Source organism: Cyprinodon tularosa, unplaced genomic scaffold, assembly GCF_016077235.1.
Source record: "Cyprinodon tularosa strain WSP-4 unplaced genomic scaffold, ASM1607723v1 ctg377, whole genome shotgun sequence".
In the NCBI taxonomy this organism is placed as follows: Eukaryota; Metazoa; Chordata; class Actinopteri; order Cyprinodontiformes; family Cyprinodontidae; genus Cyprinodon; species Cyprinodon tularosa.
Genome location: NW_024039093.1, coordinates 72,090 through 130,927, shown reverse-complemented (window position 1 = coordinate 130,927; position 58,838 = coordinate 72,090). Strand labels below are relative to the sequence as shown.

Here is a 58,838-nt window from a genome sequence, read left to right as displayed (position 1 = left end):
AAGAGAAGGTGCTACCCAGACATGTTCATATTAGTGTACTTTGTTCCTTTTTATTTGTATGTTCGTTGTATGATCAAAAATAATAAAATATAAGTGAAAAAAAAAAATGCACCACTGGTGGAATCTGTTGAAGCTGTAGAAACTTCTCTAGGATATGCAGCACCAGGGGCAGATTTAGGAAATGTGGGGCCCTAGGCAAAGACAGGCAGAGGGCCCTCTGAATTGAGAAGACAACTCATAAAACAGACCCATTCCATAGATAGAAAAATGTTAATAGAATAGACATCCATTATTTGTTCTAGGTTTTGTCCCTCTCTTCTTGTCCCTTTTCTTCTTGTTTTCCTCTCTATATTTTGTACTCAGCTGACTTTTCATGCTGTCTCTAAAGGAATGAAAGATTTTTTCCAAGCACTAAGCTCACTTAGCTGATTGCTCCTTCCTGTGTTTCCAAAAAGGCCAAAGTAAATAACCCAGTCCTTCTTTTCACTGTAGACAAGCCATGATCTGCTTCTCTGTTCTCCATTTTTCATTTGGATGAAATAATAGCTGCATGAATCATGACAGCAGACAAGATAGAGGAGAGCAGGAGGCGGGGTTACCAATCTACTTGCTCTGGAGAGCAGAGTTTGGCTTTCTCCAAAGTCTCCAATAACAGAAAAAAGTCACTAGATTTGGTGCTAGGCGCTTTTTTTTTATAAAAGTGCTAGAGGGGTCTGAAAAGTCACTAAATATAATAACAAAAGCGCTAAGTTGGCAACACTTCTCTTTGCATCTTTTTTTTTCAAATGGTTTGCTGCTGTCTGTTTGGACCTTTCTGAACATGTGCAGCAAATGGACTGATTCAATATGGTGGACACGGTAGGGTGGGGGGGGCTGAGACACACTTAATATTAGAAGCGTTCTGGTGGCATTTTAGTGAAAGGATTTTTATCAAAAACATAATTAATGTGCACAAATAAGGAATAGTTGTATTAATCATACATGTAAACAGAGTTTTATGGGGCCCCCAGGAACTTGGGGCCCTAGGCAGCTGCCTAGTATTGCCTAATGGTAAATCCCCCCCTGATCAGCACAAACAAGTATTCACCTCAGCCCAGTTTAAAGCTTCGTATTAAAGGCGGGAAATACTTCAGTAAATATGATTTCTCAGTTTCCTACTTTTATGAATTTTGCAGCAACCTTGAAATTACTTTTTTTTTTTGCATTGACACAATGAGATATGTTGTGTATAAATTTGAGTTAGCAGATAGACCTAATAAAACAATTCGAATAAAGCTGTAACATAACAATATGTTGAAAAAAATGCAACACTAAATACTTCCTGTCTGCACTGTATCAAGTGTAAAATAGCCTGAAAACAGATGGCTGATTAATGAGATGAGGCGTAAAACAACCTACTGTCTACAAGAAAGAGCAGAGCAGATTTCGCTTTTAGAATGAGCTTCTGTCCTTTGACGCTTGTACGGAGTGAATTTTGTTCCATTATTCTTGTAAGCAAAGAATATGTTTTGTAAATTAAAATCTAGAAATAAAATGTTAAAAAAACTTCTAGATTAAAAAACTTTTGAGATTCGAGTTGCTGTACTCAACTTGTATTTCATTTTTAATGTTTTTGTTTTTCAGATTAATTTAAAAATCATTTATTTTTCTTTTTTCAGTATTTTATTATTTACATTTTTTCCCCCCAAATATCTCTTTTTCAGATTGCATTTTCCAGATCACATTCTCTTCAGTTCTGGGGGTAGGCTTTTCCTCTGAAAATGCTTTTCTATTGGTCTGATTGACAAAATGAAATTCAGAAAGAATGCAACTGATAAAACCCAGTCTGAAAAAAATAAAGTTTGAAAAAACAAATTTGAAAAAAAAAAATGTATATATTAAATATGAAGAAAAAAAATAATTAGAGAAACAGCTAAATTACTGTACAAACTTGATCAAAAAGATTTTCAAATTTTAAAGTTCTAATGCTAGATTGCATTTCTTTCAAATATCTTTTTATATAAACATTTTCTTTGCTGGCAAAAATAATGGGCTAAAATTCACTCCATACTTTGCTGCAAAAAGCAGCATTTTTACAGGCGCTCTGTAAGAGGATGCAAAGTCCTTTGTTGTTATTTGTTTGGATCAGGGTATCTGAATCTACTAGATTATAAAGAGGACTGGCTCTGGAAGAATTTGTGCAAAAAAAGGATTATTTTAAAAATTGAAAAACAAATCCAGAAAACAATAAGCATCCACTTCAGCACTGCCATGTGAAAGATTATCTTCAGTTAGAGGAGGTCCTTCTGCAGTCACCACTATCTACAGCAAATCTTTGAAGTGCAAAAGTGTTGTACAGATAAATACAAATTTCTTAAATTATGTGTATTTACTCTTCATTGGAGGAGGTAAATAAGTGTTTTTTTTTTCTCTTAAAATATGATGATTAGATAATATGCACTTGGAATAAGACAATGCCATTGTTTTTTTCTTATTTAAATGTAAATTGTCTTGCTACAATGACAAATTGTCTCATTTCCCTCCTTCATTCATGAATAAACACACTTATTTTAAGAAAAAACTTTTTTAGATTTCAATTTTTTCCAGTGAATAAAGCAGTATTTTTTCATGGAAGGTGTATTATTTGGGAGTGGTGGCCTAGTGCTTAGGACATAGAGCTTGGAATCCAGAGGTTCTGAGTTTGAGCCCCACTCCCACAGACTGCCACTCCCACTCTGGGTCCCTGAGCAAAGCCCCTTATCCCCCACTCTGCTCCCCAGGCGCTGCACAATGGCAGCCCTCAGCTCCCCAAGGGATGGGTTAAATGCAGAGGTAGATTTCTCCAATGTGAGATCAATGACGTTTAATTATTATTTCTTGGGAAAAGTGAACTGGTTCATCTAATTTGAGTAATTTGCCATCATTACCATAAAGCAGTGCTAATCATAGAATATGAACATGATTAAGAGTTTTGTTAGTGAAAAGAAAGGAAAAAAATCATTCTAATATAACTGGATTTAAAATGATAGGATACAGAAAAGACCCAACAGTCAGTTACCTGGACAGGTGACGAGGGAAGCTGCTCCCCCATCAGGCTAACATGTCATTCTGGTGTTTTTGATGATGTCCCATATAGAGCTCTCCTGGGTTTCTATTGTGTTTTTCCCCTGTTTTAAGGTCCAACTTTAAATTGGACGTATCTCTTTTAATTGCTGCACATTTCAACAGTTTTACCACGTTACCTTTGTAACAAGTTCCAATTACATGCTTTGTAAAGTAAGGTAATCTCTTTCTGTATCTCATGTTTATTACACATTACAGTTTTTCTATTAGTTTTATAATCTTAAGAATAAAGGAAGTTTACTTTTCAGACCATTATCTGGTCAGAATCTAATAAAATTCGGTTTTAGAGGAATTGTAGCATTTTTAAAGTGTCTGTTTTTTATTTTACTATGAATCGTACTGTAAACAAAACATCAAAATAATAATATATGTATTATTGTTGTATTTATTTTACAGCTGCTTGAATTCAGATTTTAATATTTAAAATTCTAGGAGTGTTTGTTTTTTAAGAATGGATAATTCATGACATGTGTTATTGATTTTGATCACAATTTAGGTAAACACTCATCATATGTATATTATGAACCCATATTCCTCAGTAAATTACATTATTTATGATTTTTCATGAAAGCTCTTGAAGAGAAATCAGGCATTCACTGCTTAGCTGAAGTATTTACACCTTTTAAATTCCTTCACAAATTCTAATACAAAAGCTGTCTGATTTTCTAAGTTTTATTCATAAAATAAATGAAAATAACTTCTACTTTCCTTTCTACTTTATCGTTAACAGTTGTGTTGCTATACTTATAACAATATCAGGATAATAATAAAAAAAAAGTTGTGCAAAAGTTTTTATTTTTGGACATAAAAGACATTTAAGACATTTCACCCCAGCGCTGCGTGTCCGGAGCCCGTAACGTCATCAATGACCCCTCACCCCCCCACCATGGACTGTTCTCCCTGCTGCCCTCTGGGAAGAGACTTCGAAGCATCCGATGCAGGTCCAGCAGATTCCATAACAGTTTCTTCCCCAGCGCCATTAGACAGCTAAATGTTGTATAAAATGGGGTTTATAAAAAACAACAACAACTGAATGTTGAAACTGTAAATCATTCACAGTTGTATGTTTACATTTTATCACTGGTGCACTTTAAAAAAGAAAATGTCTGAGAGCTGTATTGAATGAAATTTCTTGTTGTTTACACTTTGTGTTCAAAATGACAATAAAGTCTCTCTAAATCTAAGTCTTAAGTGTCTCAGCTGAAAAAAGTAATAAACCAATCAGATTGTTTTAAATCGGCCACTGAGCCTGGTTCTGCTGGAGGTTTCTTCCTGTTCAAGGGGAGTTTTTCCTCTCCACTGTCGCTAGAAACCTGCTTAGTGTGGAGATTGAGTTAATGAGTCCAATTGATAGAAAACTTTGAATCAATCTGGCTGGATGATCTGGTGAACTGTAAAGTGCTTTGAGATGACATGTATTGTGAATTGAATTAGATATAACTGTTGATTGAAATATTTTTTTTTCTCATTTGATGGCTTTAAAATTAAGAAGATGCAAGTTTTTTGGGGGAGGATACTATATTTTTTTCTGTTACCTGTAATAACTATGTTGAAAATCCTTATAAAACAGTTTAGTGAATTATTGCAGCTGCACATTTGTCCGCTTGGTTCATTTGATTTGCATCCCCTCATCCTTCCTCACCCGCTGCCACCAGCACCGTCACCTCGCAGCCTTTCTGCCCGACATTATCTTCATCCTGACTCCGCAGGAAAGGAGGCTGAAATGACGGATGCGAGCATGGAGGCGACACCCGGGGACGGTTTATTTACACCAGGAGAGCCGCTTTAAGTTGTGTCCCCCTCCCTCCTCTACTTTACTTTAACCGACCCCCCCCTCCCCTCCTCCTCCGCTGCTAGAAATTTATAAAGAACAAAAAATCCGCCGAGTGAGGAAGGGAGGGGGGGTTTGATATGCACCGAGGCTGAAACCGAGAGGCGAACCCAGGGAAAGAGGAGTAATCTCTACTCGGGACTTTCCCCCTCTTAGTGCCCCAAACGGAGGGGGAAAAGTCGCGCACTCGGCGGCGATCAGGAATGGGCATGTAAAGGCGTGGAAACGTCTGTAATTCTGGATACTTTATATATTTTTATTCCGAAAAAACATGGCCGAGAACGTTCTGGACTCTGGCCCGCCTTCAGCCAAGAGGCCTAAACTCTCATCTCCGGCACTTTCCGCTTCTGCCAGCGATGGAAACGGTAAGTTTGGATTTAACTGTTTTTCAGCAAACTTCACATTCTTCACAATTCTGGATTTTTTTCCAGCCGCGTGTTTCGCAGAAAGCGGGCAGCGAGGCGGGGTTATCTGCCTGTTTTTACCGTGGTTTGCTAGCGCTAGCCTGCTAGGAGAGAGTCGGACGTGAGGAAGGGCTCCGCTGTTAGCTCCCGTGCTAATAGCTAGCTTAGCCGCAGGAAGCTGCGTTAGCCACGGGGCTAACTCCAGGCTGTGGACTGCTCCACAGCTGACAGTTTGCTCCCTAATGGCTCCATCAGCCTGTTTGATGGAAATCTCCTTCCAGGGGGAAGTTGTGCTGAAGTTGCTGGAGCTGTTTGGTTGTGTCATGTTGACACTAGCGTAGACAGATGGATGTTCTCTGCTCTCTGTCTCCCTGAGCCGAGCTGTCGTTCAGCATGTTAGCCAAAGTAGACAGTTTAACATCATAATAGCTCAGTTTAGCCCAATGATTTTAAGTTATGCTTTGTTTAAAAATGTCATTTTTATAAATCTATATTTTCTTTGGTTGCTGGTGTGTGGCAACCATTAGAATAACGGCCTAGGAGATCTAGATCGCCATGATCCTGACACTTGTTAACAATGATCAGCACATGATTTATTCCTTTCCTCCAACCTTTATTCTTTTAATCAGCTGCACTACACGTTTCTAACAGGTTAGCACAGGATTTCCTTTTCCATCTAGATGTCATTTTCTTCTTTCTTGGTATGGATTATCTAGGTGATCTGCAGAGCTTGGAGGAAAATCTTTAGGTTGTGAGGATGCAATGATATGTACCTGCTGTGTGTGACAGTAGCATGCAGTGCAGTGGCTTGCAAAAACCAACCTCCAGCTACAGATGTCTAGCAGAGTAGTATATGATATTGAAGTGGAAATTAATGCAATGCATTACTTAATTTTTCATTAAAACCAATGCTTGTGGCGTGCATAGCGCTATTTATTCAAACAGCCCTATATAAACTCTAGTGCATATGACCTCCTCAAATAAAACCTGGTTTGATTATTTAACAGTAGCCAATCTCTGAATCCAACTCATCAACGACAAGATGTTTACCCTATATCTGGAAACAGCCCAAAAAAGCCGGAGCTACAGTGTTGTGGGTTATGATTAGAACTTTTTCATATGTTAGAATGTCCTAGTCAAAGTCCAGACCCAAGTCCAGTTCAAAAACTATGGCAAGACTAAAATAAAACTGTTATAACACTGTCAGTATATTCTGATATTTTGAGACTGGGGCAGATTTTGATTTCTAGCTACTTAGCTTCTAGCCAGAGCTATAACACTGAATCCCAGTAAGTGTTTAGTCTCCTGCCTTCATGTGCAGATGATATTGGAGTCTCATCCTTAATCCATAAGGCTCTATATGATGTTTCCCTCCCTATGCAGCTAGAACATATTCAGCAGTTCTGTGAACATTAGGAGCCTATCTATTGCTTTCAATCTTCACTAATTCATCCCAAAGTTGAAGATCAGGACTCTGTTTAGGCCAGTGAACCTCATCCACAACAAACTCTCTCCTCCATGTCTTGCTGCTCTGCTGCTTAGGGCCCCGTCATACCTTGATGACTTATCCAGCGTATGCGGGACGTCTCAGAATCTCCTAAAACGCTGGCATACACTGAACGTTGTATGTATTTTGTCAATTTTGGGCGTATACATAGTTTATTCATAACGAGTCCAGAAAATGTCCAACGACAGCCCAACTTATGCATAACGCACGGCATGCTTAATTCCATGGGCGTTGCGAAGCATCAGTTAAAGCTGCTCGGAGGCGCCTGGTCTGCATAAAAAGATGTGTTTGATCACAGTATTAACCTAGCTGCTGTTTACCACCCGCCCAAAAAAATTAATAAATACAAAGAAAGAAGGTCTGCAGTCGCAGCAGATTCAGCATCATGTCTGCTAGGGAGTTTGCTGGTCATGGGTGTGAACGCAGGGAGGATCCATCACACTCACCTTCTGGCTCACCCAATAATAAGCCATAAGTTACTTACCTGTAACTTATGGCCCACGTATGAGCATACGCTGGCATCTGACCCATAACTTATCCTACGTATGCCAGCGTTTTCGCCAGATTTTTCGTACATCAGGCATACGCTGGCTAAATCGTCAAGGTGTGACGGGGGCTTTAGTCATGGAAGAGAACTGTATCTGAAGTCTTCTGTTATGTTGAAGTATTCAGAGTTCAAAGAAGCTAAGGGACCAAGACCAGCTCCTGAAAAACAACCCCACACCATAATTATCCCTCCACCGAACTTTACCATTGGTGCCATAAACTCAAACCTGTACCGTTCAGGCGGTAGTCACCAAACGGACTCCCATGGTAACCGCTTCCATGATGCTCTTTACACACGATTCTTGAGCTGAGGGCTAAATGAAGTTCAAAGGTCTGTAGTGTTTGGCTCCTCAGAAAGTTGGTTACCTCTGTGCACTTTGCTAATAAGTCAATGTGAGAAATATTTATCCATGTTTATAAAACTCCTTCAATATAACATCTAAGAATTATATTCCTCAAGAAAACAAAACAGTTAAGAAATATCCGAAAAGTCGAATCCCTGTTACAGAATGAAATTATACTGTGATATTTATTGAATTGTTCATTCTGTGTGAAGAATGGGAATTGAGTTGTAGGAACGGTAATTAATAAGGTTTTTTTCACTTAAAGCAATGATAGTAAAGAAAAATACTATTTTTATACATCAAAAATCTATTTAAAGCTACAGTGTGTAATAATTACAGGGATATACAGTCAGAAATGTAATATATTATACATAACTATGTTATTTATCATCATCTACGAGCTCAGCCTCTTAACTTTAATATTTGCGTTGCCTTAGAATTCGTTATTTATAATTACATAGGAGCGGCTCTCGCAGCCATGGAGGCAGACATCTTTGCACTACGGCAGCGCAGAGCCAACAAACTAGCGATTGCGAGATCGCCCATTACGCTCGAAAGTAACTACGGCAAGTTGAGAGAGATGAACTGAGACGGTACTGAACACACAGACTAATGAAATACTATCTGTAAAATTATCTATGTAAACAAACCTCATCACTTGAGAAGGTAGGTGATGCGGACGTCGTGGAAGACATTTTGTTCCGTAACGCTCGCCGTACTGTTGGGGGGGAGAAGCGGTGGGGGGGAGATGTTCATGTTGCTGCGGTCTGCAGTCTGGACGTTAGATGTCGCTGAAAATTACACACTGTAGCTTTAATACTTTTCACCAATGTTCCCTCCATTTGCTATCCATTGTTGTTTTGCTTTATTAATGTTTCTTTTTTGTTTAAATGGAGATTTGCTTAACATTTTATTATCATATTGTCATTTCTATAATGTAAATGAAGAAAATAATGCGATATTGGCTTTAACAATCTGCCCAGAAATATTGGCAGCGGATCAGTTAGACCAGGGGTCTGCAAACCTCTGGGTTAGACTGTCGCAGTAATCGGCACACTTCTTAAGCTGGGCTTACGCTGCACGATTTATTATTTTTTTTTTTCCCTTTTCTTGTGGATTCTCCAGTTGTGCGAGGATTTTTAGATGGGGCCGAGTTTCAGCCTCATGGTACGTCCTGCGGCGTGTAGTATACAAGGGGTAACGAGGGGCGATTAGACTCTAATGACCACATCTAGGAATCGTGAAGTTGGGCGAAAATCAAACATGTTTGAAATTCGGGCGGCTGTAATAAGGTGTTCATGAAAAAGTCCTGCTTTCGCAGCAGATCTATGAGCTGATTTACCAGAACCTCATGCACTGTGCAAACATCGGAGTTCTTCTTCTTTTTCCAGATTGACAAGTCCGACCAACGCCAGCGCTGAACAAAAAAAACATAAATTTTGAATCTGATGTAGCTGCACAGTTTGAGAACATGAATCGTTAGCTGCAAAATTTTAAACTCTTCCGTTTCGTCGTACAATTTGAGCTATAGCTTCGTGCAACAATTGAAAAATTTGCACAGTGTATGCCCAATTAAAGGACCTCTATCAATCTCTGCATGTCTGCTGTGTTTTAATCTGAAAAAGAAATAAAAAAAGGTGCATTTTTGTTTTTTTGTTATGACGTGAGGAATACTTTTTTCATTACTTGAAGGAGAACTGGATAGTAATTAAATAGCAATATACAACAATCTAATTTGTTTTTTATGTGTTTTTTTTTTTTTATAACTACTTTCTCATATGTTGGAGTTTTATAAACGTGGCAAAATGAATGTTTTTTTTTTTTTGTTCAGGCATGTATTGGAAGTCTTCAAGACTTTTCTTTATATCTATAGAAATTATATTGAGTTGATGGAAATGAAGAAAGATGTCATGTATTGATAATGGGGTAACTGTAACTAATTAGTAGAGGATTTTGGGCATCATGTGGAAACTTTTAGAAATTACAGCCGTTTTTTTTTCTTCCTCCTCGTCTGCAGAGCCGCTTTTGATCCACGTCATTTGGGAGGTTGGGTTTTTTTTTAAAACACGTTTATTTACTCGTCGCATGTATTTGTTCATGCAGGGACAGGGTAGCGGATCGTACTTCTTAATTTGTGTTAAATTTGGATGATAATTTATTTTTATCTAATAATTCATTACATTTTTACTTTACCTGTGGTAAATTGACTGATAGCTGTGTTTTAGTATGAGGCTGGAGCCTTTTTGATTTCCTTTTTAGAATCGTCACCATTTATTTTTTTCTCCTAATTTCAGATTTTGGGACGCTGCTAGATTTGGAGCATGATCTCCCAGATGAACTTATCATCCCCAGTGAGCCGGTTCTGGTGAATGACGGGGACCTTAACCAGCTGAGCAGCACCTTGGGAAGAGGACCTGGAGGCGGCAATGGGACCGCAGGAGGAATGGGGCTTGGGTTCGGCTCAGGAGGGGAACCTGGGGGTGTTGTTGGGGGCCAAGATGCCGTGGCTAAGCACAAGCAGCTGTCGGAGCTTTTGCGGACATCCACCTCAAGTCAACAAGGGCATCAAGGAGCAATGGGCGGCTCTGGCGGCCCTTCGGCGATGGCGCAACACTTAGCCAACCTGAAGGCATCGTCAGGTCAAGGGCCCCAGCAGATGATGGGGCAGCAGAAGCACCTCTCCCCACAGCAGCAGGCTAACATGATGCAGGGCCAACAGCCTGGAATGATGGGCAACAGAGGCATGATGGGCATGCAGCAGAAAGCCAATAACGGACAGCAGCAGCCGGGTATGATTGGGAATCAGGTGATGAACGGCTCCCCCAGGATGGGCTTCAGTAATCAGGGGATGGCCGGCAGCGGCAACATGTTGGCCGACAATCTCCAGCAGCAGGGACCCGGAGGGCTGAGGGGGCAACAGCACGGAGCGATGAACAAGGTAGGCCAAGCGTCCATGTGATCCATATTGGTGCTGGGAATTATCCCTTACATGTAAAATCAGTTTCAGTCTAAAGTTTAACCGTTCGTCCTTCTATTTTCAGGTTCATATTTTTTGTATTTTAATCAATCTTGAAAGAATCTATTGCTTTATTTAGCCTCTGGAGTTTTGAAAAATGACCCATTTAGCCTTTAAGGCAGCCAAATGTCTATGGAGTGAACTCTGTTCCATTGGTATTAAAGCAAAGAACACATTTTGTGAATTAAAATCTGATAAAAAAAAAAAAAAGAATCCAGAAATGAAACTTTGAAAAAGATGTTTTAATAAAAAAAACCTAACTTTAATATTTTTAAATTGTGTTTTTTGGGGTTGCACGTTGGGAGTTTGTTGTAGTTTAGCGTTATTGCCTCACAGCTATACGGTTCTGGGTTTGATTCCTGGCCCGGGGTCTTTTTGCATGGAGTCTGCATGTTCTTGCTGTGCATAACAGGGTTCTCTTTGGGTTCGAATCTGGCCTGTGGTCCTTTCCCACAGGGCTATCCCCCTCTCTCATACCGCCTTTCCTGTCAGCCTACTGTTTATTAAAAATCCCGATATATCCATAAATCGATTTTATTTATTTTTTTCTTCCCCCACACTCCTATCACACTACCCGGTAGCGGGCCACTGTCACAACAAATCCCATTGTGTTTTGCGAGGAGAGCTCTAGTTGGACACTCATTTAAAATGGCGTAACCACTTTATAGTGATTGGGGCGGACACTCAGACACAGCCTAGGCGTAAGTGTGTGTCTCTGAGTTGTCCTATGATGGACTGGCCACCTGTACAGGGTGTGTCCCGCTATTCACCCATAGACTGCTGGAGATGAGCACCATGTTCCTGACAGATGAAGTTGCATTTTTTCATTTTTTTGTTTGTTTTTTTTGTTTTTTACAGATTTTATACTTTGAAATGTTTCCTTTTAAATTGTTTTTACAGAATTTATATATATATTTTTTTTCCATATTTCTGTTTTATCAGATTTCATTTTAAAAATGTTCACTCTTATCAAATGGACTTTTACGGATCACATTCTCTTCACTTTAAGCCTTATGCAAAGGTTGTTGCTAACATCCAGCAGACCAGAAGAGAATGTGATCTGTAAATCACAATTTGCAAAACGTATTCACACCATATATGTCAAAGCAACATGTTTTTTAGTTGAAAATGTAACATGCTAAATGGACCTGTATCAGAAAACAACCTGTATCCAGCCAGCCCACAAATCCTCCTCGTTAAAGCTCTGCTAGGCTCATCCATACCTCCCAGCTAGCTCTGCTTCTGTACCTTTTCATCAGGCTTAGATGTGATTCACTGCGAACCTTCGCATGGACTCAGATTTGTATTTATTTATTTTATGATTTTTGTTGGATGTCTGTGTAGAGGCCAAACATTGTAAACCTGTTCAAAGGGAAGGGCTGAAAACAGCAGATGAACAAGATGCTGAGTCAGATCAAGAGGATAAGAATAAAACTAACATTTATTTTAAAGAAATGCATGTTTGGGGGATCTGCTTGTTTTCTGGTTCTGATAAAAAAAAAAAAAAAAAGTGATTTTTTTTTTTTTTTTTTTCCGTCTTTAATAGGAGGGTTACAATCTAGAGATGGTCTGATACACCATATGGACAACTTTAGTTTTGTTTTTCTGGCCAATATTTACATGTTTCTCTTTTTTTTTTTTCTTTTTTGGGTGACGTGGTACAATATCTGCAGATTTTGAATGATTTATTACTTCATCCAGCAGCCATGCCTTTAGATCACCTAAGGTGCATGCATTGCCGCTCCCTGCATGATTTGTTTGATCTGTTAAGAAAGGTTTCTTTTATGTTTGAATTCAGACTTGTGCAACATCAGGTTGTTTTAACGTGTAAATGAATGGTAACGAAGCAACAGCAGCTCTAAGAATTGGCCCAAAAATATCAGCAGCATGTATCTGGAATCAGTTAGACTGACTAACCCCAATCAAAAAAAGACTCTTATAGATATTGTAAAAGAGATATAGATTAGCATTATATAGATTAGCATTTCTGAGTCAACTGGTTAAAAAAAAAAAAAAACTGCAATCAAAACACCAATCAGTTTAGAGGGGATTTAAGCAAAAATATTAAATCTACACACAATTCAAATTATGTGTCTTTATAAATGCACTTTTCTGATTGATAAAAAGAATTTTTAAAGATATAGTGGAGGATGTTTTTTTACCAGATGGATCATCAAAATAAGTGTTCTTCCTAATTTTTTATCATTGTGGTGATTGTTTATGTAAGGCCGTCCCACGTGCTCGTCCCTATTTTTATTTACCGGTGGTGAGTCTGACATAGTAGAAAAATTGCAAATCTTTTGGAAAGTAAGCTTGTATTACCGATGCAAACAGTAACTTTTAAACAGTGTGCACAAGGAGAAATGGGCTCGTGCACGCTCTTGCACGCGTCTAATAGGCGTTTTCTTCAACAAGAAGTTCCCCACTAAACCAGATGGTGGCAGCAGGGACTATTGAAAGCCTCAGCATCAGACTCAAAAAGTCCCGAGGAATTATACTAAAGAAAAAAACAAAAGAAAATAGAAAACTGTTGGTTTGTTTGCAGGATCAATTGAAAACTTCTGAACTGATTTGGAGGAAATGTTTTCCATGAGGCGCGCCTAATGCAAAGCAACGATTAATTTACATTTGGTAATGATCCAGATCATGTGTGAGTTTTAGCTATAGGTGTAAGTCACAATTTGGGGCAAAAATTGCTGCTTGGTGGAGGTCTGTGCTCTCCTGGTGCTTTTCGACTTTTGTTGCTTTTAGATTTGAAGCTGTACTGAAATAAAATACACCTCATAGCTTTCATTCAGTCTTTTTATGTTTGAACTAGACGGCCAATGGTAATATAATGTAAACAGGAACAGCGGAAATCCCGCCATACTGAAATGTCAAACTAATTACCAACACTGAGGAAAAAGTAGTTTATGCTTCTTTTTTTTTTCTTCTGTTATCGCTGCATCATTTTATAAAAGCCCAGGGTTATTTCTGGGAAGAGCAAAAACAATGAACTTTGATAAATCCCAGTATGGCGAGTGGTGTTACCATCAGCCACATTAGCCTAAACAGAGCGAGCCCCACTGGTTGGTTTAATTGTTTCACTATTAAGTAGCTGACTGAGCTACTGCTTCACAATTTTATTCATACAGCAGTAAACCGTTGATTTTGTTGACTAAAACCTCACAATAAGCTTTAGTGTTTTTTATATGAGCAACCTAGCGAAACCAAACTTTCAAACTGTCTGCAGAGGTTTTCACCTCCATAGTGGAGCGTACCATTTTCCTACATTTCTTGTGACGTATTCCTACAGTTTCCACATGTCCTCTCTGCAATTTCAGTTTGGCGCTACAGTTGTCTCGGTGTAATGGTCTTATGTGTCAGAAATCATATTCATATAGCACAAGACAGAAAAACCAAAATTTGGAGAAAAAAGTAAAAGTATTACATCTTTAAAGAAAACAAAAAGAATACAAGAAAATGTGAAAAATTATATCTGTAGAATTTATTTTAGAAAGAATGAAATTAAAAAAGTTACCATCAAACCCTATTTTTTTTTTTTTGGAATGGAACCTTTTTTAAAGTTTTCTTTCTGAAATTGCATTTTCATCAGATTTCCATTTACAAAATGTCTTCTTTGTTTATAACAATAATGGAACAAAATTCGCTTCATAGTTCGCCTCTCATGATGCAAAACAAATTATCACCAAAAACTGAAGAAGCACAAGTTGGTGCACGAACTGAAATATAAGTAAGTCAGTTTTCCCTTTGGTTTTAGCAGCTAAATAAGACACATTTCCAGTAAAGTCATTTTGAAAAATCACTTCATTATCTTATTTTAAGTTCATAACATCCAATTATCTGATTTTAAGGGCAGAAATACTCATTCTACCGACAAATCATATATACCAGCTCCAGGCTTTTACCTGGGAATATTTCATGGGTGTTATACACCCATGAAATATTCCGGGGGGTATCCTCCCCCGGATAATTTTGAAACGTAAACTCTGAAACCCTATTTCCTGCATTTTGAGGTGGAATGAACTACTGTTGTTAGTGTTGTTCAGGGATTTGGTGCAAACTGCAGGCACCAGGATAATAAAAACAAACATATTTTACTGGCAGGTTTTGATATTTTAAGTTAAATCAGGCATTAATAAACGGTTTCAGAGGAGTGATCATAGAGGAGCTGTGTCTGTCTTCCTGCCAGCTCACAGATCAGCTTCTCTGATTGGTTAATGTGGCATGTTAAGCAGCAAAAATCCATTTCTCCAAATCCAGCAGCTGCTGCTTTGAGCGAAGTTCCAGGGGAAAATTAGGACACACAATTTCTTTTTTTTAGTAGTAGTTTACAATGTATGGCTGTAAGCATTACTAGCTTAAAGCATGACCGGCTCAAATTAAGAGCAGATACACCAGGGGTCTGCAACCTGCGGCTCCACATGTTGCTCTTTGGACCCTCTCCAGCGGCTCTTCATAGTGGCTAAAATGTATATAAAGAGCTTAATAATGTATTATAATAAATACCAGTATTAAAAGCTTTAGTGTTTTTTATAAGATGGAAAAGAATGAGATTTAAAAAAAACAGAAATATTTTTAAGAGCAATTTTCTTTTAATTAGCTTGGAAATTATGTTATATTATTATTTATTATGTAATATTATTTTAAATGCTAAAAATACATAAATTGTTGATTGTTTAAGATGGCAACTAATTTCCTATATAAGATAAAAAAAAGGTCATTTTATATTTGTATGGCTTTTACCTGGTTGGACTTGGGGCAAAACGGTTCTTTGGATATGAAAGGTTGCAAAACCCTGAGATACGTAGGGCTGCAACTAACGATTATTTTAAAAATCGATGAATCAGCCGATTATTTTTTCGATTAATCGATGAATCGGACAAAAAATATTTTTTATATTAACCTCTTTATTCCAAAATAAACATTTTAGACAGAACAAACAAGCACACAAGTACAGGTTTCTCATTAACTGTACTGGTGCTATATGAAAAATAAATGTTTGTGTTAAAACTACGCAAACTTACATGAGAAATGTTGCTGTACATCCACAAAATATAGGTTACTTTGTTTCATAAAGCGCAAAAAGAGACAGGCATTTTTGTTTTTAAAGCCCCTAAGGGGTTCAAACCCCCCCATTTCAACAAATGAGTTTTTTTTTTAGACTAGAAGAGTTCTGCCTTTTAAGACAGGAAAGTATAGCAGTTAAAGTTGCTGCTTGAGAAAATACTGAACCATAGAGATAAAAATAGCCTGTGATTCAAATTATAAATTGTATTTGGAATAAAAATGAGAGAACTAGGGGTGCTAAAAAACACATCCTCCAAAAACAGATATTTACATGGGAATGTGGCATATAATTAATTGACATATTTCTGATCTTGCTGGATTTTATTCTGCTTTATTTCCATAAATTACAGGATCTTTACTTTATCTTTGCCAGAAGATTTAAACTTTAAAAGCCTTGCCCTCATAATTTGCAAGTTAATTTATTTATAAAGTAAAAATAAACGCTGCTTAAGCTAATTCAAATGAAATTAAAAGTAAAATAGGTAGCCAACCTTATCCCTGTCTGTAACCTACTAACTCGGTAAGGAAAGCATCAGATGAGCTACCTGAGAAACTAACGTTACGTTTCCCCACTTTAAAACCAAACAAGCATGGCCGCTCACCCTGCTGATCAGCTCTCTTCACTGCCATTGAAGGCTCCAACGTGTTTTCTTTTCAGGTGCTGCGTCATAACAGTGGTGCTTCCGTGTTATGTTAGTTTGTTTTTACAAAAGTTGCATGTTACGACTTTTTTCACTTTACAAAGCGCAGGCTATTTTAATTATTGTGATCAATTTGCGCCGTTAATCCCGGCGCATGCGCGCTTCATTTGCAGTCTGGACGCTGAGGGTAAACTCCTCACTAAAATCCTGCGGCTCTGACTGCAGCACTGAGAGGGATTCCTGTGGGAGAGGGAGAAAGGCGTTGGAATGGGGGAGGCGCCCCACGGCAGGCAAAAGCCGCCAGTGACACCGTAAAAAGTCGCCAGATTTGTCGCTAGTCGCTTTTTTGAAAAATAGTCGCTGGAGGGGTCTGAAAAGTAGCTGAGTTGGCAACACTGCAACTGCGGCGCTGACTCGCTCCGCCATATTTTTTTTCTTCCCCCGGATGACGGCGGCGGATGACGCATTAATCGCGCGACACAACTAATCGATGACTAAATTCGTTGCCAACGCTTTTAAAAGTCGATTTTATCAATTCGTTGTTGCAGCCCTAGAGATACACTTATTTGATTTGCTGTGAAACCCTTAATAATTATACTAAATCTGACTGAGTTCCTTCTGGACTCAATCGACACCAAAATGCATCAAGAACCAGAGCGCATGTAACCTAAAGGTTGGTTTGAAAAAGATCTCACTGTAAATTCTCCCTTTTGAACCCATCTACTGCCATTTCAGTATTCAAACCCCTACATGCATATGAACACTATTGAATATCCTCATACTTGATTATTATTCAGATCAGATTTACTTTTATAGGCCAATTCACAAACATCTCAAGGAACTTTAGAGACAGTGCTGACAGATTGGTGAAGTTTCTATTTAAGGAAACTCTGCTGATCCAGTCATGTTCGCTTGCTTTAAGTTGTTGACTTTACAGTACTCACTGCTCTTTCTCTTCTGACCTTTCTTCTTCCAGCCTGGAATGATGGGCGGCCCGGGGGGCTCATTTGGAGCTCCATACGGTGGTCAAGGAGGTCAAGGTCTAGGAGCCGCAGGGCTGAGCTCTCAACTCCAGAACAAGTCTCCGTTGGGTAACAGCCTGGCCCAGTTCGGTGTGGACAAGAAGAACCAGCCACTGCAAGGAATGAGTGCCATGGTAAGGCAATGACAGATTTAACAATGCTGAACCAAACCGCTTCATTATTTCCTGCCTCCTCTTTGGCCTTTATTATTGTTTTAATCCTCTCACAGACCACAACTTTTTTATTTTTCCTCCTTCTGTTTCTTGGTCACCAAGCAGTCACAGACAGGTGTAGGTGGTCCAGCAGGTGCACCTGTGGGAGGAGCACAAGGTATGGTCCCCAGCGCGCAGGCAGGTCTAGCAGGATACAACCCCCAAGCCTCTGCGGCATCCGCTGCAGCCGGAGCGCCTCCTACAGCCGACCCTGAGAAGCGCAAGCTGATCCAGCAGCAGCTGGTTCTCCTACTTCATGCACATAAGTGCCAGCGGCGAGAGCAGGCCAATGGGGAGGTTCGACCCTGCAACCTGCCCCACTGTCGCACCATGAAGAATGTCCTGAACCACATGACCCACTGCCAGGCTGGCAAGTCCTGCCAAGGTGAGGCGTAGGAGCTGATGCTTTATACACTACTGGCAGCTATGCTCTAGGTGACATGTTGTAATGGTTATTGCGACACCCAGCGGTTGATACAAAACATAAAGGGAGACAAAGGTCTGACATTTTTTCTTTTAAGGGGTCATAAACGGACCGGACCTCAGCAGAGAGCCATGATCAAAAATACAATAAAATAGAAATCTATAAGAAAAAGAAGTTTAAAAAACAATAAAAAAATACCCAAACAAAACAACAGCCCATTTCACCATCAATTAAATGCCAAAATAAAAATAAAATAAAAGAAATCAATGCGCCACTCCTAAAAAAGAAAATTGGTTATTTAGTAATTTTAGAAGAAAGAAGAACACTTTTTTTCCAATGTGAGACTTGGGTGTGGGGCGGCTTCCCTCCACCTCAACAATCAAGCTTTGTGCCAACGATGTAGAAAATGCAATGAGTTCTTGACTTCCTGCCAGAAGTTCCAGGCCATCAGCATTGACCCCTAATTTAAAAAAAAAATAAAGCAGATTAGGTGTTATTTTTACTAGAAATGTGCAAGAAAACGCCTCAAAAGCTCCTACCAAGAATTGTTGTATTTAACAAAACTGAAAGATGTGAATCAAAATAGCCGAAACCCATCAGCATCTTTCACAGGATTGATCTAATTCAAGATTTGTCTTTCCCAGTTTTGATTTACCTTGATTCCAACTAGGGCTGGGCGATATGGAAAAAAAACTATATCACGATATGGATTATTTTGTATCACGATAACAATATATATCACGATATACCACAACTGATGTTGCATTTTATGTTTTTTCATAGTCCGTCAGATGGACAGGGTTGAAAAAAATCTTTCATCGCCTATTTTTTACCCATCATCTTGTTTCCTAATATGAGAATCCCAACCCCAAACCAAGAACACCAGTTATGCAATTTGCGGCCATGACAGTGAACAGTATAGAATCTTGGCTATGGCACTGCAGTAATTAATCATTTAATATTCGTTTGTTATTGACATTTGATAAAATTCCAAGGCAAGGTTTTTCTCTTGTCTTTCATTTACCTTGTTTTCCACTAGGAGGCGCCTCGCCTATTTAAGAAGAAATGTGTCTGCACTGGTAATTATATGGTCCCGAAAGCTGTCTTTCTCGACTATGTAAACGGGGGCCATGCCTTTACAGATATAGCGTGAAATAGCACCTGTGATCTGCTTGAGTCGCTGAGACGTCTTCTCATATTGTGATCCTTGGGCGAATGCTTCCTTAAGCTTCGGCTGTGAGAATTTCTTTCCAGTACTTCCTGTATTTTCATCCCTTGTTTGTTTTGATCGGAGTGGTTGTAGTTTCCCGTGTTCTTGTTCATGATTTTTCTTCAGGTGGTAAAAGAGGCCGGAAGTATTTGCATCAGCCGCTGGAACGGCTTTGCTGCACAGTTTACATATCGGCTGCGTTTGTTCTTTATCAGATGGCTGAAATCCAAAATATAACCAAACACCCGAGCTGCCTCCCCTTTTGGGCAAAAGTGGTGTTTGTTGTGTCTGTGACCTGGCAACCGTTTCGGACTCTGTAACCGCTGCTGTGGTAACATCTTCTTGGGTGTCCATCATTCATTTTTTTTCAAGCCAGAAAGAAATTTCGCGGGCTCTCTCCATTAGTAATGTTGCAAACGTATGGTGCAAAGCCACGTGACGTAAAGCGGTGTAGTGTCGCAAAATGTTATATTAACAAATTATATTAAAATGTATATTAGCAGTAATAATTATAATAAAAAAGTTTATCACGATAGAAAAAATAGAGGAGAAAGGTCACGATAGACATGTTTCTCTCGTCCTCACGATATATATCGCCATATCGCCCAGCTCTAATTCCAACATTTATACCATCCTTTATGTCCCCCCCCACCCGCTGCAGTGGCTCACTGCGCCTCCTCCAGACAGATTATCTCCCACTGGAAGAACTGTACGCGGCACGACTGTCCTGTTTGCCTGCCGCTGAAGAATGCCGGGGACAAGAGGAACCCGCAGTGTGAGTGTCTGTATCTGACCAAGCAACATATTTAATATATTTGGTTATTTTCACTGCATTGATCTCATTTTTAACAGTTATGTAGGTTTACAGGCTAAGATTGATCAGATTTGATTAGTAATGGATTAGAACCAACAACCTCTGTATTTTTGCCTCTCTTTTATAATCTGCAGTATTTATTTAGTTTAGTGATTGCTTAGTTTTTTTATCAAAGAAAAGAAATGTGCAGTAATTCTTTTTTCTGTAAAAATAAATCAGATGTATTTATTATAAAAAAGAAATATTAATTATTTATTAACATATTTTTTATAAAAAGAAATCTGGAGTATTTTTTTTTTAGGGTTAAGCATAAGAGGTCTATATATTATTTAGAAATCACAGATTTTTTTTGTTTTTCTTTGAAAGCTGTTCATCAGAAGGGATCCATTATCTGATCCGTTCTTCTTCTCCTTCACACAGCTCTGCTAAGCGTAGCCAGTTCAGGACTGGGAAGCTCACTTTGTCCCGTTCCTGGTGGCCAGCCCAGTACGCCGAACATCACCCCACCCAGTCAGATCGACCCCAGCTCAATAGAAAGAGCCTACGCCGCCCTGGGGCTCACCTACCAGGGAAACCAGATCCAGGGTCAGACTGGTCAGCCCAACATGCCCAACCAGGGCCAGGCTGGCATGAGGCCTCTCAATACAATGGGTACGACGGATTAGAGCTTATCTGCTGCTCATCTTGTTTCAGAATAAAAGAATTGTGTAAAAATAAATCAAACATATTCTTATCTAAACCTTGTTGTAGACTCAACAAAATCACATTCAAAATCCAGATTGCTCAGGACAATCATGTATTCCACTTTATTCTTCTACAGGTGTCAATCAGATCGGAGTAAACGGCAGTGTTGGTGCCTCCCCTCAGAGTCAACAAGGCAGTTTACTGCAGGACGCCATGATGCATAGTAACGTGAATAACCTAAGGTAAGAAATACCGAGCAAAATTCCTCACAGCATCATTAGAAACTGCAAAAGCAGCTGTTTGGCAAGCACTTTACCTCAAGCTTAAACTGTCCTTTTAGCTTGATGAATGATGCTGTAGGAATCGGATCGATGCCTACGGCGGCCCCTCCCTCTGCCACGGGTATAAAGAAAGGTTGGCATGAAGACATCACACAGGATCTCCGAAACCACCTGGTACACAAGCTGTAAGTACAAGAAAAAAATAACTTCTTCTCCAGAACGGTTCACGCGCTTTAAGCTTTTCTACATAATGTAGATCTGAGTTTCTCTTATTAGGATTTTATTTCATGAGCAAACAGAAAGAAAGTGGATTGCAAACAGGGATCAGTTCATATTTGAACCTAATTTTCAGTAGTTCTGTGTGGTGAAATTCTAATATTACATTTCTGATCAAAGTTAAGATCAGAAATGATCATAACTTTGATCATGTTTTTGCGAAATCTTGTGCCGCTGCATAAGCTTCATCAGGTTAGAGGTGTTTCTTCGCTGGTCGTGCAATATAGTCGGCACCTGAATAGGGCGGAGCCTTGCTTTTTATTAGCCATGCTTGTTCTGTCGACTCTAGCAGCGGCTTCTGACTTTTTTTTTTTTGGGACTAAATAATTCATTCCCATCAAAGCCGATATTTTATAGAACCAACTTTTTACTTGAATATCCACCGCGACTTTCTGAGTATGTTTACTACAGCCTTACACATCAGGAGACTGTAAATTTAAATATTTTTGGCAAATCAGAATAAACAGATGGTGTCTGATCTAAAGGTTTTTAAGTGAGTTCTATTTCATCCCTACTGACCGCCAGAGGGCGGTGCTGAAAGCACTGAATGTTCCCTTCGGGCATGCGCAGTCCGAGTAATTATACCAACAGAGTCACACCTGTGACACCGGATGACCACTCAGAAGCTATATAGCCTGGTGTCATCCTTTGCTCTGCTCCTTTTTTCTTCTCGCAAGCGGTTCGCTAACTTCCCCGTTGTCTGAAGCCCCTGTCTCTTGACCGGAGTTGCGGTTATTCTCCGCCCTCCCAGGGCTGCAACGGGTCGATTCTGAGGATTACGGAAGGTAAGTGAGTTGTTTGCTGGTGATGGTAGCGTCCGCGCCCCCTCTCCCGGCTCACGACTTTAGCTTTTTACCTACAGCTTCGTGCTGTTTTGTTTCGAACTGGTGACGGCAGCGTTTTCGCCCCTACTCCCAGTGTGAATAACTTCACTGCCGAAGTTATATACGGCTAACGTAGTTAGCTTCTTTAGTTTGTTGGTGTTATACCTGGTGACGGCAGCGGTTTTCGCCCCCTCTCCCAGTATATTCCCTACTTTTGCATCCTTTTTTTCACCGGTCTGCGCTGCTATAATTACTGACGGCCGCGGTTTTCGCCTCCTCTCCCAACCAAGTGTGGTCTACTTCGTTTGCCGAAGTTGGAGACGGCTAACGTTGTTAGCCTTTTTTGGTTTGTTGCAGCCTTCTTCATCGGTCTGCTTAGTTATAAATGGTGACGGCAGCGTTTTTGCCCCCTCTACCAATATCAACCTTTTTTGCAGCCTTTTCGTTGGTCTGCTCTCTTAATTGGTGACGGCAGCGTTTATCGCTCCTACTCCCAACTTAAGTTGCCATACAGCTAACGTTGTTAGCTTTTTTTGTTTATTGCTTTTATACCTGGCGACGGTAGCGGTTCTCGCCCCCTCTCCCAGTATCGGCCGCCTTGTGTCCGCAGCCTCTCTTTTTTTATCCGCTATAATTGGTGACGGCAGCGTTGTTCGCTCCTACTCCCAACTTAAGTTTCCATACAGCTAACGTTGTTAGCTTTTTTTGTTTATTGCTTTTATACCTGGTGACGGTAGCGGTTCTCGCCCCCCCTCCCAGTATCGGCTGCCTTGTGCTCGCAGCCTCTTTCGTTTCTCTGCTGTAATTGGTGACGGCTGCGTTTGCGCCCCCTCTCCCGATTTTCGATAACTTTCTGTTCTTTAAGCCTTGTCGGCCTTCGACATGGATGGCTCTCACAGCTGCATAGATTGTGGGGCTGCCCTGCAGGCAGAGGATGGCCACGACCTGTGCCCTACCTGCCTTGGACATGAGCACCTTTTGGAGGCGCTGTCTGAGAACCCCTGTATGAACTGCAGCTTTATGCCCCATGCAGTGAGGGTGGCCCGGTTGGCCCAGTTGTGCCCCCAGGAGGGCTCGGACCTTCCGCCCTCTGGGCAGGTGGTTCCCCCCAAGCGTTCTAAGCGCCGTGGTGGGACCACAGCATCTGTGCCTCTCCCCCGGAGGAAGCGGGCCAAACCTGACCAGGGCCTGTCCACAAGTGTGGAGCAGTTGTCAGCAGAGCTGGCAGAGATGAAGTCCTTGTTGCAGACACGGCAATCTGATCCCTCGCTCCCAGTTGTTGGGCTCTCTTCCCCACCAATGCCCGAGCTGGTTGTAGAGGATGACGTTATCTCTCTGGCTGCTTCCGCTTCTCATTTTAGAGATGAGGAGGAGGCAGGGTCCTCTCAAGCCTCTGAGGCTGGTTCATTTTCATCTCAGAGTGCGGTTGGAGAGGCCGGTGACGGTTCCATGCGGGAGGTCATGTCTATGGCCCTGAAGCAGCTGCAGCTGGAACTCCCACAAGGAGAGGCATCCAGCTCCGGCAGTGCTTTTTTCAGACGTGGAAGGGCTCCTACTCCTTTTTCTGTACCTCCATCAGAGGAGTACTTGAAGGAATTACACGCCTGTTGGCGGGAACCGAGAGCGCTGTCGCGTCTCTCCTCAGATGGTCGTGTATTAGCTGCCATGCATGAGTCGGTGAAGGCCGGCCTGGACCGTATGCCAGCAATTGAACCAGCTGTTGCTTCACTGATTGTGTCACCAGATGAAGCCCTGCGTCCTGATGTCCGGTGCCCGCGGACTCAATGTCGGGTTACAGATGACCTCCTCTGTAAGGCGTACAATGCAGGAGCGCGTGCTGGCCGCCTTGGCAATTCTCTGGCGCACCTCATGTTTGCTCTGTCTGCATCTGTTCAGGACACTGGTGGTGCAAGTGCGTCGGTTGGTTATAGTGACGCAGCGCTGCAGGCCTTCGCGCTGATGACCAGAGAGCTTGGACGGGTCATGTCTTTCCTTGTCCAAGCTCGTAGACAGGTCTGGTTGGCACAGTCTCCTCTGACTGAAGCATGCCGTAGGACCCTCAGGGGTGTCCCGGTTGTACCAGGGGAGCTGTTTGGATCAGCTGCCTTGGATGCGCTGGAACGGACTGCTCAGGCACGTCAGACTAGCCAGCAGCTTTCCGGCCTTCGCAGGAGCATACCTGCCTTTCCCGAGCGTTCGGGCCGCCCTGCCACTACCCCCAGCGTTCAGCCACGACCTCAGACTGGTGGCAGACCTGTTGGTTCCTATCCCCATGATGTGCGGCAGAGACCGAGGAGGGACTTTCGTGAGCCAGTCTGCCGCCCTGTTGGACAGACCCGGGCCTCAAATCCTGGACGCCCTCCCCCCAGAGCCCCCAGGGGCCGTGGGGATAGAAGATGATGCCACCGGGCCAGCCGTCTGACATTTTTCCCATCAGCAGCTGAATTTCTGGGCTGCTCATGCCGTAGATCCATGGGTGGTTGCCACCTTAACCAATGGCTACAGGCTCCAGTTCTGACGGCGGCCCCCCCTCTCACACCGGGTCAAGATGACTGTCATCACAGACCCGGTGAAATCTCAGGCACTAGACCAGGAGCTTTCCGCCCTCCTGGGCAAGGGGGCAATCGAGTCTGTAGATCCTCTGCGGCAACCCAGGGGCTACTACTCCACATACTTCCTTGTGGCCAAGAAGACCGGCGGTTTTCGCCCCATTTTAGATCTAAGGGGACTGAATCGGTACCTGAAGGTCCTTCCCTTCCACATGCTCACCATAACAGAGGTCCTTCAGACCATTGTGGCAGGAGATTGGTTTACATCAGTAGATCTGACAGACGCCTACTTTCACATGCCTATTGCGGCAGAACATCGCCGTTTTCTCAGGTTTGCCTATCGGGGGCGCCATTGGCAATTCCGATTGCTCCCATTCGGGCTCTCCCTTTCCCCGAGGGTGTTTACTCGATGCGTGAAAGCAGCCCTCTCTCCTCTACAGGCCTCCGGAGTCAGGATTCTGCCATACCTGGACGATTGGCTTCTTTGTGCTCCCTCTCAGGTAGCTGCCTCTCGGGATACGTCCCAGCTTCTACTTCATGTGTCACTGTTAGGCCTCAAAGTCAACTTGGCAAAGAGTTGTCTTGTTCCATCTCAGACAACCACCTTTCTTGGGATGCATCTGGACTCTGCTACCATGATGGCCCGTCCATCTGTTCACAGGGTGGACGACATACTCCAGCTTGTCCGTCGATTCAGACTGGGCAGGGAGTTTCCCTACATCATCTTCCTGCGAATGCTGGGCAAACTGACATCAGTCACTCGTGTCGTGCCCTTAGGGCTGCTCCTTCTGCGTCCTTTGCAGTGATGGCTCAACAGCTTTCGCCTAGACGCCAGGCTGCACAGGCATCGCAGGCTAATGGTGACCAGGAGCTGCCTCCATGCCCTAGCTCCTTGGCGAGACGGGACCCTTTTGTCCAGTGGTGTTCCAATGGGGCTAGTAGTGTGTCGAAGGAAGGTGGTCACCACGGATGCCAGCCTCATGGGCTGGGGTGCCGTGTGGCAACACAGAGCTGTTCGGGGTCTCTGGGACCCAAGGGAGCGCACCGAACACATAAATGTGCTGGAGCTGCGGGCTGTGCACATGGCCCTCAGGTGCCTTCTGCCCCACCTAGAGGGAAGGCACGTGCTGATTCGGACAGACAACACCTCTGTTGTTTATCATATAAACCACCAAGGTGGCACCAGGTCAGCACGTCTCTTGAAGGTGTCGAGGGATCTCCTGGAATGGGCGTTTCCCCGTCTGTGTACCCTGCGCGCAGCGTATCTGCCAGGACGGCAGAACCAGGTTGCGGACTCTCTATCCCGCCAGGCACCTGCTCCGGGAGAGTGGTCTCTTCACAACGATGTAGTGCGCATAATCTGGAACCTCTTTGGGCAGGCAGAGGTAGATCTGTTCGCCACTGAGGAGTCGACCCATTGCCCCCTATGGTATTCCCTAACCGGGATGGCGGGCGCACTGGGCCAGGATGCACTGGCTCATCCATGGCCGCAGGTTCTCCTGTATGCCTTTCCACCCCTCTCACTGATTTGGCCGACTCTACGGAGGGTTCTCGAGCAGGCCACAGAGTGTTGCTGGTAGCTCCGTTCTGGCCAGCGCGGCCGTGGTTCCCGCTGCTTTGGAGTCTGTGTCACGGTACTCCATGGCGTCTTCCAGCAAGGAGGGATCTGCTGTCTCAGTTGGGGGGACAGATATGGCACCCCAACCCTCAACGTCTCCAGCTGTGGGCATGGCCCCTGGGAGGCTGACTGGGTGTTCAGACACCGTGAGACACACCGTATTGAGTGCTAGGGCTTCCTCCACTCGGCTGCAGTATGCTAGCAGATGGCGCCTCTTTTCTCAGTGGTGCTCTGCCCACAATGAGAACCCGGTTTCCTGCTCGGTGCCCACTATTTTGGAGTTCCTCCAGTCTCTCCTTGATAAGGGCCGCTCTCCTTCGACCCTTAAAGTGTATGTTGCAGCAATTTCATGTCTTCACCGAACTGTTGACAACCGTACAGTGGGGCGCCATGAACTGGTTTCACTTTTTCTGCGTGGTGCTCGTAGGTTGTGCCAGCGGCCAGCCCCACGAGCCCCAGATTGGGATCTGCCGTTGGTTCTCACAGCTCTGTGCCACCCTCCATTCGAGCCTTTGGCACAAGCAGAACTCTAGTGGCTTTCCTGCAAGACTGCTTTCCTGATGGCTATCGTCTCAGCTAAGAGGGTCAGCGAGCTACATGCTCTTTCTGTCAGCCCTAGGTGTATCAGGTGGAATCCAGATGGCTCTGGTGTTACTCTGTGGCCTAATACTGCGTTTGTGCCTAAGGTGTTGTCTTTTCACCGTAACCAGCCATTGCGGCTGGCTCGGTTTCAGCCTCAATCTGGTACAACTGAGAATGAGTCTGAGTTGTTGTGCCCAGTAAGAGCGTTGGAGGCATACATCGCAGCCACCGTCAATCTGAGACGCTCGGACCAGCTTTTCCTATGCTATGGGGGTCCAAGGTTAGGCTGTCCTCTTTCTAAACAGCGTCTGTCCCATTAGATTGTGAGTGTCATCTGCCACGCCTACGCTGCAGGTCACTGCTCCCTGCCAGTCGGTGTGAGAGCACATTCCACCAGGAGCGTCACCGCTTCCTGGGCTGCTTTGAGAGGGGTTCCGCTGGAAGCTATATGTGCTGCTGCTTCATGGGCTTCCCCAACCACCTTCACCAGGTTCTACAGTGTCAATGTGGCTGCCCCTCATCCCCTGGGTCAGGTCCTTTTACAAGGTTCTGCTGGGCCTCCTCTGTGAGGTATGTGCTCAGGATTCCTTGTGACATCGTTGGCATTAGTCATTCAGTGCTTTCAGCACCGCCCTCTGGCGGTCAGTAGGGATGAAATAGAACGAAAGTTACGTATGTAACTACGGTTCTATGAATCCCGGATGACCGCCAGAGCTTCTCTGTCACTCAGAATCCTTGCTTTTGCGAGAAGATTCTGTAGGAGCAGAGCAAAGGATGACACCAGGCTATATAGCTTCTGAGTGGTCATCCGGTGTCACAGGTGTGACTCTGTTGGTATAATTACTCGAACTGCGCATGCCCGAAGGGAACATTCAGTGCTTTCAGCACCGCCCTCTGGCGGTCATCCGGGATTCATAGAACCGTAGTTACATACGTAACTTTCGTTTTATTTTGGCTGAAGATTGAGGTGGAAGTTGAAAAGCCTTTTGCAGCTACAATTTATAATAAAATTTGAGCAGCTTCTACGGAGGGTTAAAGGGGATAAATTCAAATATATAAATGTATCATGAAATAAATAAATGTCAATATAACATTCTATAAATTGACCAAGAACAATACAATGTAAAATTATATAAATAAGGGCTGCAAACATTAATCGGATTAATCGATTATTGAAATGATCGTCAACTAATTTAGTAATCGATGGAGTATAGAGACTCTAAAACATGCCTTTACCTGACAGTGACCCACTTAGAGCCGCAATTATACCAAGATTGCTTTCATCTGCCAATCTGCTCTATCCAGAACTCCTCAAATGAAAAAGTTTTAGTTTCACTTGGTTTATTTTTGCTTTAAGTCTTCTTTTAGGAAACTTATCTAGCCGTTTATTAAACAGTTAATTGATTAATAAAACAATCGACAGATTAATCGATTAGCAAAATAATCGTTATTTTCAGCCCTTTTATGAGTAAGTGCACCATAAAATGTCCCATTAATGAATTAATTATTTAATTGTTTCATCATAAAATAAATCAAGGTTAAATGAACCATGAAATAAATGAATGTAAAATAAAAATAAAAATTGTATTAAATTTTCCATTAATCAAATAAATGTAGCTTTTAATTATAAAATGTGAAACTAAAGTAGTTTATTGTCTAAAAAGTAAATTAAAGTTTAGAAAATAAAATCCAGAAGGAGCTGTACTGCCTTTCTTCTGAGTATCAGCCAATCAGACATCAGGATTTCTATAAGCCCCGCCCACTGCACTGATGGGTGAAGTTGACAGGTTAATGATTTCATGATTCTGCAATGAAATCAATAAGTAAATTTATATTTACATAAATGAACTTAAACTATTTTCCTCCATCCATTATCTGACACGCTCCCAAGTGGGGTTGCGAGGGGTGCTGGTGCCTATCTCCAGCAGTCAATGGGCGAAAGGCGGGATCCACCCTGGACAGGTCGCCAGTCCATCACAGGGCAACACTGAGACACACAGGACAACAATTCACACACACACTCACACCTAACCTTTTTACTGCAAGGCAGCAATGCTACCCACTGCGCCACTGAGCAGCCCTAAACTATTTTCATAATAAAAAAAATTTTATATTTTATTATTTAGTGGCACATTTTGTTTTTACTCATACATTTTATAATTTCATGAGTTATTCCAATGAAACAATTATTTCATTTTTAATTTAATCATTTTTATGGTAATTTTGTTTATCTCATTCTTCTTTTAATGAAACATTTAATTATTTAATGATATACTGAATAAATACATGTTGCATTAGATTATTTAATGGGAAATAAAAGCCTCGTTTTTACTTTACTTTCCTGTTGCTTGTTCTCTCACAGTGTCCAGGCCATCTTTCCTACGCCGGATCCGGCTGCGCTAAAGGACCGGCGAATGGAGAACCTGGTGGCCTACGCCCGAAAAGTTGAGGGAGACATGTATGAGTCAGCCAACAGTAGAGTAAGCCTTCTCTCTTCTTATTTTGTTAAACTCACTAAGAACTTGATAAAAATGAGAATTTCTAAATGAATCTGATGATATAACGTTTAAGTAACTTCTTCAAGCTTGCTGATTGGTTGTTCTGCTGTCCTGTTTTTACCAGGGTGAGTACTATCACCTGTTGGCAGAAAAGATCTATAAGATTCAGAAGGAGCTAGAGGAGAAAAGGAGGACACGGCTGCAGAAACAGAGTCAGACGATTGGGCCTAACATGGGCCAGGCCCCCCTTGGTTTGTCTCAAAGTTAGTTTCTAACAGGAATGCGTTTGACTCATTCATTGATCACTTTATCTGATATGATTTTTCTTTTTTCACCTCACCTCTTAATTTTTTTTAAACCATTTGTACGATGTTTTTTTTTTTTTTTTCCAGTGTAAAAACTCAAATCAAATGTTCAAAATCTTGCCATGTAGTTTTTAGTCACTTCTTTGGTAAAAGTTGTTTCAAAACTTTTGTAACCAGTACTGCAGGACTTGGACTCTGCAGTTACTCCTCAGTGCACTGATGGCTGTTATGATCCGTTTGCAGACGGCCCCCTCCCCGACCCATCAATGGTGCGGCCGTCTGGACCCGGTCAGATGCTCAACAGGATGCAAGGCGCGGGTAAAACATATCCTGTCAACTTCTTTCCTTCAGCGTTTTATCAACTAAATTTTATTATTTTCATAACCAAAGAAAACCCTTTAGTAATGACAATAAAAACTGGAAATTTAAATCTGATTAAAATGGAATCCAGAAATGAAAACATTTTAATAAAAAAAAGGTTTTGAGAGAAACTTTTTTTTGTATACTATTTAAAGTTTTACAAATTGAATTTTTTTGTGTGCAAATTTCATTTACAAACCATATTCTATGCATGTATTCATATCGACTACTCCATAGTTTAAAGCTCCTAGATGGGCTGATAAGATTAATACAAGCTTTTAAATGACAAAAATGTAAACTCCTCGTGCAGAATTTGCACTAAAATCTCAGTAGATTCCAGAGAAAAGTCTTCTGTGTTTCATCCTAAACATTTTTTTTTCTTCTCAGGTATGAACCAGTTTAATCAGATGGGGATGCCGTCTATGGGTCAGAGATCCACGCCGCCTCTTCCTATGGGAGCCTCTGGGAACCAGGTTGGTTCTTTGATCTGTCTTGTTTAAACTTCATCCTCCTGTTCTGTAAAATGCTGCTGATTAATGATTCTCATTTAGAGAGGACTGTTGGTTTAAGAGTGAAGCTGTTCCACAGAAATGAACAAAACCTTTTTATGTTTGTGAACTTTTTGGTCTAGCTTGGAATGGTTGGGCCCAGAGTGGGACAGCCCAACGTCAACCAACTGCAGAACCAGTATCTGTCCCATGGACAGTTTCCTGGGTCAGCACCTGGAGTTGGAGGGCCTCAGCCTGGAATGGCCCAGCCAGGAGCCCAGGGTGGCATGGCACAGGTAAGAAGAGCCTTAATAGAATTTATGATTTTACTGATTGGATCGGGTACTTTTAAAACTAGTGAAAACCAAAATATGAATGTCCTTAGAAATGTGTGTGGTTACAGCGTACATGGAGGAAACTTAAACAAACAAACACGTTTGTTCTGCTATATGTAGTGACTCCCATTGACTTCCATTGATTTTCAGTCATTTTGAACCATTTCTATGCCCTAACACTAAAACTAACCCTTGAGGGCTGTGTGTTCTCCCGCAGCAGTGTGTCGCAGTGAGCTTGCTGCAAGTATGATGCAGATATTTTTGATTTATGCCCAATTTTGAAGCGTGCTCTGTGCTATATTATTCCACGCCACAATGGTAGAGCGCCAATCTGTGGGTCTAGATACCGCCAAGGCGGAGAGGAAGTTGGGCTTTTTGTGCCACAACGGAGGGACATGAGGGTGAAAAAATGCGGGGATCCAGGTGGAAAAAGGGTTCCAGCGTTCTTGCGCACCGCGCTCTTCTAGCTGGTCCATCTTCACGCTTTGTTTTCCACAATGGCGGTCATACAAACAAAACAAGCCAGTAAGGTACCAAACAGGAAATACGCATGCTGTAGAGCGGATATAGATTGACCAATCAGAGGCCTCCTGTCTGCATAACTGTCTGTGGTCACCTTTAATTTTGGAAAGGTGCTGCAGTGTCTGCGGAGGGGGGATATCTGCGTTCACTGCGACAAACACGCAGACGACCTGGTTTCTGAGCATAAACCAACCTTAATTCTAACCATTACCAATGCAGGCCTCACCCTAACCCAATTGACACCTTGGCCCTAAACCTAACCATTATAACCATTAGCAAAATAGCTTGTTAGGACCAGCAACATTTTCTCACTTTACAATAACCGGTCCTCATTGTGATGGTAAAATTTGAAAAATTGTCCTCACTCTGATGGCTAGACAGGTACACATCACCATACTCAACATGAAATATTTAGGAAAATATCTTTAACTTGAAAGCTTGATTTCCCTGGTGGTTTTAAAGCTGGATTGATGGTCTTAGAGACGCATACAGTGTTTTTATTCTGTAACTTTCTTCAAAGTTTTCTTTATGTTTAAAATAGTTTTACCAAAGGCTTTTTATCTGAAATGTTTTACATATAAACAGTTTTTATTTTTCTTACTTTGTTTTTTTAATTTATTTTTTAAGGTTTCCATTGAAAAATTTAGTTTATCTTAACTGGGACTTTCTCTGTTAAAATGAAGGTTTAATTATGAAGAAGAATAATTAATCTGGATTAGTAATATAATTCAGAGGATAGTTTCTGTTTTCGAGGTTTTTAATTGGGCTCAGATATTTGTCTTTATATTATTATTTCCTGGTTGTAAAGTGGTTCCAAACTGCTACCCTCTTAAAATGTTTCCAAAATCATCCTTCTGAAAGTTATCCATTTTATTTATTTAATTCTCTGCGTTTTGATTTGATATTTTCTTTGCTATTAAGTAATTAAACAATAAATATTTCTTGTTATTAAAATCTTGTGATTTCTTTGTTTTTTGTCTCTTTTTAAACATTCTCCCTTCTCACACAGATGGGAACTCCTCCGTCCCTCTCGGTGGGCAGTCCTCTCGGCCAGCCTGGTTCGGTCAGTGGCCCCAACGGGGTCCCTTCTGTGGGGCCAATGGGTCCACAGAGTGTCGGAGGTCTAAACTCATCCGTTGGCACCCCCACTTCATCCATCACAAACCAACAAGCGAACTCCATCCCCCATCTGGGACCCATGCGCGGCAGCTCTCCCTCCCCGGCACACAGTCGATCCCCCACTCCCCACCAAACGCCTCCCAGACTAGCAGGGTCCCAGACGCCACAGCCGCATACCCCTAATGCCCCACAGTTGGCCCCGCCTTTATCGCTTCAGCAGAATCAGCTCAGCCAGGGGCCCGGATCCAACAAACCTCTGCAGCAGCAACACATGGGGTCCTCGGGCTCCACCACTCCGTCTCATCCTGGACTGGCCTCCAGCTCGACGCCACATGCTGGACAGCTCCCCCGCACTCCGGTTAGTCCAGTTCACCCGTTTAAAGCCCTTTAAGTTTCCTGCTGAAGACGTTTACCTTTTCATATTTCGTCTAGCTCCTCGTCTGTTTTCAGTAAGCTTCATGTTATTTATTCAGCACCAACTCACAACAAATCTGATGTTTATATATCCATGTAAAAAAATGGATTCAGAGCGATTCTTTCCAAGTAGATCATAATTATAAAACATTGCCGTCACACTTTTTTGTTAACATTTCCCTTGCAGTTGTCCCAGAAGGGCTCCTATCCAGCAGACAGTCAGGCGATGACCCCCGCCTCCGTCAGCAGCCTGGACGCTTCCTCCCAGCAGCCACAGTCGAACGCCTCCGCCACCAACCTCGAACCCAAGATGGTGGTCGGGCATCAGGAAGAGGAGGAGGAGAGCGACGCGGGCAGCTGCTCCAAAGGAGGGAAGCTCAGCAACCACAAGACGGAGGAACAACCTTTCAAATCAGAGGTGAAGAAAGCAGAGGGTTCTGGAGACGGAGGTAAAGCAGTCCCCATGGAAACGTCAACGGCAGGAGTGAAGATTGAAGACAAGAAACCGGAGGTGAAGAAGGAGGTGAAAGAGGAGGAGACTTCAGAGGCAACGGTTCCACAGGCGCCTGTGAAAAAGAAGAGTAAAGAACTATCCTTCATTTTTACTTTCTTTTTTTATTGTATTGTTTCAATGAGTGGAAGTCCACTCCTCATCTGACCGTCTGCGTCTCCATCCTGTCATAGCCTTCAAGCCAGAGGAGCTCCGTCAGGCCCTCATGCCGACACTGGAATCTCTTTACAGACAAGACCCTGAATCTCTCCCGTTCAGGATGCCCGTCGACCCACAGCTGCTCGGCATACCGGTACGTTAACTGAAGGAAGCTGACCTTTGCTTGTTCTCTGCGTGGTCCAGCAGACTCTTCCCTTTCACCATGTTAATGACTTTTCCTCCCAATCATTTGAACAGGACTACTTTGACATAGTGAAGAACCCAATGGACCTGTCCACTATCAAGAGAAAGCTAGATACAGGTGAGTGATTTATCTTATTGATCGACTAACGATTAATTAATGAGCAAACTTTTTCTTAAAAATCTGAGTGTTTCTCTTGTATAAAGATGATCTTTCCTGTCGCATCATGACTATTTAGCCAGCATATGCCTGATGTCCCAGAATCTCCTAAAACGCTGGCATACGCTGAACTTCCTATGTGTTTTTTCAATTTTAGGCGTATGCATAGAGTATACGAGTCCAGAACTTCTGTCCAACGGCAGCCTAACTTGTGCATAACGCACAGCAGCGTAATGACCATAAAATGATGCACATCTCAGTGTCCTGAGGGGGACAGCGATGGACCTGGAGGCGGCCGGTCTCCATAAAAAGATTTCTTTGATCATAAAATTAATCTAGCTGCTTTTACCGCCTGCCCTCCCCCCAAAAAAAAGAATTAAAAAAATAAAAAGAAAGAAATAAGGTTTTTGGTGTCAGCATATTGAGCGTCATGTCTGCTAGGAAGTTTGTTGGTGGTGGGCGTGAACGCAGGGAGGATCTGTCACCCTCACCCTATGATGGGGATGAAGTCTGGAGGAGAACTGACGGTTTCCTCCTGTGAACCCCCTTTATCCCAAAACGCTGCCAATACGCCATTATACAGTAGCTGGAAGTTAGAAACATGTTCAGCGCTCGTCTGGAACACGTCAGATACGCTGATATGCGTTGGAGAGAAGTTCTAGATAAGTTACGCAGAAGTTATGCACAAGTTACTCAGAGGTTTAGGATAAGGTAGACACAAAGACTTCTGAGGAACGTATGTCAACCACCAGATAACTGACCTGTAACTTATGGCCCACGAATGGAACACGCTGGCATACGTCATCATACAGTAACTGTATGTTAGAAACTCGTTCAGCGGTCTGGTATAACTCGCCGTATATCTACGTGTGCCAGCGTGCTTCAGTGTGCAGACATGACTCAAACAAATTTTTCTTTTTTCTTTTAATTCTTTTTTTTTTTTTTTTTTTTTTGGGCAGGCGGTAAACAGCAGCTAGGTTAATACCGCCATCAAAGACATCTTTCGGAGATTCTGGGACATTAAGCATACGCTGGATAAATCGGCAAGGTGTGACTGGCCTAAAGAAGATTTTACAAAATTTAACCAGGTGAAACTCTGAACTTTTCCGCTTGAGGATTTCTGGATTTTCTGGAATGAATAAAAAAAACTGTTTTCTCACCCCTCGTGGGGTGGTATGTGTCATCCTCAAGCTCGGGTCCTCTACCAGAGGCCTGGGAGTTTCTGGGAGGGTTCTGTGCAGTATCTTAGCTGTTCCTAGGACTGCGCTCTTCTGGGCATACTATATATATATATATATATATATATATATATATATATACACTATATTGCCAAAAGTATTTGCTCACCTGCCTTGACTCACATATGAGCTTAAGTGACATCCCGTTCCTAATCCATAGGGTTCAATATGACGTCGGTCCACCCTTTGCAGCTAGAACAGCTTCAACTCTTCTGGGAAGGCTGTCCACAAGGTTTAGGAGTGTGTTTATGGGAATTTTTGACCATTCTTCCAGAAGCGCATTTGTGAGGTCGCACACTGATGTTGGACGAGAAGGCCTGGCTCTCAGTCTCCGCTCTAATTCATCCCAAAGGTGTTCTATCGGGTTGAGGTCAGGACTCTGTGCAGGCCAGTCAAGTTCATCCACACCAGACTCTGTCATCCATGTCTTTATGGACCTTGCTTTGTGCACTGGTGCACAGTCATGTTGGAAGAGGAAGGGGCCAGCTCCAAACTGTTCCCACAAAGTTGGGAGCATGGAATTGTCCAAAATGTCTTGGTATGCTGAAGCATTCAGAGTTCCTTTCACTGGAACTAAGGGGCCAAGCCCAGCTCCTGAAAAACAACCTCACACCATAATCCCCCCTCCACCAAACTTTACACTTGGCACAATGCAGTCAGACAAGTACCGTTCTCCTGGCAACCGCCAAACCCAGACCCGTCCATCAGATTGCCAGATGGAGAAGCGCGATTCGTCACTCCAGAGAACGCGTCTCCACTGCTCTAGAGTCCAGTGGCGGCGTGCTTTACACCACCGCATCCGACGCTTTGCATTGCACTTGGTGATGTATGGCTTGGATGCAGCTGCTCGACCATGGAAACCCATTCCATGAAGCTCTCTGCGCACTGTTCTTGAGCTAATCTGAAGGCCACATGAAGTTTGGAGGTCTGTAGTGATTGACTCTGCAGAAAGTTGGCGACCTCTTCGCACTATGCGCGTCAGCATCCGCTGACCCCGCTCCGTCAGTTTACGTGGCCTACCACTTCGTGGCTGAGTTGCTGTCGTTCCCAAACACTTCCATTTTCTTATAATACAGCTGACAGTTGACTGTGGAATATTTAGGAGCGAGGAAATTTCACGACTGGATTTGTTGCACAGGTGGCATCCTATCACAGTTCCACGCTGGAATTCACTGAGCTCCTGAGAGCGACCCATTCTTTCACAAATGTTTGTAAAAACAGTCTGCATGCCTAGGTGCTTGAATTTATACACCTGTGGCCATGGAAGTGATTGGAACACCTGATTCCAATAATTTGGATGGGTGAGCAAATACTTTTGGCAATATAGTGTATATATATATATATATATATATATATATATATATATATATATATATATATATATATATATATATATATATTAGTATTATTATATACCGGTGTGTGTATATATATATATTTTGTTTTTTACAATCTTGGTATAATTTCTGCTCTAAGTGACAGCTAAAGGCATATTTTACTGTCTCCATCTAAATTTGTTGATTATTTCAATAATTTGATTAATCTGATTAATTGTTTCAGTTCTAATGTAGATAATGTTGGGTTGGCAGCTTGTTTATTTATTTTATCGTGCATCTCTGTAGTAAACATTTCGCTGCATTGTTGTGGTCCAATCAGGCGGTTTTATGGCGTCCAGTATGGCGACGTAAATGGACAGTGGTCACGTGATAGAACCTCCTCTATTAGCAGCATAAAAGGCTGAAATAATATTTTAAAGGGTTAATTTTGCATGATAAACACCCTTTAAATAAAACACTATTTCCTTTTTGGCATTATTTTTATTGAAGAAAAATAATTTAAAGAAACATTTTGAAAATATTCAACAAGTTTTTTTTTTTTTTTTTTTTTTTTTTTTAATACTTCATCTGATCAGGTAATCATTGAATTTTTTTCAATCAAACTTTTTTTTTCCCCCCTGGATGTTGTTGCAGGTCAGTACCAGGATCCCTGGCAGTATGTTGATGACATCTGGCTGATGTTCAACAACGCCTGGCTCTACAATCGCAAAACTTCACGGGTCTACAAGTACTGCTCCAAGCTGGCCGAGGTGTTCGAGCAGGAGATTGACCCGGTCATGCAGGGACTCGGCTACTGCTGCGGGCGAAAGGTGAGGCGACGGGGGGGAAAACCTGCAGTAGAACTGTCTCACACAGACACCTCTTATGCTACGTTCAGACCGCACGCTGCAGAAGCAGCAGAAGCAGCCAGTTTACATGCAAAGTCAATGGTTGACGCATATGCATAACATATTGAAACTACTTTCTACCCACTGATCACAGCAAATATAGCTGCCATTGCTACAGGCAAAGAAAGGATAGCGTAGCTCCGCCCAATGAGCATCAGACCCACTTTTCCCACCGCGCAGCCAGAGCACACATCAGAACTAAACTTGTACAAGCATCAAAAATGATGCAGCACGAGCGTTTTTTGCTGCTCCTGCTGCTTGCGGTCTGAACGTACATTTAAAGCTTGTTTTTTCTGACTAGTTATTCCCTGTGAGCTGAGACGCAAAAATGATATCGGCATAGCCACTAATGTTGGTTCATAAATACTTTTACCAGATCATGCGTCAGCTTTTATTACTCTATTTCGGCTTTTAAAGAGAAATACCTCAACTTTACTGATTCTATGAGGAAAGTTTGGATCAGTGGTGTGATTAAACACTGAAGAAATCAATCTCATGTTGATTTTCCATAAACCTCATTTAGGGTTGAGGTTAATCCCTTTTCTTTTTTCAATAAATTGATTTATTGAAACAGAAAAAGTTTTAGTAAATAAACATACATCTATTAAAACTTCTTTTGAACTTAAGAAAAAAACTTGAAATGAAGATTTTAAAATAATTGAAAAAGGGCAAAAAAGTAAAAAAGATACCTACCCAGCCACTATGCCTAGCATTAGCTTAGTCAATGTAGTCATTTTGTGACTAACAAGGAACAGATGAATAATTATGTAACTTTAAGTGCTTAGCAGCAGTTTTTTTTTTAACCAGGCGTAGCTAAACCTGCACCACTTTAGTAGGTCTGGATAAACTATATTTATGCACAAAGATGTTTCATCCTAAAAGTAAAATGTTTTATACTTTTTATACAGACTTTGCTTTAAAGCTGCTGTTTTGTTTTTGTTCATGTTGTGTGTTTTATCGGTTGCATGCTCTACTTAACAATTTGACAACTAAAGTGGTGGATTATTATTTCAGTATTCGATTTAATCTGATAATTTCAGATCTTTTCTCAGGACTTCCTTTGTAATTCCTTTTGAAGGGTGACTGTAGTGAAAGTCATGTAAACCAATGATCGTTTTCTCTTACCTTTGTGTTTTTCTCCAGGTGATTTTCTTTAAATTGAAAGTTGCTCATCAGAATAACATGTGGTTTGTCTTTCTGTCTGGTCTCCATCAGCTGGAGTTTTCTCCACAGACGCTGTGCTGCTATGGGAAGCAGCTTTGCACGATTCCCAGAGATGCTGTTTACTTCAGCTACCAAAACAGGTACATAAGGAAGAGAAAGTTACTGAATAGTACATCTTCAATTTGCAATAGGAGTAGATTGTAGGGCTGGGCGATATGGCTAAACAATAAAATCTTTATTTTTTTATTTTTTTTTTAGTCATCTTTGACAATTACGATTTTAATTGATTTTAATTAAAGTATTCAAAACCACATGCATTTATTTTAAAATAGGTTTACTTTATTCAAAAATACATTGTGCAAAATAACAAATATTAGCCAACAATAAACCTGTTGAAAAAAAGTGTAACCTTAAATATTCATAACATAAATCTTGTGCAGGGAACACAAAAATGTTCACCCAATAATAATTGTACAGATTCTTTATCAGTATCATATTTAGTACAAGTGCAAAAAAAAAACAAAATACTTGAATTTGCTGAAATATGCAATTTAATGAACAGTCAATAATGTATCTTCTGTGAGGTAGGTGGTTAATAAACAGCAGCTATTGAGAGCCCAGTTTACGTTAAACTCGTACAGATTGACTAAACCAAAGATCTGTTGTATCTGCAAATTACAAAGTAGAGTCCAACTTTTCACAGAGCAGTGGTTGTGTTTCACTCCACAGTTTTGTTAGCGCAACCTCCGCAAAGTATTTATGACTTGGTGGGTCATATTTCGGATCACACACTTTTAGCACCTGTAGGAAGCCAGGCTTCTCTACGGTTTAAATGGGCACCATGTCCATCCCTATATGAACAGCTACAGCGTCGGTCATCTGCTTCCACCGCACACTAAACTTGTCGGTCGGCACTGCTTTAGAAAATGAGGCGGTCAGGGTTTGTGATCTTTTCTTTTCGTGATCGTGTTTGTCTTTGCGCATGCTACCGACGCTGCACTCCCAAAGCTGCGAGCGCTGTTTCCATTCTCTGGGTTTCTTTGTCGGAGATGCTTAAACAAGTTAGTTGTGCTGCTAGTTTTGGTTTTGATCGCATTTTTTGACAAACCTTGTACACTACTGTAGTGAGTAAACAGTGCAGCATCATATCGGGTGTGAGTTGGAAAGAGGCGGTGGAAGCAAACGCGCAAGTAAAAAATACAGGAGAAGAGACTTCCTTGATTTTACGATTTAGCAACATTTCAAATTTACTTTTAAATACATGAATTAATAAAATTAATTCAGTTTATCGCCCAGTCCTAGTAAATTGTAAAAAATGTATTATAGACAATTAGTAATCAATGATATGTTTACATGAGTACTACATGTATGTTTTAAACTAATTTAATGTTTCCCCAAACTTCACCTCATGCCCCTCCCTCCATTTTGTTAACCTACATGTGATTCCTTAATGTGCTGGCATTTTAACAGTCAGTCCTCCATTCTCATTGCTTATGCTTTCCTGGAACCTCAGTGGATAAATGTTAATTAGCAACTTTTAAAATATTTTCAGGCATTTCCATCTTATGGTGTCAAACCACAAAAGGACAGAAACTATGAATGTTTCGTCCACTAGATGCGTCACACACTATCCTATAAGTTTTCAATGTTTCTTAGCTTCAGCACAGCCGTTTCTGGTGACTGCAATTCAGCAAAAGCCCTTCGATCAGTTATGAATGGAAATCAGCTGTGCTGAAGCAGGGAAACCTCTTAATTCTGCAGGACAGCGGGCCTCAAGGGCCGACTTTGGACATGCCTGTTTTAGAGGAATTCACAGAGTGAATTTTTTCATTATTATTACAAGGTTTGTAAATAAGAATTAGAAACAAGAATTGCCTTTTTAAACAAAAAATGCAATCCAGAAACAAAATTTTTTAAATTTCTTAATCTAAAGGTTTTGAGTAACTTTGCTATTTTCGTAGATTGTATTTTCTTTTATTGTATTAAAAAAACCTTTTTAAAATTGTTTTTTTATTTAACACTTTTCAAATATAATTTTAATATTATATTTTTACAGACGTTACATTTTCCAATCTATTTTTTGTATTTTTTTTTGCAGATTTGGTATATTTTTTTCTTTTTTTTTTTTTTTCATTTCATTGAGGACATGAAATTTGAAAATATCAAATCTGTAAAAAAAAGATTTTTATAAAAACAATTTGAGAAAAGAAATGCTGATTTCTAAACTTTTGATTTTTATTTAAATGTTTATTTTCAAACTTTAGTTAACTAAATGTGTTTGTTAATACTTTGATTTACCTATATTGTTCTTTTCTTGCTACAATAGTGGAACCAAAATCACTCCATACAGTTTCACTGTCGGATAAACTAAACTAAAAAACCCTGAAACTTACCCAGATTGACCAGATATTAAGGCATCTTTAAAAGATTTACAACTGAGAGTTATTTTCCTAAAGTAAAATAGTAAAAGTCCTGTTAATGCTAACATTAATAAACGGGCTAGTGTTTACTTAACTGAACCAGCAATGCTACAAAATGGACTGTTTTTCCGCTGCTATTTAAAGCTTCTATCATGTAAGATGAACAGTTTCTGCTGTAATCGTTCAATAGTTGTTTATACTGTGATTAGAGGGAGTTTCTCATAGTGTGACAATTTTCCCCCCGAATTTTTTAAATATTTAGAGTTGCCGTTTTCTAAAGTTTTCAACAACATATGTTAGTGTTTACCACAGCAGGCTTTGCTAATGTAAACAAAACTGTCTGAATACGAATGTATAAACCTGTGTTGCTTTGATATTTTAGAACTACAGCCAATACTTACAATTCTGTTTTCTAACTGAGTGGTAATGTGATGTTTTTTAACTGTATTTCCTTTAGCCTTCATGTTACCCGCTGAAAGTTCTGCTCTCACCTCAGAAACGGTTTTAGCTTAAACAGCTCATTAAATCTCTTTGCTTCTTCTGACTTGATTCTCCCAATCCAGTTAAATTTAAACTAGATCTTTTTTAGTCTTCCTCCTCCTGTCCTCTTATCTTCCTCGCTGGTGCGTTCACTGAACCCAAAAAATATGGAATCTTGAAGACTTTTTTTTTAATCTCTTCCTACTTATCTGAAGAAAACTTTGCAATGTGGAAGGACCGACTTTAAAATGAGCTGCTTGATTTGAGTAGCTGAGCAGTTTTTCTGTTCCTCATCCCCCAAACACCCCACCCACCCCTGTTTCTGCTCACTCGGCTCCTGCTTTGTTAGCTGATCTGCTGCTTTTTGTTGCTCATCCTCTCATGTCCAAATGGCTAAACTATAATTTTCCTGGCCTCTCTGCTGTGTTTTGTCTCCCATGTTTGTCTCGTCCCGTGTGCACCGGTTTTTCTCCCCATCACTGTGATATTTACTGTCTCTGCATCCCGTTTAAATCATGCCTGGCTTGATTACGTCCCCCCGCTTGCTCGGCTTTCGCCTCCCTGCCCTGCCCATTTCCCCCGCACCGTTTCGTGACTGCCCTCCCATGCGCTGTCTGTGGTTGACTGTGCTGGGGGGGAACGGTGTAGTTCACCAAAATTTGGGCTTCTTGCTGACAGGTACCACTACTGCGAGAAGTGTTTCAACGAGATCCAGGGAGAGACGGTTTCCCTGGGCGATGACCCCACCCAGCCACAAACGTGAGCATTTCCACTTTTCTGTTTCGTTTCCTGACAAAACTGCACATCCAAACATGAACGTCTGACAGGAGTTGAGGTCGGATTTCCACTTTTATTATGCTACACGTTCTCTTACCTCATCTGCTTCCATTTCAGCTCCATAAACAAGGATCAGTTTGAGAAAAAGAAAAATGACACACTGGACCCAGAGCTGTAAGTCTAGAGTCTAAATCTGTGACTCAATGTTGCTTCAGAGGCTAGAAGATAAAAATGTTTGCATCTTTCTCCCTATCCAGGCTGGTTGAATGTATGGACTGCGGACGCAGGATGCATCAGATCTGTGTTTTGCACAATGAAACAATATGGCCGTCCGGGTAAATAAATGTGTTTTTCCTAAAAGCAACGCTGCCTAACATTTGACCCAAACTTTATCTTAATTTGTTTTATACTAAAGGATTTTTCAGGTTCCCTGATGCTTATTGATGCTAAAAAAGATATAATTCTCTGGGGCTCTAAACCTGGAGACTTCAGGTCTAGCACCCCCTAGTGGTGGAATGTTATACAGTGTTGCTTTAAATTTTAAGAGTTAAAAATAAAGAATTAGTGTACAAATATCTTATTGGGTTAACCTGACTTGATACATTTTTTTTGGACCATTTATCATAGTTTTGTTTGTGACGGCTGCTTAAAGAAGAAGAATAAGACGAGGAAAGAGAACAAGTATTCTGCTAAAAGTAAGTAAACTTTACATACAAGATAAACCGACTGACACTTTGTTGATCTACTAACTAACCCAAACATTACAGCCTGTGACTCAAAAATACCACAGCAACAGCCTGGAGACCCTCTAAAAATATGATTGCAAAAACACAAAGCAAAGCAAAAACACAACATCAAAAGAAAATAAAAGGATTACAGTAGAACATTTACATTTTAATATTAATAAAAGCAATAACAATCCAGCACAGAATATGCAGATGGATATAACAACAGAAACTGAAAAATAAAAGAAACCCCAAAGCAGTCCTTCACATATGTTCAAACTGAAAAGGTTTTAAATGACTTGGAACTGTTTTTCTGGACGGAGCTAGTACTACAGGACCTATCTTACAACATTTATCCAGAATGCTTTACAGAGTAAATAACATGGCAACTTCTGTGTGCCAATAGTTTATTTAATTAAATTAAATAGATTCATTTCAGTTTATTTATATAGTGCCAATTCACAACACATCTTCTGAAGGTACTTTACAGAGACAATCCAGCCAGATCATACAGTCAAATTGTTTCAAAGTTTTCTATCTAAGGAAAACCACCTGGTTTTATCAACTCTAAAGCATTCCTTCACACCAGGTATGCTTGTAGCGACAGTGGAGAAGAAAACTCCCTTTGAACAGGAAGAAAGAGCAGAATCAGAACTAAGCTCAGTGTGAGCGGCCTTCTGCTGAGGCCCACTGGGGTTCCATGAGATAGAAGCAGACAACATCTATAATCAAAGGTGTTGATGGCATTTCTCTCCAGGATGGATTTACAGCCAAACAGGAACAGACCAGATGAAGCTAACAGATTCTGCCTAATGGGAGAATAGAGATAGAATGATGAAAAGAGGTCCCCATGTCCTCCCACAGTCTAAGCCTACAGCAGCAAAAATGCAGAAAATAGCTCAGGATAAAACCTAAGAATGTTGGTTGAGTTATAAGAAAGTTGGAGCCAAGGAAAAACGTCCAGACTAAAATTATCCCCCGCAATAACTTTTACAGTTTTTTTGGGGTTTTATTTGAGAAATATTTCTTTTTGATGTAAAAACAACAGATAATTGTTAAGATTAATGTTGGATCCCTTTAAACCTTTGGAAGATGTTTACTAGTAACAGTGTATATACAGACAAGAAATTCTTAATTGATTCTCAAAGAAAGTCTTAAAAATCAATTTATAATAACCAAGGATCAAGACGAGTAAAAAAAAAAAATACAAAAATTCTGCCATCCTTACAGTCCTCATTAACTACCACTGCTTGATTAATTTGTTGTTGAAAGGTAATACAATACTAGTATCAGTAGGTTGTATAAGTTAAAACAGTTAAAAATGTTTTTTATTACCAGAAATCCAATTTAAAAAACCTTGTTGATTGAATTGAATCTTGAAATCTGAACTGACCTTCAGCCTTAGTTTGAATTCCTGTTCATTTCCTGACACTTTTTTCCCCCTGCAGGATTACCCCAGACTAAGTTGGGCAGTTTTCTGGAAGGGAGGGTAAACGACTTCTTGAAGCGCCAGGCCCATCCTGAGTCTGGAGAGGTCTTCATTCGTGTCGTTCATGTATCTGACAAAGTGGTGGAGGTCAAACCAGGAATGAAATCCAGGTAAAAAAAAATAAAAATAAAAGCCCTTTTAAAGCATTTGCTATAAAAAAAAAAAGCTTAACAGAGAAACTTTCCTTTGTCAAGAATCCCCATTATGGAGTCAAACTTCAGTCTTATGGACAGATAAAGCTTTATTATCATTGTTTCCATTTTCGGTGTCCAAACAAAAGCACTGTTACTGCTAATAGCAGCAGTCACCATCTAACGTCTCTGTCTACAGATTTGTGGACAGCGGCGAGATGTCAGAGTCCTTCCCATACAGGACAAAAGCCCTTTTTGCGTTTGAGGACATCGACGGTGTGGACGTCTGCTTCTTCGGGATGCATGTTCAGGAGTACGGATCCGACTGCCCTCAGCCCAACCAGAGGTACGGAGATCAAACCTCGGTGCATCTTTTTCACCGCTTGTGTTTCAAACCTGATGTTATGAAATCCATCTTTCCCGTCCGTGAAGGCGAGTCTACATCTCCTACCTGGACAGCGTTCACTTCTTTCGGCCTCGCTGTCTAAGAACAGCAGTTTACCATGAAATCCTCATCAGCTACTTGGAATACGTCAAGAGATTAGGGTGAGTGCTGCCTGAATATAAATGTTTTATTCAGAAAGACTAAGTATTATGGTACGACAAAATATTAGAGAAATGCGTTTTTTATTTTAAACCCAAAAGAATTAGGGCTGAACTTGTAAACATTTTTAAAGAATTTGACTCAGGAAAAAAGAAAACAAACATGATCACAGACTATAATCAACAGGAAAAGAACGTGGGACATTATTAACTCTTTTCAACTGACCGAAAAACCCTTTTAAAAGTGGGAACAATCACCTTTTAGTCTGCTAGGATTATCCTTATTGATGATGTGTGAGTCTGTTAAACCCTATTAACTCCTGCCTGCTGTGTTTCACCACTAATGTTTTCCCAAGTAATTCATCTAATTAGGACAGTTCCTCTGTCAGGATATAAATTCATCTTCATTCTGCATGTGGCAAAGATTTGGTGTTAGAATGAGAGCGGCGTCCTTGATCTAAGAACAAAGTGTAATATTTTGATAAGACCAGAGCCATGGATGTCGTCTCATCTGTCAACGTGTGTGATGTAATGATGAGAAGATGTTGAATATTGGAATTCTATAAAATGCTTCTTTAAATGAGAGATATGAGCCCGGTTGGTAAGCGCTGCCTTAAGCCGGGCGTACAGTGCGATTTGTTTTGCCCTTTTTGGGGCGACTTTCTAGTCGTGTGAGAATTTTTCGATTTGGCCGTATTTCAGCCTGATGGTGCGTCGTATACAGGCGGTAACGAGGGGCGATCGGCCTCTCAAGACCACATCCCACTCAGGAATCTTGAGGTCGGGAGAAAATCAAACATCTTTGATTTTCAGTCGGCCATCTTGGGCAAATTGCTCATTGGGCAAACAACGATTGTTGTTCTTCTTCCTCTCAGATGAAACCCCAGAAACAATCTCCTCCCAACGGTTTTGCTGCAGTCGGCATACAGTGGGAACATCAGACCCGTTAATTTACTTGGTAGAGTTGATCACAACGTAGTCGTGTGTGATCTAACAAGTCGAAACGACTCTGCTAGCATTCGATGAACATGGTGCAGCACTGGTACGCCCTGGCTCCCTGCCATTTGCTCTGCATTGTTTAGTTTCCTTATTCCTGTCACACTGACGACATCATCAACGCTTACCCAGCGCGATGGTGTCAGCAGACACACAGCTGTTAGAAACACAGGAAACGCAGCTTGACGGGGGGTCAGATCCAGCTTTTTTAACGGGAAGGGAGCCAAATGGTGACTGTTGGCGGTTTGAACCCATGTTTAAAAAAATCTGCATTAACTCGCTAATTTCAGCATATTAAAGGTGCATAGTCATGTTATATATGACATTTTAAAGTTTATATTTTCTTAAAGATTACTGCCTCCTGCTGTCTTATTTGTTATTGTTTGTTAGTAACTGAAGCCCTTAGTCTGTATTTACAACAGCAAGGAGGTTTCTGTCCACCATGTTTGCAGCCTGCTGGTCTCTTTGCCAACATCAACACTGTAACCCTGGGAACTCTATTATGATTGGCTGCGGAACCTGGAAGTAAACACAGGGTCAAACACTGAACCAAAGCCGTTTCACACCATAACTCCACGTTAGAAAAGGAGGAAAACCCAACTACGATGTTGGCAGAGAGCATCGATTGTGTATTGTTACATCCATAGAATGATTTATTTTCCAGCAAACTTCTTATTATTGCTCCTTTAATAATGATCAAAGATGAGAATGGAGTGAATAACAATAAGGAGACTGAGTGTGCACTTTAAACCAGTTGGATGCAAGAAAAACAAAAGCAAATAAGACTTTGAGCTCTTGTCATGTTGTTGCCATCTGACACCCACCTCGCCCCATTTCTCTTTCTTTACTCTGGCAAGACTATTTGTTACAAAAGTTTAAAATGGAAAGAAACCATCATTTATTTTCATTTACTGTTAGTCCCTAAGCGAACCACTGCTGCCCAGGGTGGAGCTGCTGACTTCACTTTTTCTAAATGACATCAACCTTATAAGAAATGGTAAAAAATGAGATGCATTAACCCTTTCTAACCTGAGGAGGGCGTCAGACAGGTGGGCTTAAAGCTGATTTATACTCAGAAACCTGGTCGTCTGCTGTGTCGCGGTGAACGCAGATATGCCCCGCCCCTTCCGCAGACACTCTCGCAGCTGCACCTCTCCCAAATTATAGGTGACGGCAGACGGTGATGCAGACAGGAGGCCTCTTATTGGTCAAATCTACATCCACGTATGCCTATTTCCTGTTTGGTACCTTAGAGGCTTGTTTTGTTTATTTGACCGCCATTGTGGAAAACTTTTAGACTTTAGACAGATTTGATTTGTCATTTTGTTTACACAAGCGTAAAACAAAAAGAAATTTCGTTTGGAAACAGCTCACTGGACAATTTCATCTTTTTAAAAGTGCTGCCTTGAAAAATAGTAAAAATGACTGTAAATTTACAGTTCTTAACTTTTTTTTTTTTTTTTACTCATTTAAAAAAGTTTTTTAAAACGACTCAAGATGGAGCAGCTAGAAGAGCGAGGTTTGCTCCAGCTGGACACTTTTTCTACCTGGATCCCCGTTCTTTTTGGCCGTCATGTCCCTCTGTTGTCGCACAAATTTGCCCCCACTTCCTCACCGCCTCGGCCGTATCTAGACTCACAGCTAGTACGTAATTGTCCCTCTTGAGTTGTGGCGTGGAAGAACATAGCACAAACCACGCTTCAATATTGGGCATAAATCAAAAATATCTGCAACAAGCTCACTGCGACACACTGCTGCTGGACGATAACCAGCCCTTTAGACAGAAAAGCAGGATTTCAACAAACGTGCAGTAAAGACTTATGAAAAGATAAGACATTGATTTATTGCTTATTAGCATAATAAAGGGGTGAGTCGCCCTTTAAACCTGATTTGGCTTTTTCTTGCTTCACATTCGGTGAACTTTATCTTATTTTTTATGAAATGTTCAAAATGTTCTTAAAAAGTAAAATCCAAAGCTCTAAGTCACTGATTTGTCTGTGTTCTGGTTTTTCTGATTTGTGTCTCCAGTTACACCATCGGTCACATCTGGGCCTGCCCGCCTAGTGAGGGAGACGACTACATCTTCCACTGCCATCCCTTAGATCAGAAGATCCCAAAGCCCAAACGACTGCAGGAGTGGTATAAGAAGATGCTGGACAAAGCCGTAGCAGAGCGGATCGTACACGACTACAAGGTGGGAGCTTAATGAGCCGTTTTCATTTTTGCACGCTTCCTTTGCCTCTTCAGTTTTATGAATGTTTGTTTTGCTTTTGAAGGATATTTTCAAGCAGGCGACGGAGGATCGTTTAACAAGTGCCAAGGAGCTGCCTTATTTTGAGGGCGACTTTTGGCCCAACGTGTTGGAGGAGAGCATCAAGGAGCTGGAGCAGGAGGAGGAAGAGAGGAAACGGGAGGAGAACAGCACCTCTAATGAGAGCGTCGACGTAAGATCAAGTCTTTGCCTTTTGAATCTGTGGGTTGATGATTTTATTTCTGTGGAAAGCGGATGAAAGACTCATTTGACGTTTTCTTTGTGCAGGACGCTAAAAGCGACAGCAAAAACGCAAAGAAGAAGAACAACAAGAAGACGAGCAAGAACAAAAGCAGCCTGAGTCGATCGAATAAGAAGAAACCAGGGATGCCAAACGTTTCCAACGATCTGTCCCAGAAGCTTTACGCGACGATGGAGAAACACAAGGAGGTATGAAGCTGCACGTTGAGCTAACCTGCTAGCTGACGGCTAAAATTTGGAAAAAACTTGCAAATAAAAAAATTAATCTTTTAGCTTTTTGCTGCGAACGTCAGTTTGAAGCAGCTGTTTCTACAATCAATAAGGTGGTTATGAAGTTTACATTTTACCAGTCAGAACCGGTTCCAGGCTTTCAGTTCTCCAAGAATTCTAGTTTTTAACTACAAGTAGCGATGGCCGGACTGCCATCCGATTGCCAACAAAGAAGAATCTGTAGCGGTGCGTGTGTTTAACGGTCTGTTTGCACGTCGGTATTCCAATATTAAAGGCACAACGAGGAGGCGCACAGCTAACAAGATTTAAAAGAAAAGTCCAGTCAGCAAGGAAAAATCAATGGATCATTATTTATATCTAAAACTAATATGCTTGCAGTGGTTTAATGAATTTGGCTTTAATCAGTAAAAAAATCAAAACAATAATTTTCGTCACGACCATCGAGTCTGGGAGTGGCCATTTTTTCCCAAATATAGTAGCCCCTCCCTCCTGCCATCTTCCAGCAGTGACGTCACGGTGCGGTAAGCCTAGCGCCATTCTCCCCGCTTTACAAGCTAAATCAATGGGAACTACTAGACACATCTGCAATCAACAACAATTATTGAAGATTTCCAGAGGACTTCAACATTGAAATTCACCAGAGCTATAGTGAAACTGACAATGCCCACGTGCATGGCAGCTGGATGCTGGAATACATCGGGTAAAATTGAAAATAAAGAGTTATTCCACCTTTCTGATTCCTGATCCTCCACGGACGGGTTCGTCGTTGGATCGCCAACTTGAAGAGGGAGGATTTGCCATCGAACTTCTGGCCAGATAAAAAACCCGTAATATGTAGCCAACATTTGGAAGAAGAATGTTTTCAAGATGACTTGGATAATAGCGCTTTGTGACAAACACCAGATACAGCACTGGGACTTGATCAACAGCCGATACCGCACCGTGACGTCACTAACCAGCAGGTGGCAGTAGTGTTCTTTGAAAAACATGGATGCCTCCAGTAAAGCACATTCACATGAAAATTACTCTAAATAAAAACCAATTATCATTTATTGAATATATTATAATTTAATATTTAACGTACTTTCAGAAGTTTGAATTCTGAATATGAGCGGACTTTTCCTTTACCAGCCAGGATGAAATCCTTGGCTTTGACCTGCTTTACTGGTTTTCTACGAAGGAAGTTTGGTTCCCTTCATTCTAAGCAAACTCACTGCAGGAACATTGGATCCTTTGTTTTTTAGCATCATCTTTTATCAGAGACCTGCATCGGTTGACTCTAGAGCTGTTGAACTTATGAATAGTTTCAAGTGGGACTTAAATTTGTCTTTTATTTTATTGCATCTTCAATCTGTTTCTCATGATAAAACCCAGTAAATCAACGATGGAGAACAAACACTTATTGTTCCTGCTGCGCTCCTCTTTCCTCCGATCCTAAACTCAGCATCGCATTCAGAATCAGGTCAGTTAAGTAACAAAAAAGGTCTAATGGGATATAAGTAACCAAAGTCTAACATGTTGGTTTAAAAAAAGGTACTAAATATAAAACTCCATATAAAAGTGGAACCGAGTGAAATAAAATTAATTCAATTTATGTTGGAGTTTCGAGGTTTGTTATGAACTGAAAATAACCCTGAGATGATTTATAGTAACGTTTATAAATGTGAGATATCCATAGAGGATTACAGATGGCTTCATTGGCTATTAGCCTGGGCTAGCATGACAGGAAACGCTCCATCGGGATTCCATAGAGGACGTGGATTCTAACAAGAACTTCTGCCATCGCAAAAGATCATAGAAACAAATCAGATCAACTGCTTTCAGCCTTCCTGTTGTCTGCTGAAAGTCTTGCTCTCACTCCCTGAACCAACAGCAGCTGCTTTTAGAAACAGAATTGAGTGTTTGAATGTTCCTCCTCTGCCTCTAGGTGTTCTTCGTCATCCGGCTGATCGCAGGCCCCATGGCCAACGCTTTGCCCCCCATCGCAGACCCAGACCCCCTGATGGCGTGCGACCTCATGGACGGTCGCGATGCCTTTCTGACTCTGGCACGGGACAAACATCTGGAATTCAGCTCGTTGAGGAGGGCCAAATGGAGCTCCATGTGCATGCTAGTGGAGCTGCACAACCAGAGCCAGGACCGCTTTGTTTACACCTGCAACGAGTGCAAGCTCCACGTGGAGACGCGCTTCCACTGCACCGTTTGTGAGGTGAGTCCTGACCTGTCCTTAGTGTCCTTATTTCCTTTGTCTTCTTCCAGTTTAATTCATTTTGCAAGAACAATTCACTATATTTTTCTTTTAATACAAACCCAATTGACTAAGAACTCAAAAGGTATCACCTCTGCCAAGGAGGTGATGTTTTCAGATTTGTGTTTTTCTGTCAGTCTGTGTGAAGGATAACTTAAAAACTTATGAATGGGTTTTATTTACATTTTTTCCCCAGAGTTGCACCTCATGATAAGGAGCAATACATTCACTTTTTGGTAATGGTCCAGATCTGAGCTATAGGTTTAACCCCTAAAGCCTTAAGGGGCTAAAGAGCAAATTACGTACGAGAATTAAAGAAAGTTCAGCTCCCAGCTATAAATTAGAAATACGATTGTTTGTATTTTTGTGACAGAAAGGCATTGAGGAATATTTTTCAGGTGGAATCACTATTTTAGATGTCATAATGTGGGATTAATAGGCGATTAAACACAGAAAAAAATGAAAAATATTTAGCTGAAACACCATGAAAGCCCATTTGAAAGTCTGGATGAACCCTCAGACTTTATAGATCCACATCTTCACTATAACTCAAATACATTTGGGCTGAAGTTGAAGCATCTTTGTTCCACTAAAGTTTTAGTGAGCATTGTGCTAGGAGGAAATTTGATTTTGGCCCAATGCCTGAATTGGCCAAATTATGCATTTCTTCAACTCATAAAAGAGAATCTGCTCAGACAAATATACTGATTTCCATTATTGGAGACCTTCTGCATAAGGCAAAGCCTTTGCTCGCTACGGAAGCCGGCAGACCAAACCCGATGAAAGTGCGCATTCAGCGTCTGCTCTTGATAATGCAAGCGTAGAAGAAGAAATGTGCTGTTTACCTGTGCAAAGAAAGAAACAACGAAAGAAAAATGTCTGAGGACTTCAGTGTTGAGGAAGAGCATGAGTTCTTTGCTGAGCTGAATGCGCTGTTTCATCCGGTTTGGCCTGCTGCGGCTTCCGTAGAGTCGTGAACTCGCATGTGCGCGCTTTTAGGAAATCCTATACACTACTGTTTATGCTCTAAAAACATTCTAAATGACTTCGTTTCGAGTAAATTATTGACGCTACCCACTCAGGACACTTGGAATGCATTGGACGAGCAGTATGGAGGAATATTGACACGTTTTTTGTGGACTTTTATGGACCTTTCTGTCTCGGTCACCATAGACCTCCATTATTTGAATGTCAGCAGACAGCAAGAAGCCTCCCAGATCTCCAGATGCATTTGAGATATCAAAAAAGTACTCCAGAGTGTTGTTCAGCATGGGGGGGAGTAGAAAATGAAGGCTAATCATGTTTTGGGTGTACTATTCCTTTAAATGTACACTGATCTGCTAATTTAACGGAAGTCGTTTAAATGTCCCTTTTAGAATGCATGCGTGTTACTATGGGTACGCTGGTCTGATGGGGGGTATGTTGACCTGACAGAACACCGGCCATTAGGGGGCGGGACTAAAAATCAATACCTGCTGTTTCATTACTCCTGCAGAGTCACGTCAGGTGGAATTTTAAATCTTGTGAAAAAAATCATTTTGAAACATGTTTTAGAAGTTTTTAAGCCCCATTTGAAAAGCATGTGGATGAAACGCCATGTGACGGCGTTTTGGTCATTTCTATAAATAGATAAACGTGAGCAGGTGTCAGTTGGGCTTGGTACCGGGCTAAAGGGGTTATGTCACACAGGTCCAGATGTGCTGCTAGTGGAGGTCTTCTCTCTGACTGCTGTTCTGGTGTTAAATAGGATTCTAACCCCTAATTTTGTCGGTTTGCAGGATTACGACCTGTGCATCACATGCTACAACACTAAGGGCCACGAGCACAAGATGGAGAAGCTAGGCCTGGGCCTGGACGACGAGAGCAGCAACCAGGCCGCCGCCGCCACCCAGAGCCCGGGAGACTCGCGCCGCCTCAGCATCCAGCGCTGCATCCAGTCCCTGGTCCACGCGTGCCAGTGCCGCAACGCCAACTGCTCGCTGCCTTCCTGTCAGAAGATGAAACGCGTGGTCCAGCACACCAAAGGCTGTAAGAGGAAAACCAACGGCGGCTGCCCCATCTGCAAGCAGCTGATCGCCCTGTGCTGCTACCACGCCAAGCACTGCCAGGAGAACAAGTGCCCCGTCCCCTTCTGCCTCAACATCAAGCACAAGCTGCGGCAGCAGCAGCTGCAGCACCGCCTGCAGCAAGCCCAGATGCTGAGGAGGAGGATGGCCAGCATGCAGAGAGTGGGCCAGACCCCCTCGGGGGGCACACCCGGGGGGAGCGGTCTGCCGTCTCCCAGCGGAACCACCGGCCCCGCTACTCCTACGTCTGTCGGGACGCAGCCTCCGACCCCGCAGACCCCCACCCAGGGCAACATGCCCGCACTTCCTCAGCCCATGAGCGGGATGGTGACTCCGGGTCACCAGCAGGGCGGTACGATCCCCCCCCAGCACCATCTCCACCAGTTCCAGGCAGAAGGGATGATGGTTTCCCCCCAGCAGCAGCAGCACCTCGGCGGTCTGCCTCCATACAACCCCAGACCCCCCGGGGCGTCTCCTCACCACCCGTCGCTGGGGAAACCCGGTTTGGGTCCGTCCACCCCGACACAGCAACAGCCCAACCAGGGACCGGGGGCCATGGCCCCTCAGGGCCAGCAGCAGGGGCCTCCGCCGGCCGCCGTAGAGACAGCACTGAAAATCCAACAACTGGCAGAGAGCCAGAGCCGGATGGCTCAGGCCCAGGCACGGATCCGAGGTCTGATGCCTCAGCACCCCCACCACCAGAACAGCCCGGCCCCGATGATGCCCCACATTGGGGCCCAGAACCAGGGGGGGGTCGGCAGGACTATTCTGGAGCAGCAGCAGCACGGCGTCATGCCCGGTGCGCAGCCGCAGCTACCCCCCCAAATTCAACAGCAGCTACAGCCCACCAACCAGCAGTGGGGCCCCAGGGGCCCGACCATGAACCCGCAAGTAAGGACAGGCATGATGGGCCCAATGGCCCCACAGCAGCAACAGCAGATGAATCCGCAGCAGGCAGGAAACCGAGGCGGGATGCCGGGGTTGGGGCTTCCAGAAGGGGCCGGGGGGGGCCCTGGGCCGATGCAAGGAGCAGGCGGCTCCGGAAACCTGCCGCAGGCTGCAGTTCAGGAGCTCCTGCGTACGCTGCGGTCCCCGACCTCACACCTGCAGCAGCAGCAGGTCCTGAACATCCTTCGCTCCAACCCCACTCTGATGGCCGCCTTCATTCGCCAGAGAGCGGCTCGGTACCAGGGGGCCCAGGGAGCCGCAGGGGGGCCGCCAGCGGCGGGGCCTGGAGGCGTACGGTTCCCGGGGAACCCTGGAGGACCCGGGCCCAACCAGCTGGGCGGTTTGGACGGGCAGCAGCAGGTGGTTAACCAGACGGGGATGAACGTGGCTCAGGGTGCAGGCGGGAACATGGCCACCATGGCTCAGCTGCAGCAGCTGCAGCGTCCCATGTTGCCTGGCAACCTGCAGCAGCAGATGGCGGCTCTACAGCAGCAGCAGCAGCAAGGGGGGGCGATGCAAGCGGGACAGCAAGGCAACATGGCGAACATGCCCCCCCAGTTCAGAGAGATGCTGATGAGGAGACACCTGCAGCAGCAGCAGCAGCAGTTCCAGCAGCAGCAGAGCTTCATGCAGCCGGGGCAGGCAGGCATGGCGCCGTCCTCCCAGCCGCAGCCCACAGGGGGGGGCGTGGGGGTTCCTCAGCAGCAGCAGCAGCAGGGAGGAGCGGCGGGGGGGCCGGGCCAGCAGCAGGGATACCCCATGTCTCAGGTGGCTGCGGCGCTCCACCAGAAGTTCCAGCATCAGATGCAGATGCAGCAGAACCAGATGGGGGGGCATCCAGGACCAGAGGCTGGAGGACCGCCACCCCAGCCGGGACCGGGCGGACCGGGGACGGCGCAGCAGCAGCAGGCCGGCGGCGTGATGGTCCATCAGAACCTCCATCAGAGGCTCCTGCAGCAGCAGCAGCTGGGGGGGGGCTCACCCGCCCACCACAGTAGCCCCATGAGCCCCCAGATGGCCCAGTCCCCCCACATCCAGGGACAGGGAGGTCTGGGCTCGCTCGGCAGTCAGGTCCGTTCCCCCCAGCCCTCGCCCAGGCCGCAGTCCCAGCCGCCGCACTCCAGCCCCTCCCCCCGCATGCAGCCCCCCTCCCAGCCTCAGCCCTCCCCTCATCGCATTTCCCCACAGACCCAAACCGGCTCCCCCCACCCGGGTCACGTGGCTCAGCACCACCCCAGCAACATGGCTCCGCCTCAGCCTCCGCAGCAGGACCCCGGCCCGTTCGGCGCCGACCAGAACGCCATCTTGTCCCAGCTGAGCGGGATGGCGGGGATGCACGGAGGTCAGGGCAGCCAGGCGGACATGTTGGGGGGGAACAACAACAACCAGGAGCTGGGGACAAACGTCAACCACAGTCTGATGTAGCCTCGCCGTGCCGGGGGGGGGGGGGGGGGGGGGGGGGGGCTGTATTTTTAATTTAAACTCTTTTATGATGTAAAAAAGTCGAAGTAAAGCTTCCTTCCTATGGGAGATGTGACTTTAATCCTAGAAACCAATAAATGGATAAATTAAATCAATGGTAAGTTATTGCTGTTAATATATCTTCTCTATTTTTGCCAGTCGTGTAGAAAAAGGCCGAAGGATCCAGATTCTGGTTGAAACGTTTCTTCCTCAAATACAAAAATATTTTCTGGGGAATTTTTTTTTATTTGTAAGATTTCTAAGAATTGAAAGGTGGTTAAAAGAAGTGGTTGTTTTCCCTCCTGTGGTGATCACGTATCCTCCGTCTTCGGTGAACGCAGCGAATTCCAGGTATTTATTTTTTATTAGCGCAGGCAGGAGGGGGGGCGTGTTGTTTTTTGGTTTTAATCCTGCAAGAATAAAACGGCGTGTCGTCGATTTCTCCACGAAAAGGTTGTAAATATTTTCCAGCGCTGTTTTTTTTTTTTTTTTTATGCGACCATCTTTTCCCGCTAACGGATTAATCCCGCCTCCTTCGTTCCCTCAGTCTGCAGCGACGAGCTTTGATCTGTCAGTACTGTAAATGATAGGAAATTGTGGTCTTGGATTCTGTTTTTTTGTAAAGAAATGTCTAAAAAAACTGTAAATATTTTAAAGATCTTTTGTTTTTTCTCCCTCTTTTGTGTCTCCAGATGACAGAAGTGCTCCTAAGCTACTGTACAGTATAACTTTTTTTTTTTTAAGTGTACAGTTTGGGTTGTAGGTCACAAAAGCACCAATGCGCCTTTTTTTTTTTTTAAGTGTATTTTTTTTTGGAGAGGCAGGGGTTATCAACACAGCACCCACCTATTGTACTATTAAAAAAAAAAATGTCCACGTAAAACCTGCACAAAACGGAGCCAAAACGACGGACGGATGAGGTCGACCTAAAACGAATTTGGTTTAAACGATAATCCTGCTTTTTTTTTTTTCTCTCTAAATGTCAGGCTTGCTGGAGGCGGGGAAGGAACACATCAAAAACCAGGTTGCAATACATCTTGAGACTTATTTTATAAATAATAAAGAAACAAGGATAAACCGTCTTTTATATATATAAATATATATAAATAGATATATTATTTAATTTTATTTTTTTGGAAATAAAACTTGAAGCTACAGGAATTATTAGATAAATGTTTTGTTTTCTATCAAAGGTGTTTTACGGTGATGCAAAAAGATACTGCAGACAGTTATTCGGCTATGGAGTCCATTCTACCATCCTTTTGATGACATGTTTTATGTACATGAATAATGTTGTATACATATTGAATCACTGTACAAACAAATGGCAACTGAACAAATTTTTTTCCTAAACAGAGACTGGAAATAAGACTATTTAAATTTTAGTATTCAAATGGAATTGTTGACCACTTTGTTTTCCTTTTTTATTTTGTTCCTCTTAACAATTTTGGTGCTTGCTGAGAGAAAGCAAAAATACCTGTTGCTTCTTTTTTTTTAAGTTATTTTGGTGGTCTGATTGTTTTTGTTTTGTTTTTGCCAATAAATTAATTGTAAAATAAAGTATGTTTGTACTATTGGAAAAAAGGTTCCCTGGTCGTCTTTATTTACATTTATTAAATTAAATTGTAATGCAAATAAGGGGCCGTTCTGCTGGTTTGAATGAAATGGAACTGGTTTCCAGTAGCCAGCATGGGTGGAGCTAAATTACGACCATGAAGCTTGTTCAAAAAGATATTTCTTTAAATGTAAAAATATAAAGATTTAAAGCTGAGAAGAGATGTTTAAGACAATTTATGTTTTTTTTGCAACTCTTTGGTGTGGGATGGGATTTAGATGACATGGTCTGTAGAACAAAGATTAACAGCTGAACAAAATTTTCCCAAATAACACTTCTGAAAAATGTGAAAAACAGAATCTAAAAAGTATTTCAGTTTCAACTTAATCAGTAAAAAAAAAAAAAGTTTTCACTTTTTCATTTTAAAAACACTGTTGGTCGGCTTCTTCCCTCCAATGGAAAAAATCGTGTAGTTGCTATAGCAACACAGTGATGCCCCCATGTAATCTGCAGCATATCTCTGGTGCAGGGTAACATAAAATATAACATTTACCCCTTTCTTAAAACAATGTATATAGTCAAATAACCCTTTCAATTGATTTTTTTTTCTTCTACCTAACTTTAGATTTTTCGTCAGTGTGATTAAGATGCAGCAAATCGGTGGAACTTCCATTTAAATGCCCTCGTTTTCTCCGCCATCAAGCCGCTGTCAAACCTGCTGCCTAAGTCCAGTGAGCCTGCACTGATGCAGACTCCTTATTTAATGGGATGGAGGACGATATTTAATTTCCGGGTGGATCATCTAAATAAGTGGTCCTCCTAATAGTCAATCATTCTGATGATATGTTTACGTCAGACCGTCCTACGTGCTCTTTCTCATTAGCTATCTTTTTCTGTTCATTTCAGGTGTATATCTGGTGAGTCATTGAGGCTCACCTTTCTCACCGCAGTTTTTGGAAAATGGCTGAGGGTCGTAAGGGAAAAAAGCATTATGGGATTTGCTGTCGCTACCTGACAGTGGTGACTAATAAAGATGGCGCAGGCACCGTGCAGTGAGGAGGAGGAGTTATCAGACCAATGGAGCATAAAGCAGTAAACTTAGTTAACTGAGTTCACTATAAAGTTCACTATATAGTCCCCGCTGTAAGTGGACACACTGAGCTTGTATGAGCTATTAGAGAACAGCACATTTTAAACAATGTGTGTGCAAGAGCGTGCACGAGCCCCTTTCTCCTCGTGCACGCTCTTGCACACGCATTTTTTTTTTTTAAGTGGAGAGGTTGGGGGTTTTAAAAAAAAAATCCTCCACAATACCTTTAAGTGCTGAACGGTCCACTGACCCTACCCACTAGGTGGTTTGGGACGGCCCTTAAAGGAATAGTACACCCAAAACATGATTAGCCTTCCTTTTCTACTCACCCCCATGCTGAACAACACTCTGGAGTACTTTTTTGATATCTCAAATGCATCTGGAGATCTGGGAGGCTTCTTGCTGTCTGCTGACATTCAAATAATGGAGGTCTATGGTGCCCGAGACAGAAAGGTCCATAAAAGTCCACAAAAAACGTGTCAATATTCCTCCATACTGCTCGTCCAATGCATTCCAAGTTTCCTGAGTGGGT

The 58,838-nt window shown here is 42.3% G+C and overlaps 1 protein-coding gene across 2 annotated transcripts; it reads left to right on the top strand.

The window, feature by feature from the left end:
* The first annotated feature begins 4,779 nt into the window (after positions 1-4,779).
* Positions 4,780-55,647, top strand: ep300a (E1A binding protein p300 a). 2 transcript variants are annotated; one of them, XM_038296762.1, is made up of 31 exons: positions 4,780-5,298; positions 10,029-10,672; positions 17,438-17,617; positions 17,759-18,080; positions 19,991-20,110; positions 20,564-20,794; positions 20,964-21,069; positions 21,168-21,293; positions 29,320-29,437; positions 29,580-29,718; positions 30,004-30,078; positions 30,508-30,593; positions 30,752-30,904; positions 32,475-32,942; positions 33,186-33,579; positions 33,683-33,801; positions 33,906-33,969; positions 37,217-37,392; positions 38,686-38,774; positions 42,213-42,293; positions 42,429-42,485; positions 42,569-42,646; positions 42,939-43,006; positions 44,485-44,635; positions 44,856-45,002; positions 45,089-45,202; positions 48,224-48,389; positions 48,472-48,639; positions 48,735-48,896; positions 50,866-51,147; positions 52,965-55,647. In XM_038296762.1, exons 1-31 carry the CDS (start codon positions 5,205-5,207, stop codon positions 55,623-55,625), a joined length of 7,839 nt encoding a protein of 2,612 aa, XP_038152690.1. In that variant the 5' UTR covers positions 4,780-5,204; the 3' UTR covers positions 55,626-55,647. The 2 variants fall into 2 exon arrangements, with proteins under 2 accessions (XP_038152690.1, XP_038152689.1); XM_038296761.1 differs by lacking the exons at positions 4,780-5,298; positions 10,029-10,672; positions 17,438-17,617; positions 17,759-18,080; positions 19,991-20,110 and having other exon boundaries at positions 20,480-20,794; positions 29,938-30,078.
* Positions 55,648-58,838: the final 3,191 nt, after the last annotated feature.

What these genes read in the sequence shown, in the direction of transcription:
- ep300a (XM_038296762.1), top strand. Translation starts at nt 5,205, where the DNA reads ATGGCCGAGAACGTTCTGGACTCTGGCCCGCCTTCAGCCAAGAGGCCT. An exon ending in GAGGCCTCTCAATACAATGG is followed by an intron (nt 20,795 to 20,963) that starts GTACGACGGATT and finishes ATTCTTCTACAG; the next exon opens with GTGTCAATCAGATCGGAGTA. An exon ending in ATGAGTCAGCCAACAGTAGA is followed by an intron (nt 29,438 to 29,579) that starts GTAAGCCTTCTC and finishes TGTTTTTACCAG; the next exon opens with GGTGAGTACTATCACCTGTT.